The sequence below is a fragment of the Nothobranchius furzeri genome, chromosome 9, assembly GCF_043380555.1.
Source record: "Nothobranchius furzeri strain GRZ-AD chromosome 9, NfurGRZ-RIMD1, whole genome shotgun sequence".
NCBI classification, from domain to species: Eukaryota; Metazoa; Chordata; class Actinopteri; order Cyprinodontiformes; family Nothobranchiidae; genus Nothobranchius; species Nothobranchius furzeri.
The window spans coordinates 9,416,226-9,488,314 of NC_091749.1; the positions used below are offsets into that span (position 1 = coordinate 9,416,226).

The following is a 72,089-nucleotide window of genomic DNA, read 5'->3' on the forward strand; positions in this document are numbered from 1 at the left end:
GTGGCTCGAAGAAGGAGAGCAGAATTCGGCCTACTTTTTCCGACTTGAAAAACATCAGTCCAACACCAACTCTGTCCTACAACTGAACATTAATGGAACAATTTCAAATGATAAGGATGCAATAGCAAAATATTGTTCAAATTTTTATTGCAAACTTTATTCCTCTAGTTATTGCCCTCAAGCTACTCTTACTTTTTTAAATTCCATCGGTATTACTACTCAGCTGAGTAAGGAGGAAAGTCAGTTTTGTGACAGATCAATTTCTTTGATGGAGGTTGCAGAGGCTATAAAACATCTAAAGGTGAACAAATCACCGGGAACTGATGGTCTTACTGCAGAGTTTTACAAACAGTTCTCTGACAGTTTAACCCCGTTTCTTTTAGGAGTCTTTAAGGAAAGCATGGACAGAGGTGCACTCCCTCCCACTTTGTCAAAGATTGATCACGCTTATTCCCAAACCGAGGAAGGATCCTTTGTTCTTAGACAACTGGCGACCAATCTCTTTACTAAATAACGATTATAAGATACTAGCACAAGTTCTGGCTAATAGAGTAAAGCCTGTGTTAAATAAAGTTATCGACGAGAGTAAGTCTGGATTCATGCAGAATCGTCATATCTCCAACAACATAAGGTTAATTTTAGACATTATAGATTACCCAGAACTTGTACAGGATGATAGTCTTATTCTTTTTTTAGAGTTTTACAAGGCGTTCGATTCCTTAGAGCACGAGTTTATTTTTACTGCCCTGAGCAAATTTGGGTTTGGCCAATCCTTCTGTAATGCTGTTCGTACACTGTATTCTAATAGTAACAGCTCCATAAAGCTTCCCACCGGTACTTCCCCAAGATTCTCTCTAAAGCGTGGAGTGAGGCAGGGCTGCCCCCTCTCTGTGTATTTATTCCTTCTTTCTGTGCAACTCCTTAATTCACACATTAAACTCAGTTCTTTAAAAGGTCTGATCATAGCTAATAAAGAAATACTAATAAGTCAGTTAGCAGATGATACAGCTCTCTTTCCAAGAGATGTCTCGCAAGTTTCAGTGGTCATCGACATTATACAGTCATTCTCTAAAGCCTCCGGACTTTCACTCAACTTACATAAATGTGAACTGCTACCAGTCAAAAATTGTTCTGCAACTTCAATCCATGGAATACCTGTAAAAAACTCTGTAAGATTCCTTGGAATTCAAATAATAAAAAATGAGCAATCCAGATGCTCCAAGAACTTTACTCCTATTATAGACAAAACCTAAAAAATCTTTAACTGTTGGCTTCAACGGGACCTATCGTTAAAAGGAAGGGTTCTGCTTTCAAAAGCTGAGGGTATCTCCCGTCTAACCTATGCTGCACAGTCACTACACGTTGACAATACAACTTGTAAATTAATCAACAAATTGTTATACAATTTCTTATGAAAAAATAAAACCCACTACTTACGTAAATCAGTAGCTTTAAATCCATATGATAAAGGAGGTTTTAACTTTATTGATTTCGGTGCTCTTAACAACACCTTTAAAATAAACTGGATTTAAAAGTATTTAAAAAATCCCACTTCTCTCTGGAATTTTATCTCACATCATATATTTTCTAATTTAGGTGGCCTTAACTTCCTACTGCTCTGCAATTACAGTATTCCCAAAATACCACTAAAACTTTCTCACTTCCATCAACAAATTCTTTTGGCATGGGCACTGATTTACAAACACAACTTCTCCCCGCAAAACTGTTTTATTTGGAATAACTGCAATATTATTTATAAAAATAAAACTATTTTTTTAAATATCTGGTTTAATAATGGAATCATCTTGGTTGGCCAGTTATTTGATGAAAAGGGGCTTTTATACAATTACTCTGAATTCCTTAGGAAATACAATAAACCAATAACGTCTAGAGAATTCTCAATAGTGTTTGATGCCATCCCATCTGGTCTGTCCATGTTGTTCAGATGCTCACACAGCGCTCCACCATCAGTCAGTCGCCCGGATGTGTTACATTCTTCTCTTGGCAATGTTTGTTTTTCCTCGCATAAGTCGGTGAATAACAAAATAAGAACTCTCTTTCAGGATACAATGATTTCTGTTCCATCAACCATATCTTATTGGGCTAATTTTGTAACAGATATTGAATGGAAAAAAGTTTGGACCTTACCACAAAAATTTCTTTTAACGAACAAAGTTAAAGAGTTTACATTTAAATTCATTCACAAGTTTTACCCTACCAAACAATATTTGTAAAAAAATTATAGCTGATATAAATGTAAATTGTACCTTTTGTCAAGAGCAACCTGAAACAGCTTCTCATTTGTTCTGGTCATGTAAATTTACAAGTAAATTCTGGAAGGACTTCCACAAGTTTATTAATGACTCTGTTCTCCCTAACTTTCAACTATACTACAAAGATGTTATTTTTGGTCTTCATAATTTTAATAAGAAAGACAATGATGCTTTCTTCTTCGTAAATAGGTTTTTATTTTTGGCTATATTTCACATACACAAAAGCAAAGTCCTTGGCAGAAAACCTGAACTTCTTGTATTAAAAATGGAACTTGAACAATATATAAGGACGATCTCCTCATCAAAAAACACCAAGGCTCTTAAGTCTGTTAATATAAAAGTCTAAAAGTAATAAAGTCTGAAACTATTTCAAAGTTTGTGGACTGTATGTCTGTAAGGTTAGAGACCTTTAACCCTGATCCATCTAACACTGAACACTATTCACAACACTTTGATGTGCTTTGTAATCAGGTCCTGGATGTGGTTGTCCCTCTCAAACTTTGCAAGTCTCAGCCGAGAAGGGAGCCTTGGCTCTCTGATGTCACACGGGCTTGAAGGCCGGCGTGTAGATCCTCTGAGAGAAAGTGGAAAAAGGATGGCCTACAGGTCTTGCGTGAGTTGTTCAGAGCATCTCTGGTTGCTTATCAGGATGCTGTGAGGGCTGCCAGAACGGCCTATTTTGCAGACATCATTGAAACAAACTCCAATAATCCCAAGATCCTCTACAAAACACTAAACTGTTCTGGTGTATCAGGAGCCTAGCTCAATGTCTGCTACAGCTGCTGGAAACTCTGAAGCTTTTCACAGGTTCTTTGTTGATAAAGTGTCAGGCATTAGAGCAGCCATTTCTGGTAACTCTGTTGACCCTGCTCCAGTTCCTCCATCACCACCCACCCTGAGCTCCCTCAATACTGTTTCATATTCTGAGCTGAATAAGCTTGTTGCGAGGCAGAAGCCATCTGGCTCTCCACTTGATGTTCTGCCGTCTCGTCTCTGGAAGGCTGCCTTTCCGTGCCTTGACCCTTCACTTGGTCAGATTATCAATGGGAGCCTCAGCACAGGTGTGCTGAGGCTCAGCACAGGTGTGCTAACCCTAACCCCAAGGTGCTGTTTAACACCATCAGCAGCATAGTCTCTCCTGCCTCTCCTACAGCCTCCATCCACTCTGTTACAGACTGTGAGAACTTTCTGTCTTTCTTTGTGGACAAAGTCAATAAGGTTAGATCTAGCATCTCTCCTTCAGCCTTATCGCTGCCTCTCCCAACTCCAACCAGGCCCATCATCCTAGATAGCTTTGCTCCTGTTTCTTTGCCCGAGTTAACCAAACTAGTTAACTCTATGAAGACCTCTGCATTCCCCCTCGACATCTTACCCTCATCTTTGTTTAAAAATGCTTTTCAGTCCATTGGTCCCAGCGTGCTCTCCATTATTAATGCTTCTCTGGTTTCTGGTCAGGTCCCTGCTTACTTTAAGAACGCTGTAATCCACCCGCTTCTTAAAAAAACGAGTCTTGACCCCTCTCTCCATAGCAGCTTCAGACCCATCTCTAAACTTCCGTTCATCTCCAAGATCTTGGAAAAGGTTGTGGCTAAACAACTCACAGCTGCTCTTGATGAACACACAACATCTATGATAGCTTCCAGTCAGGTTTTCGTAGAGCTCATTCTACTGAAACAGCTCTTCTTAGGGTCTCTAATGACCTTCTGACTCAGTGATGCAGGGGACTGTTCTGTTCTGGTCCTGCTGGACCTGACTGCAGCTTTTGACACTGTTGACCATCACCTGCTACTGGAGAGGCTGAGAGACTAGGCAGTTCTATCAGGAACTGCTCTGGAGTGGTTCTCCTCCTATCTTTCTGAGCGTTCCTTTTCTATGGCCGTCTCCAAGTTTAGGTCCTCCACCACCTCTCTTACCTTCTTGGAAAATTAACGGGTTCTTAACATCTAACCGGAAGCCCGTTAAACATCAAGACCTCTTCATGGCTTGTGATAACCCTAGCGACATCACATGACATGCAGATCTATTGGCGTGAAGTCAAAGGTATTTCTCGTGCACCCGGAACTGATAAGGATCTGATTGCAGACTCTCTTGCCAAACAAGGTGCAGCTGTTGGTCCTTTAACCCCTTGTGGCTCCCTGACAGTGTGTCTTCTCGGTCAAACCCACCCCGTGTGTGTGTCGTGACTTGAGCTCAGGCCGCTAACGCGTCCACCTCTCGACCATCCGATGGTTTTGAGTCTGTTCATCCTGTCTTTTCTGAAAACAACCTTGTCAGTCTTCAGTCCCAGGACTCTGATACCAGCAGGATGATCCTGTACCTTTCTGATCCGACAGCTCATCTGCCTTTTCCTGTCAAGCTTGACTCCGTACCTGAGCTATGGGCTCTCTTTCGTGTTCGTGTCATTCCCTCTCTAGGTGTTGTTAACTACAACGGCGCTGTCAGAGTGACCAGTCGATCCACTGCCTCCAAGGTCAGTGACACCCACAGAGTCTGTGTCGTCTCTGCAGCAAGATTGCTTCACTCGGGGGTGGGAAAACCACCTAAAGCTTGGTTTATGCTTGACGTATTCACTTTCCGCTTGGTGATGCGGCTCGCGGATGGAACGCGCTTCAAACTTGCAGCGTTTATAGGTTCATGCGGCTTGTCTCTGCGGTGAGCCAATATTCTCCCAAACTGTAGGGGGCAGCATGGAGCTCTACGGCATGAATCCAACACTACACCATAGTAGAAGTAAAAATTACTTTTGTTTACAACATGGCATTCCAGCATTTTTTAACAGCGTCCTCATCTTTTCCGACAGTGCGAGCTATTTCTCTCCAAGAATTATTAACAACATGTTGATCACGGTTATCTTTGAGAGCTGAATCATACAAATGTCTGTATTTACGAACCTCTGCCATACTAGTTCTTGCCAGTCTGCCATGTTTTTCCGCGTCCGACCGTCCGCGTGGTTAGAAAATTTCCTAGGTGCGCGGTGCGGAAATTTTGGGCCGTGCAGAGGCGCGGTGGAGGGGCGTGGTTGTTAAAATGACGCAACCTCGCGGACGCGTCAAGCATAAACCGACCTTAACCTAGGGGAGGTTGCAGTGGCACTGCACATGAGACTCCGCACCCTGGAGTGGGAACACCACCTGCCAAAGGGGGAGTTGATGGTGGCGCTGAGCCTCCAGCTGAAGCCCATTACCTTGCAGTGGGGACGCCACCTGCCGAAGGGGGGGGCTGACAACATCACTGACCCTACTCCTACAGCTGGTGCTAGTGACCTCTAGACCTGAGGTTGGTGACTCGCCTACCACAGGGGGAAGGTTGAATGTCGCCCTGTACCACTACTGGTTGACCCTGATCTCTCTGACTGCACCTGCGCGTCGACCGAGGGCCCTCCAGAGCGCACACCTGCACCAGACACGTTCTGAGACATTGCATTCACCTGCAAACAAACACTTCATATTAGATTCATCCAAACACAGGGTTGCTTTTTTAATACCAAAGTCTTTTATAAATTGTGATGTTTTATAATTGTTTAGTAATAAATTTCTTAACCTTCTTAAACTTGACTCTTTCTTGAAATAAACACAGAGTGGGTGTACATTGATCACTGAAGAGGCAAAGATCTTTAGATCTTCTGAATTAACAAATAATCTTTGCTATTAAATTAAATCTTTAAAAATAAATATTATAATCTGTAAAGGTGAATGTAAAGGTGAACTATTTCTTTATGTTTAACAACGGCAAAGGTATACAGGCTTTTATTTTGACAGCATCATGGCAACCATAGCCAAGTAGGGAGGCGCAATGGGCGCAACACAGAAGAAGCAAACGTAAATCTATTAGAAGTAAAGACGGAGCAAAGGATAGGCTATTAACGGTTCACGGAGAAGAAGACAAAGAAAGTTTGAAGAATACTTCTGTCTAGCTTCAGTTGATAAGGGGAACAAGGTTTGTAACTATAATTCATGATGTTGTTATGAAAAAGGAACGTGTATGGGTACCTATATGATTGTATTAGTTGTGAAAAAGGCTACCAATGTAATCAGTTATGCATTATGGTTTATTTTATGATTTATTTCTTTTTTGTTTATGCCTAGCTCTTACGTTGGTTGGTTGATGATACGGACGGCTCAATAAATCATCATTCACGATCAGATCCGGCCTTCTCAATATTGACTGAATGCTACATAATCTTTTGATTAAACATAGACCAAGCAAGTTGGTGTATGAATTTATATCTATTATATTCATATATCCATATATAATATCATTCGTCAATTCGTTTGATCTTCTTAGGAATTAAAATATAAGCTGATAGCAACAGCCTTTAATTCCTATGTTTAGGTCAGTAACCCTACAGTAACATTGAATCATCTCTGGTTTCAAAGGTAAGTTCAGGTGAGTACGAAGATGGAAAATCTTCATATGAGAAGTCAAGTGTGGATGAAGCTCATCCAAGCACGCCCTCTAGGGTCTCGTACGACCCACCCTTGCATCATCAGTGGAAAAATAAGGGATTAAAGATAAATTATCAGTGACTGCAGAAAATAATTCAGGAGTAAATAAAAGTGGAAGCTCGGTCACAGGAGCCAAAACTCGGAGTTCTCTGGTTTCTGGCAGAGATACAGAATCCTCACAAGCAACTAACTCTGAAGCGTCGTCAGTCAGATCTGGAAAATACCTGAAGGGAATGAACAAGAGGGGGGGGGGGGGGGGGGGTGTTTTAGAAGAAAATGAACTTTTTTTCACTTAGGAAGTAAAAACAATAAAATCTCTAGTAGAAAGTAGATGTACACATACTCTATATGTCTATAAGTTTAGGCCCACTTGGTGACTTAGAATCGAGAAGCTGCTTAGATTTCACAAGCAAGTAGAAAAAATAGAAGCAAGAACAACAACAACAAAATATTTTTGTAAAGTTTATGTTTTTCTATCAAATAAAATGAAATAGAATACAAATATATATATATATAATATACACACAAAAAATAAAATAAAATAAATAAATAAAATGGCACAAAAAAAGCCAAAAAAAACAAACAAAAACCCATCCCTCCCGCAGAATCGCCACCTTATCGTGGTGGGAGGGTTTGAGGACCTCCATCGTCCTGGAAGCTGTGTAGTCTGGTTCATTAGCCCCTGTTAGGGTCTCCATGGCAACATGGTCTCGGGTAGGCGGTCGGACTAAGCACGATTCAAACACCTGAAGATTAGACCTCCTCTATGTGGATGGTGAGATCGAGGTCTTCCATGTAGAGGAGGTGCTATCCATGGCCAGTCTTGTTGATTATCTGGTGGACGGGGATCTGACCTCTGCAGAACAGCAGTGGGGACAGGGCGTCTCCTTGGTATTAGCCAAGTCAGTTAGCCATTCAGAGTGAGTCCCATCCTTTAGCAGCTGCTTCATTTGTGCTGCCAGGCACTCATGGAGTGCAGTGAGCTTCTTAAGCCAGTAGGCGTGGATCATGTTAGGTCCTGGAGCTGTCCAGTTCTTCAGACCTGAGGCTCTTTGTTGGATGTCTGCCACAGTGATGGATACTGGGTTCTGCTCAGGGAGGTGGCTGTGGTCTTCTCTAGAGAGACTAGCCCCTTTGCATCACTGTTCAGTCTCCAGACTTAGTGAACACAAACGGTCAGAACACACACACATGGTCAGAACACACACACACACACACACACACACACACACACACACGTATGGTCAGAACACACACACACACACACACACACACACACACTGTAATCTTTCCAGTTCCTATTTTAAAGCGGGTTAAATCTTTCTTCAGAGGCCAACAACAAAAATAAAAAACAGTAATTCTCTTAAATGAAAATATAAAATCTCACCTATTAACTTTCATGCTTTGGAGCAGAAAAAGTGCATAAAACCCAGAATATTTCAAGCTCAGTTTGCTCCACTCTGATTTACTGTGATGCTCACCTGTTCAAACCAGACACCTGCATCTCTGGGGTTGGGAGGAGGGTCCTTCAAGACTGTTGGAAACCCATTTCAGGTGACTGCCTCTAGAAACTCATCAAGAGAATGCCAAGAGCGTGCAAAGCAGTAATCAGAGCAAAGGGTGACTTTTCTGAAGAAAATGGAAAATAAAACACATTTTCAGTTATTTCACCTTTAAACTCCACATCATAGGTTTGATGCCTTCAGTGAGAATCTCCCAATGTAAACGGTCAAGATAATAAAGACAGCACATTGAATAAGAAGGCATGTCCAAACCTTTGGCTTGTACTGAATAAAACAAAGTTTACAAAATAAATATTTGTATTTTTCATTTAACAGATAAAAGAGAAGCAGCAATTCCAGCCAATCTGACATTAATCAGATGTATTTGTTAAATAAGCAGCAATAACATATAATTTTTTCTTATTCTGTCAGTATAATAATGACAGTAACAGATGTTTTGAGAGACAGTTCGACTTGTTTTTGTTGGCATCGAGCCGCTCTGAACATAAACCAGCCACCAGTATGGTACCGTTTCCTCGTGTAAAACTGGGTTTCTCATCTTGGGTTCTGAGGTTCTGATCGGAATCTTTGATCCAGTTGACTTCCTGATCACCGGTTCCTCTGTGTTTCTGGTCCTGTTTTAACATCAGGTCGTGTCCTCTGCAGGAGCAGCAGGGGGCTGTGTCCATTTCTGACGTTTAACTACGTAGAACCCAATCAGAACCACAGAAACCACCAAAGTCACAGCGACCACGACCCAGATTCAGAGCAAAACGCCCTCCGGCACCGTGGAGACATTCAGTGTTCCGTTCTTAGAAACCTGTTCGGCTACTGGAGTCATGCTGGAGTCGTGTTTGAGGTCAGGGCTGGAGTGGGACTTATTTTCAGCTCTGGAGTTTCAGGGTTCAGACCGGTGTTCTCCGTCTGAGAGGAGGGCCAAGATGGCAGCGTGACGAGGCGGATTCTTACGAGCTCTCAACACTAGATGATAATAAGTCATATCTTCAGTGCCTTTTTGACGTTTATCCTGCTTCCAAGCTTCTTTGAAGATTAGTGTGGTTTGTGTTCAAGGCACTATAAGGAACAAGAACATGTCAAAATCTGTTCAGGAGAGGTTACGCACCTCGAGCTAACAACTAGTGGCTAGCGTGCTAGCTAGCAACCAAACTATCTGAAAACAAAAACGGACAAACAGCAGATGGCAGAGGACTTTCTTCCACTACCAATAACACCATCCAAACCTAGCCTACCCTAACCCTACCTACTACATCACTAAAGTCAGTCGATTGCAAGTTTTTAGGAACCATGACTTGATCTGGACTGGGGCAACCTACATAAACCCTAAATAAATGCATGAGAGGATTTCTGAAGAACGAAGCTCATTTTCCTCTGAACACAAGTTATGGAAGTGCTTGTCCATCGTTTGTGTTAGAGGCGCCGTTCCCTCTCGGCTGCCTGATTGCAGGGGCGGGCCCCTCCCAAGCCCTGGCCGGGGGCTCACTGCCCTGAAGCTCCACCCCTGACGTGAAGAAGGAAAGTCTGCCTACTTTGTTGACAGTCGAGATTTCGTGAACGGAGCCGAAATTCACATATAAACTTTAAATCACACCAAGAATCTCAAGTCTTCTCAAACCCCAGATGGTATTCTTTGTTTTCCTACAAGATTTACAGACAAAAAATAAAGAAGTAAAATATACGTATGCAAAAAAAGAGGGAATGGAGAAGGGGAAGAAAGGATGAAGGGTAGTAAAGAAAGGAAGAAAAAACAGAAAGATAGCTAAAGGTTCATTATTGTTGTTTTCTGATACACATTACTGCTAGCTTCACAAATTTATCTCTGTTGTTAACTAAATGTTTATTGTTAGATAGATAAAGATTTGTTTTGAAATACACTCTAGTCAAGGTCGTGGTTCAGTTTATGGTGGTTTGGCGCCATCATGTGGACAAATAATGACATTGCGGTTATTTTATAATTATTTGTTGCTTTATTTTGCAGTTTACTTGCAAAATCTAAACAATTAAGATGTAAGAAATTTTTTATTGACTGTTTACCTACTTTATAAGTCTTAATGCATGTTTTTTGTGTTTTTTGTTTAGAAACTAACCTTATATTTGACTCCTAAAACAAATTTATCCTTGCAAAAAAACCACAATTCCAGAAATCATCAACAGTAATAAAACAACCCAGTGTGATTTATCTGGAGAGTGTAGACGACCAAAATGAGACAATTCTGAAGAAATACAATCCATAAATTTGAGACAAAGGCCTCAAGAAAAAAAGAAGTCTGCATCCAAAGAGGTACAACAATTATTCATGATGAGACATAAAATAAATTAAAATGTCTGAAAATATAAGACAATTATGATGCATAGCCTAAATTAGCAAATGCTGCATGCAGAATCGTAGGGAAACAATAAATTGTGATTATCTTTTTTAAAACAGATGAAAAATGACAAAACAGACTAAATATGGGACACAGATGCACGCAGACATGCATAAATCAAAAAAGTTGTCACTAAATGAACCCAACTTAGTTCAAAATAAGCTGAAAAATGATCAAAATCACACAGAAACAATTGTTAAAGGACCAAAAACGAGCTCAAATTGTGGAGCAATTATGCCTAAAAGCCACACAATACCCAGCTGGAGGCTGAATGAAACTGTGGCCTTGAATCAGAGTCTTTTCAAAAATGTCAGAGGCCTTTCAAGGACTTCTCTGGTTCTCAAAGACGTCCCATGAATATAATCTATTATAAAACACACGATTCACTAATTATGTGTTTGCAAGGCTGAAACTCTGTGGATTAAAACTGAAGTTGAGGCATCATGTTTGCAGGTAATATCATTTTAATACATTAACCCTGAACTAAATCCAACATGTGGACTCGAGCTGACACGTCATTTTCAGCAGTAAGAGTCAGCTTTAAGATGATCTGAATCGTCTCTTAGCTATGGCTGCCAGGGGGAACTCACCTGAAACTCAAGCCTGTTCAGATCTTCTCTTTTTCATTGTTTAGCTTCATCTGTTAGCCAGTAAGTCATTTTCAAATGACATTAGAGCAAATGTGTTCAGTCAGAAGATCTGCAAATGTTATTTATGGAGGCCAGGTAAAAAAGATTATTTAGGATTTGATCATGGTTCAGTTGAAAGTGATTTAACACCATCCTGTGGACCTTAAACCCCATTGCATTAAATTTGATACTGGAAGCCATGTGGGGTAATCTTAAACCATAAGACCAGTTTTTACCTCTAAATGTTAATTTTTGAGAAATGAAATGAATATTTTACTCCAAAAATAAAGAAAATACTAATTTTAACAGAAGAATTGGGATTTGTTTATAAATAAAACAGAAAAGCTTTAGGTAAAAATGACTGACTGGTAACAGTCTGATTATTATATGACCACCTGTTGATGTTTATGTTTGTTTATGTTTATGTATTAAGCAGATGCTTTGGTCCAAAGCGACTTACAAGTGATAATCAGCATATTGTCCTTGAGGCTAACAACAACAATAACAACAACAACATTGACATCAGTCATGGAGAGGAGGGAACAAAGGAGTGGATGGTAGAGAGGGGGGACGGGTGCAGGCAAGGTGCTAGTTAGATACTCTCTGAAGAGCAGGTTCTTCAGGAGTTTCTTGAAAATTGAAAAGGAAGCCCCTGTTCTGGTAGAGCTTGGAAGGTCATTCCACATTTGTGGAACGATGGATGAGAAGAGTCTGGATTGTCCTGAGCGTGGTGTAGGCACTGTTAGCCGACGATCCTGTGATGACCGGAGCGGCCGGGCCAAGACGTAAGCCTTTGCAAGAGGATTCAGGTAGATGGGAGCCGTACCATCTCGGACTTTGTATGCTAGTGTTAGCAATTTGAATTTGATGCGTGCTGCTAGCGGCAGCCAGTGGAGCTTAATGAACAGAGGGGTGACGTGTGCTCTTTTTGGCTGATTGAAGACCAGACGCGCCGCTGCGTTCTGGACCATTTGAAGAGGTCTCACAGTACAGGCTGGAAGACCAGTTAGAAGGGCATTGCAGTAATCGAGGCGGGAGATGACAGTAGATTGCACCAGGAGCTGGGTGGCATGTTGTGTTAGGTATGGTCTGATCTTTCGTATGTTATAAAGCACAAAGCGGCATGAACGAGCAACAGAGGCAACATGATCTTTAAAGGCCAGGTGTTCATCAATCACAACACCCAGATTTCGAACTGCCTTTGAAGGAGCCAGAGATAGGAAGTAGAGCCCTGCACTGAAGCCCTAGGCCCTCGGGTCGGCTCGGCCCGACGGCCGGGCTTCGGGCCAACGACTGTGTGATTACCTCGGACACGGGCCGGGCCGGGTGCCTTTATTTTTAATCGAATTCATTAAAAAAATTGAAAAAAAAAATTGAAACACTTAAACCAGGGGTCGGCAACCTGTTCCTATCAAAGAGCCATTATTACCCATTTCCCACAGTAAAGAAAACACTGGGAGCCACAGCAGCCGCGGCGTTGTGGGCGGGGCCTACCCTCAGACAGCAGAGCGCTGCTCACAACAGGTGACAGCAGCCAGTACCGGTCGCTCGTGTTCGTCAAAGTTATCTTTCATAAGACGATAATAAAACGATTTATATAAAATGGATCCAGAAGCTGTAGCCCGTCTCTGCCGACAATATTTTGATATTTTTCACCCTGTTGGTGGTTTTACTGAGCAGGTGCCACGTTTGTCATACGTTTCTTTTTAAAACATGTTTAGACTGTTCAGAATACAAATCCAGGCTCTGTCACGTTTGATTGTTGTAATTAAACTTTGTAGGTGGGGAAGGTCAGAAAAGGATCCGATCATTTTGTTTTTCCCTCATTTAGACGGAGATAACGGCGCAGTGCGCCTGGCTCTGGTGTTAATCAAGTTTAATTTTATCTATTTTCACAAGAAAACAGAACAGGTAAAAGCAGGGCTTGTGTTGACCGGACAGTTCCCATATTTGACCGTTTATTTTGACGGAGAAAGAATAGAAAGAATTACCCCGACGCATGCAGATGAACTGACATTTTATTCTACGCACATCGCAGATGTAGCTAAATCGCTCAAGAAAAGATTCCCATCTGAACATCTGAGCTGGACACTGCTCAGCGCAGCTCACTGTCAGCGTGTACTACATAAGGTATACAGCGAGCTGAAGATGTGGAGAGGGGCTTGGAGCGCGTCGCAGAACCAGAGAGCATGCGGGAAGATTCCTCCGACTGAATTCAGTCGGAGGAATCTTCCCGCTGATCTGAATCTGATGCGGCTCTCTGTGCTTGTAAAATAATGAATGGATATTTAAATAAAATGCTTTATATTTTACTGAATTAATTTTATATCTGTATGTCAGTTCTATGTAAAGATTGTCTGCGTAAACCTGAACAGGCCCAACCCAGTCTTACTGTGAGACCGGGTTGATGGGTCACGCTTGTGCAAAATCAGAGGCGCTTCCTGAGCTGAAGAGGATGTGAGATTCTGGGATTCTCCTCAGACGGCTCCTGGATGCGTCACCATATCGGAGACAAGAACAAGCACTATTCAGCCAAAGTTTCATAATCAGGGAACATTTTCTAAGTGACAAGTCTCTCTGAGAGACAGGGTTTGGAAAATACTCGCTTCAGTGGGAGGAACCTTCCCGCATGCGCTCTGGTTCTGCAACGCGCTCCAAGCCAATCTCCACAACTTTAGCTCGCTGTGCACATATGCGCTGACAGCGAGCTGCGCTGAGCAGTGTGCAGCTCAGATGTTCAGATGGGAATCTTTTCTTGGGTGATTTAGCAACATCTGCGATGTGCGTGGAATGAAATGTCAGTTCGTCTGCATGCGTCGGGGTAATTCTTCCTATTCTTTCTCCGTCAAAATAAACGGTCAAATACGGGAACTATCTGGTCAACACAACACAAGCCCTGCTTTTAACTGTTTTGTTTTCTTGTGAAAATTGTTGGAAAGAGATAAAATTTAACTTGATTACCACCAGAGCCAGTGCGCCATCATCTCCGTGACGGTAAATGAGGGAAAAACAAATTGATCGGATCCTGCACGTCTTTTAACACATTGGTCAGGATTGACACACTTTGTTTTCATTTAGTTGGTTAAAAAAAAGTCGGGCTCGGGCTCGGGTCGGGCTAGAGAATCCTGAAAACCTTTTTGGGCCGGGTCGGGCTGGGGCTCCACCCCCTCGGGCCGGGCCGGACACGGGCTCAGATTTTAGGCCCGTGCAGGGCTCTAATAGGAAGTCATTTTGGTTGCGATATTATGCTGTATGGATGGTTTTGCTGGGATGACAAGTAGTTCAGTTTTAGAGAGGTTGAGTTGGAGATGGTGGGATTTCATCCATTTTGTTATGTCAGAGAGACGGTTTGACACTCATGCAGAGACAGTGTGGTCGTCCGGTGGAAATGACAGATAGACCAGGGTGTCGTCTGCATAGCAGTGGTAGGAGAAGCCATGTGATCGAATGATCTCACCCAGTGAGGTGGTGTATGTGGCAAAGAGAAGAGGTCCTAGTACAGAGCCCTGGGGGGCTCCTGTGGCAAGATGGTGCATGGTAGAGGATTGTCCAAGCCAAGATACACTGAATGATCGTCCTGTGAGGTACGATTCAAACCAGGCATGTGCTTACTCTGTGATGCCCATGCTAGAGAGTGTGGACAAAAGGAAGCCATGGTTGACAGTGTCAAATGCAGCCGATAAGTCGAGCAGGATAAACACTGAGGATTTGCCTGTCCCTCTAGCTTCTTTTAAGGATTCAGTCACTGCTAACAGAGCGGTTTCAGTGGAGTGGCCCTGTTTGAACCCAGACTGGTAAGGGTCAAGCAGACAGTTTTGTGAGAGGTATTCTGTGATCTGCTTGAAAGCCACCCTTTCAATGATTTTGGACAGAAAAGGGAGGAGAGAGATAGGTCGGTAGTTCTCCACGTGATTTGGAGGAAGAGATGTTTTTTTGGCAGCGGTTTAACCTGAGCATGCTTGAGAGAGGTGGGAAATGTACCGGATGTCAGTGAAGTGTTGATCACGTTTGACTGCTGCGGCTACTGTAGGAGCAATAGCTTGGAGCAGCTTAGTTGGAATGGGGTCAAGTGGGCATGTAGTAGGGCGGCTGCACGTGAGAAGCTTGGACACACAATTCTCAGTGAGAGGGGAAAAAGAGGAAAATGAAGCAGTAGGGCCTGAGATGGTTGGGCTAGAAGGAGTTTGTGGTTGCGAATGTTCAGGAGTGTCCAGTTGAGTAAACTGTTTGCTTATAGCTGCCACTTTGTCAGTGAAAAATGAGGCAAAGGTATCAGCTGATAGAATGTTGGTAGGAGGTGGAGATGGAGGGTTGAGCAGAGTTTTGAATGTTGAAAAAAGTTTCTGAGTCAATAGAGCTGAGAATTTTGTCAGTGTAGAAAGCTTTCTTTGCATCAGTGATGCTGGCAGAGAATGAGGACAGTAATTCCTGAAATTTCAATTGATGACCAGGATCTTTTGTTTTGCGCCATTTCCGTTCCGCAGCTCTAAGATTGGTGCGTAGAGACCGGAGGGTATCATTTAGCCAAGAGTGCGACTGAGAGGATCTAGCAGGTCTAGTGGCTAAAGGGCACAAGTTGTTAAGACAAGAGCAGAGTGTGGAGCAGAGTGACTAGGTGGCTTCATTCACTTCATAAGCAGAGAATGTGCTGGGAGATGGAAGAGTGGAGGCAACAAGAGAGGAGAAGTAGTTGGGTGCCAGATTGCGGAGGTTGCGGCGGAATGAGACCATTGGGGAGGAAGCAGTGGACCTCCCTTGTAGAGTCGTGCTGAAATGGATGAAGTAATGATCCGAAAGATGCAGCGGTGTGACAGAGATTGTGTCTATGGCATTGATGTGTCTGATTTAATAACTTATTAAAACTTTGCTTTAGAAAAATATTCATTATACAATTATAATTTAATTGAATAACTAGAAAATAATCTCAAATGTCTGGTAACCTGTTAGAGGTGCGCAGAAGAGCATCCAGCTGCAACACTGAGAAATAAAGTTAAAATAAAACCCTGACTTATTTTCAGATGGAAACACTATTTTATGAAAACACAACTTGTGATTGACCTCACTTGTAATTTCCCAAACACGAAAACTCATCAGTGAACATTTACTAAAGAAGTACATCCTCGTTTTCTCCTACACTTTCCATTTTCCTTCTCTACAGATTTTTTTCTTTCACATTTGTCCAGATGATTCCTCATGATCATTCATGTAAATGAAAATAAAGATAACTGTTGTCAGGTTGAATTGCACCGTGGATCTGGTGGGAGAGTCTGCCCCCCTGGCTTTACCGTGAGGTCCGGACCGAACCGGACAGAGCCAACATCTGGACCTCTTTAATAGAGCAGGTCTTTGTAATCCTTTCCATTATTCATTCTCATAATATTCCCTCAGTGAGTGAGTGATCCTACCTGCTGATGCTGCTGGGTCTTGCTGCTGACTCCGGAAATAGCACGTTTTAGTGAAAAATGCCCATTTTGCACATTTAGTGGCGTCTGTTTCTAGAGTTTTCCTCCTGAGTCCTGCTTCTCCCACCCAGAGTCACCTGAAGTGTTCCGTCTGGAAGCGCCTGCAGAAAAAAGGCAGAGGCGGCCCGGGGACAGCGCGGTCTGATCAAAGCCATGACTGAACCCTAACCCCAACAGAAAAAGAGAAGAAGACAAGAACTGACGAGTTATAAAAAATATGTTTTTGTTTTTGTACCTGACATGAGAGGCCCTTTCAGCAGGTAGGCAGTCTTAGGGATCAGCCCAGTGGCATGACGACTGAGCACCGGTCCAAAACAAACAAACAAACAAACACACAAACAAACAAAAACAACACCGCGCCTTGCGGTCCAGACCCCGATTAGCCACTCCGGGCCTATTTGAGGTTATCAGTAGTAAACTCTACAGTAAATAAATGTCTGACCAAGGGACTTGTTAACAAAATCAGAATAATTAAAATAACAATAACTGACATTTTCATACCTGCTTTGTCAGGCTTATGTTGAATAAACAAATGCACATTTTATTAGCCTAAACAACCCACTTTAATTTTTACACCCACTTTATGCTCACGAGGAAGTTATAAGATCTAATTAAAAAAGCAAAATTAATTTTGTTTATTCTAATAATCTACAAGGTAATAATGCTCTATAGTAACGTGTACATGGAACCAGCAGTCATTCCATTGTTTAAGGTAAAAAAAAATCCATGAAACAATCTGAGATTACCACGTGATTCCTTAAGGTTTGTAAAGGAATTGGAGTCACCTGTATGATCTCACAAATGCTGAAGACCCACGTGATGCTGCCTGATTAGCTTAGTGGCTGTGTCTCAATTCAGGGTCTGCATCCTACGTCGGCCGGATTCGTCGGCCGGTTACGTCACAGCGCCGCGACTAGGCCTGTCCCAATTCGAAGACTCCTTCAAATGCGGTCGACGAATGCGGCCTTCTTTTCGCCTGAATGAAGGATGGGTCCGGTGTATCCTTCAACAGGTAGCATTTCCCAAGATGCCTTGCGGGCCGGCCAGCAGAAAAACTTAAAAACAATGGCGGACAGTGAAGCGGGAGCTGTCGGAGAGGATTGCGCATATAAATGTCAGTATAAACTTGAAAACTGTTAGGTTAATGACTTTTTGTGATACATGAACGTTATTTTAGTTAGAAATGTTACAGTAAAAGTGCTTGTATTGCGGTCTCGGCTCGTATGTTCGGCCGCGCTCGGTGTCGTATTTCTCCCGCTACGTTTTCCCCCTGATTTTAATAGAAGTTTGTATTTTAGGAACAAAAGAGAAAACCAGGGAATTTATTAAGCTTAGGGCGGAGATGGACCACATGATCACCGGAGCAAAGTATTCGGCGGCTGTGGCATGGAGGTACAATAACATCTCATATTTTAAAAACTCGTTTGAGTTTATTTTTTCTGCGAAAACATGAAAGGAATAACCCGTTGTCCTCTTTTCTCTTCCTGTTTCTTTTCTTACATGTTTGTTAAGACTATTCTGGAGAAAATGGGCATCCAGGGGAAGGTGCCAGCGATGACCAGCTTCTGGATCTGATCAGGGAGAACATGAGGCTGCAGAGGGAGGCAGAGGGCCCAGGAGAGAAGGAATAACTTTGACAGCTTTTTACTTTGCTAGAAAAAAATGGTTAATAAAGATTAAACATGTACATATAAAAGAAATATCTAAATAAAATCAGTTCTGCATTAAACTCTTGAATTTTATTTTTGTTTACAAATGAGAATTGTTCAATATTACAGGGTATCCGCTGGGTCTTAAAGTCTTAAAAGGTGATAAATGGGTTTTGGTCAAATTAAGACCCTTAGAAAGTATTAAAAACTATTATCACATCTTTGCTCAGGCTCAGCTTGTCTAAAGTATTTTCTCTGAATTAGTTCTCCAACAGTCAAGGAAATGATTAACCCCTAGAGACCCACGGTTGTAACATTACAACATCAGATTTAAGTCTACAAGAATAAACCTTCCCCATTTTTTCTTTTTAAAACTACATTTACATTGCTAATAGGTCCTATTGTTCAGTTCTGCAACACTATTGACTGTTAAAATGTGTAAATAGGCCCGTTTATCTGGCCTAGAACAACATGTGAAAGGTTAAATAAAGATTTTGCAGTTGTTTTCTAAATTTGGGTCTCTGGGGGTTAAAAAGCTAAATAAAACGTCAAGCTCCATCGTTTAAAGTTCCTTCTCCCTTCTGCCCAGCGGTTCCACGGTTGCTAGGCGACGGAACGTTCGCGGAGGGAGTTCATGAAGGCTAGGCCTGTCCAAATTCACAGCCGTTAACATCCGGTCTACCCGGCCGACGGAGGACGCAGCCCACGTCGGCCGAGTGGGCTGCGTCCTTCGAAGGATGCAGACCCTGAATTGAGAGCCCCCACAATGCCGCTCTAAAAATGGTCCCATCCCGGAAGTAAGAAAAATTGCAGTTCCACCCTCATCCGCTGGGGGCTGGTGCCAGAAGCGAGCAAATCCTCTTTGACTCCCATGTTAAAAATGCCGATTTCACAGCAGAAATAAACATGTTTACAGCCTGGTGCCAAAACATGTTTTTTGTCTAAATTATCTAGTTTATACTCATGACAACTCTGAGGGGGGTGAATTTTTTTCTCACTCTTCTGTATTGAAAGCCTAAAATTCTGTATAATTAATGAGCATCCGACACACGTGACCGCCGCCTCAGACCCACGTGACCACAGAGCTAGCGCCGTGGAAAGGCCTCAGTACAGCCTCGGCCCCTCCTGGAAGCTGTTTCGGGATTTTGAGTCTCTGTGCTTGTGAATTCTGTTTTGGATATTATTGGTGCAATTGTTGGACAAAATGACTTGCTGTGGTATTAATTGCACTAATAGAGCGTCCAAGGAGTCTCCACTTCATTTTTTTCGGTAAGTTAAAATCTATATTCGTATTTTATGTCACTGCCACCTTTAAACTAGCTGAGTTTACCGAAGTAGCTAGCTAACTATCAGTTTAACATGTAGCATGTACTGTTTAACCATGAAATTTAAATGTAAAATACGGTAAAATAATTAATAGGGCATATTTAGATGGGTAATATGGTAAAAGATCAAAATGGGGTGAAATATGACGGAGCGCAAAGAGGGAGACTTCTGTGTCCATTCTTCCACCCGGTAATCCCCAGCGGTCAGGCCAGGCAGCCTGACCTGTGCGGCGGCTAGTTTCTGCGCGGGCTGACCGCTCTTGGAGCTCTCAGAGACAGATCTGACCGGAGAAATACTGCAGCTCGGTGAGAAGTCTATAGGGCATACAGCGTTTCCCTTAAATCCCACCGCCACGCCGACAAGATCCCAAGTTTCTTTGTTTTTGTTTGCGCTGTTTACCGAAGAAGCAGCGGGAACTAATATGTTGTCGCTTGTGATCACAGCCGGCGGGTAGCAAGTATGTACAGTCTATGATTTTACCGCTCCCTCCTGCAGTCTTCCCCTATTAAAATTTAAAATGTGTAACTTCATGTATTGGGATGAATGACTGATATTCATGTTAAACTCAAACGTTAGGTATTTAGGGGGAAAAAACAAAATAATAAACATTATACAGATGTCAAATAAATCAAACTGTAAAAATGCTGGGTTATTTTGCTAACCCAACTGCTGGGTTAAGGCTGATTTTTAAGCAGTTGGGTCAATTTAATACAACATTGGGTCAAACATTTTGACCCAGCATGTTGGGTTAAAAGGGGCGGTAAAAAGAAAGATCCTCCCCCTCATCTGTGCCAGCTTCACCATTTTAAAGTGGAGGATGACAAGGACTTGCCTCATTTCCATGGACCTTCACACCAGCAATGTTTAAAAATAAGGTAAGATGTTGATGATGGAGTTTGAAAATGTGTTCTGGTAAAGCAGTTGAAGGCAGGTAATGCAGTAAACAAAGAGATTTTAAGCCTACAAGAGATTTTCAACCGAATATAGCTTCGAGTAGCTAGCTAGCTATAGCTTCCTAGCATCAATCTACTTCATTAGATATAATGGAACAGAAAATCTGTGACACAACTATCTGCTCCAGACAGTGTTTTACCATTTGTCCACCCTCCCTTTGTTTGTTAGACATGATGAGGCTCAGGAAGTTAGGCTTACTATGCATAGCATCCCCACTAGCAGCAGGGGCTCTTTATGCTGCGGTCTGTGCAATACCTCCCGCTACTTGTGTAGCTCAGCACTACTTCTTTGGTAGTACCAATTCTACTGTACATTTCTGTGGGGAAATGAGACAGGAGACCAATAGGCATAGTGCTACAGGAGAATAATAGCTTATCTAAGTGGTTGCGCGCAGCTTTCCCGCTACTGTAACTGTTGCCGGGCAGATTACGTTCACAGGTTCATATGCATGTTACATAACGGCACGCGCGCCAACTCCACAACCCCTGTCCCTGGGGTGGGGAGCAAACAAATGGCGGCGCAACGCGCAAACTGCTACTGCTTTCAGTTGACAACAGCTCGCGCTACATAGCGGTGAAATAAAATATAATCAGTGTCAGTCAGAGTCGTGTGCAGCAGCGCACAAATAAACGGGCGGACATTAACGTGAAAGTTAATAGGTTCCAGCTGATGAAGCACGCCAAAGGTAAACTGCTTGATAATCCATCCGAATCATGGGAGCCAGAGTTTCATGATAATGCCCGGTTTATTTCACTCAAGGTATGTTAAAGCTTGAATATATGTAGATGTGTACCAAAACAAAGTTGGATGTTAATTTATAACTGTAGATATTCCCACAAAACTGTCAGGAAGTTCTGAGGATTGTCATCCAATCCTCAGAATCCTTGAGATAATGTGTTAGCTTTTGAAACGATCTGGACGCGCTCTATTTTTGATAATCTGCCCAAAGATGATCTATGCTACTCCCTACTTGCATACGTTTTATTTTGTTAGCGTTTAACAGTAGCAGCATGGCCGTGAACAGCGCGGAAGATTTCCTCTCCAGTGTTGTGGGCAATATTACCAGATGAAAACAATTACTTTCAGCAAGTGTTTGGGACATTATAAAATAATAAGCTTGTAGGACACAACAGATTGAAACAGGGAACGGACAGGTGAGCTCACTGGCTACTGATTTAGCAGCATCTTACCAAACAGATGACGTTAAATGCACAGTTCAAGTGTTAATTGTTGATAAATACTGCTTCTGCTTTGTTGTATAATCCTTTGTAAACTTCAATTGTTAATTAACTGCAAGTAATATTGGTGATTAACTGTTAAAAAAATACAGCAACCAAATGTGATTTCTGTTTTTTCTAAAAGATGGATGAATTTGTGAAGGACAAACTTCTGGAATGGAACCTCTCTGAATACATCCCTGCTTTTGAAGGTATGATAAAGTAAATGTATTTCTGTAATTAAAGTAAAAAACTGTAACTACCAGTACTCATATTTACATCTGTGTAAAGCTGGGCGATATAAGATTTTTCATATCACGATACATCTTTTTCCTTTCTGTCAATGTCGATATATATATATATATATATATATATATATATATATATATATATATATATGTGTATATATATATATATATATATATATATATATATATATATATATATATATATATATATATATATATATATATATATATATATATATATATATATATATATATTACAATATATATTTTTGGTGTACAGCGCCTTATTTGGTTGTAATGCCATGTTGAATGCGCTTTATAAATAAAATTGGATTGGATTAGATTGGAATATAAGTCAAAAAACTCTGTGTAAAATTTAAATGGGCTGTTACTTAAAAGTTAAATGTGAAATCATCAGAAGCTGCTTTTATATTTAAATATTAGTTTCCTGTCAAAGGTTCAACATGACAGTCGTACTGAGAGAACATAACATCTGTTTCAGGTGACTAAAATAATAAAGGTTCATAATATTATAAACTAAAGTCAGGACTAAAGCTTTCAAGTTTCAAAAGAGAACAAAAAATGACCTAACTGCTTGGTCAATTCCACTTAGAAACAAAATATTGACTAAAAATAAATCTCAGGATACAATAAGTTTTACAGGAGAATAAATTGTCGAACGTTTTGTCAATATCAAATGAATAAGCTAAAAACTAAAAGCAAATTCTCCCAATCTGTCCTGGTATAGTTTATTTTAATAGTGTAATTCAGTTGGCTATGAAAAAAAAGATGGACAAACTATATTGCGAGTCTCATTTTACTACTGAGAAAAAGTTACATTGCGGTACATATGGTTACTGTTTTATTGCCCAGGCCTACATCTGTGTGTGGCTTGTTGTTTTATTGATCAGTGATCCAAATTTCCTTCTTTTTTTCAGCTGAAAAGATTGACAAAGACAGCCTTTTCCTCTTGGATGCGAACAGCTTGACGACTTTGATACCTCTCCTGGGTCCACGCCTGAAAATTCAGAATAATTTAAAAAGATTACTTGAGGTATGACCAGTGTCAGAGGTCAAAACAGAATGGGGTACGTGTGCTTTAAATGTCATAGGTCTTTAGGTCATAACATAAGAGCTTTTTTTAACCATCTCAGAGTGGTGCATTATATACTTTCTACTTCAACTTATTTCCAGTGTGCTCAAGTTGGGTGCCATCGCACTTTTGATCAAATAAGATCATTCAGACGACACATAATTGGGCATGCTATTGAGTTTGACATTGAAACAGAAGAAAGTAGCACAGGTGAACTTCCTGACAGTTCAGTAGATCCTCATTTAAGTGTGCTAAATGAGGTGGAATGCTGTGAGACTACAGCAGAACATTGGGATGAGCTAGAGGAAGACAACATAAAGGACAGAGTTGCACTCTTCTTAGCTAGGTTAAAGGCAACATCCTCTCAGACATTCAGTGGGATTAGAGATGTAGTTGAAAACACATCAGGTCTTATCAGAGATGTAGTTGGTTGCTTAAAGAGAAAAACACTCTCTTTTTTAAGAGAGATCGGTCACTCTGAGACTCCACAAGCAGAGGACCTCATGGAGCAGTTCACCAAAGCAGCTGAACCATTTCAAGGATTTGAATCAGAGTACAAGCAAATGAAATATTTTACTCAGTCTGGGTTCTTCATACAGCCAGAGGCAGTACCACTCCCTGGCTTTTCCTTTACACAAGAAATTGATCGAGAGTCAGGAAATGTGAAACAAGTTGCAGTTCGGGACACTTTCCAGTATGTTCCCTTGAAACCCATGTTGAAGCTTGTTCTGGAAAGTCCAGGAACAATAGATAAGATCTTTGAATGGCAAAATCTTGAAAATGCTGCCTTAGAGGATTTCAGAGATGGCACAATATTTGAAACTAATCCACTTTTCTCTAAAGATTTCTCTATTCCATTGGTTCTTTACAGTGATGAGTGTGAGATGGTGAATCCACTTGGCGCAAAAACATCAGTCCACAAACTTGGTTTTATCTATTTCACAATGAAATGCTTGCCACAGGAATACATGTCTAGTTTAAAGTCTCACTTCTTGTTGGCAGTGTACAAAGCTGATGATGTAAAAACATATGGAATGAACACAATTTTAGAGCCAATTGTGAATGACATTAAAGACATGGAACTGAATGGCTTTCATGTTGAAACCACACGTTTTTCAGGCATTGTTAAGGCTGGAGTGGCACAGGTCTGTGGTTATAACCTTGGACTTAATGGAATACTTGGTTACACAGAAAGCTTTGCAGGCAATAGCGTGTGTCGGTGGTGTCGAGTTCACAAGGAAGTGTTGAGGGTACAGACAGTTGAAGCTCCTTCATCAATACGTGACAAGGTTAACTACCACTCAGACTTGCTTCTACACAAACCAGCTGAAACTGGCATCAAGAGAGAGTGCTCTCTTAACAAGTTGCAGTTCTACCATGTGACTGACAATGTTGCTCCTGATGTCATGCATGATATCCTCGAAGGGATTGGTGGTTATGAAATTAAGCTTGTGCTCAATGCATTGATTGAACAAAAAATTGTCACTCTTGATCAGCTGAACTACAGGTTGACAAGCTTTGACTATGGATTTTGTGATGTCCACAACAAGCCATCAACCATCAAACCTCAGGACTTGAAAAATCCTGATACTGGACTTAGGCAATCTGCTTCACAAACATGGTGTCTGCTAAGACTGCTTCCCCTCATGATAGGGGATTTGATTCCAGAGGACAACAAATATTGGGAGTTGCTTCTTTTATTGTTGAGCTGCATGGAGTTTATTTTTTCTCCTTCATTAACAGAAGGAGCAGTAGTCTTTTTGGGGCACATCATTGAGAAGCACCATTGTCTTTGTTTAGAGCTCTTCCCAGACAGACATCTAAAACCCAAACACCACTTCATGCTTCACTATCCCAGAGCCATACGGAAACTTGGGCCTGTTGTTCACTTCTGGTCAATGCGCTTTGAGGCAAAACATGGGTTTTTCAAAAGAGTGAGTCATGTTACCTGCAACTTTCGAAATATCTGTAAAACCCAAGCCTACAGACATCAAATAATGATGTGTTACACTCTCCTGTCAGGCCAGATGTTTTGCCATGAGTTTGAAGTTGGGCCAGGATATACCAAACTCCTTGGTACAATAGAGGATTTTGAGAAGGTCAAATCTGGGTTTGAAGGAGTTGCTGTTATTACAGACGTTTATCTGCCTTCTTGGATTAAGTACAAGGGCACTAGCTACAGGACAGGAATGACATTATTTATGTCTCATACAGATGACTGCGAGCCTCAGTTTGGAACTATTCAGAGCATTGTGGTACTTCGTTCGAATACTAAGCTCATTTTAAAAAAGTGGGAAACAATCGGCTTTGAAAGGCATTTTTTTTTGCCTTCAATGTTTCCCCTACCTCAGCGATTGAAGCAGTGGACATTGATTCCATTGCTGACTATCACCCTCTCCATGCTGTGAAATCCTACAAGGAGAATTGCAGTGACTTCTACATTTCACTGAGGTACAGGCTATTTTAAACCCAAAGGGTTTTAAGTACTGTCTTGAGCTTTGACCTGGTACTACCTCATTTTTGTGACAAATAAATGTAAATACATTCAAATCATTAAAATATTTGATTAAAATCAATATAACTGTGGAGCTGCATATCAGCTTTATCATCATCACTTTTGTAAGTATATACCTGAGTGTTTTTGACAAATATACCATAATTGTTTTTATGATTTGAACCATGTAACTAAAACTACAATCAGAATTATAGATGCTTTATCAATTTTTTTGTAGTTATGTAGGGTCTTCCCCTGCTTTTTTTTAACCAGGATTCAAGCCCTAAACAAACGGAGTCTGTTTGTGCACCAGCTGACAAATTGCAGCACGTGGCTCCTGTCCAGGGTGGAACATCATTTGTAAGTCTTACTATCCATGCAGAAGTAATAATGGATTCTTATCATTCCCTCCAGAAAATCCCTCTAACCTTTCCCAGTGATGTATTGAAGGTTTAGGTTTCTTTGCAGATTTAATTAGACCCTTTTTCTCTGTTCACATATTATTAGAATATCCGTGAGTAGGGCTGCAACAACGAATCGATAAATTCGATGAAAATCGATTACTAAAAGCGTTGGCAACGAATTGCGTCATCGATTCGTTGTGTCGCACAACTCTTCCAAAAGCGCCCCCCCCCCCCTTCCCGCCCGCCGTTGCGCGCACACCAGAGCAAGTCAGATCAGCGCGAGCGAGGGAGAGCCGCAGATCAGCGCGAGGGAGAGCCGCAGATCAGCGCGAGGGAGAGCCGGCAGACTTGCTGCTGCGAACCGGTTCCGCATTGTTGCGCTGCGATCCAGGCAGCTGCTTCCAGCGCATGGTCCATTCTCAAAGTGGCGCAACCAAAAAACTATAATTAGCACACGATCGTTCATGTCTGCACATGTTCTCTATTTTCTGTCTTATTTGTGCCTGAAGCGCGCTACTGCGGAGCTCATCACCTGTGCTGCGGTGATTTCACCTCACGCAGCATCAAAAACGCGCTCTGCGCTTTGCGGTTAGGAGATCTTTGATCTGCTCAAAAGTAACTGATGAGGTGAAAAAGTAAGAATCCAGGCAGCAGATTTTCTGGAGAGTTTAGAGGAGATGCAGGAAGATGAGAGACAGACAGGACAGGAAAATATAGTTGAATAAAAACAAGAAAACAAAACAAAGTGTTGAAAAGTAAAATGTAGGTAGATTTATCTCCATTACACGTTTTTACCAGTAAAAACAATAAGTTATACACATGTCATATTTATACATCTGATACAATTCAGATCACCTTCAACACTGTCACACACCCAGGGCCGTTTCAAGACATTTTGGGGGCCAAGGCAAAATGACCCCCCCCCCCCCCCCCCCATAGCTGGGCTCCCCAGAAGCCTCTGTGTAATTCATGCCCTCTCCAGGAGTATTAGTTATACAGTGTTTATAAAAGCTCCTCAGACATTACTGACATGTTCTAATATTATCAGATGAAAAACTAAATTATCAGACATGCTGTCTCATCTGCTGCTTTTCTAAACTTGCTAAAAGTAGCTAAACCATTTGAAAGCCACTATTTGTGGATTCTCTGAAAGTTTCCATGGAGTGTGGGACAACTTATTTTTTCATTGATCCTATCGTCTAATCTCCCAGCTGAAACAAGCATCCTTAATAATCTGTGCACAGGAAGCGTACCGATGCTGTAGTAAAACAAAAGGTATAATAATTTATTATTAATAAAACCTTGTTGCAGCACTAAAGCATAAAAATGAGATTTTGCATTAAATATGCAAAATATTTACATATGAATTGTTTTAGAGCCCTTTTATTGGCAGAATCTGATATTAATTTAGTTCTTACAAAAAATGGGTCCCAACATGGATTGTGTGGCGTTGCCATAGTGTGATGTCATAGGCACAGATCCCCTGTCCTCTTGTTTGGAAATGGAAATATGATCACCCTATATTAAACAAACTGTCCACCCGGGCTTTTGCGCTGCACAGAGACGCTTCGCTGCCTATGACTCTGAACGTCAGTTGAGAGTCAGTCTCATGCAGACTGACCAATGAAGAGAGGGCCTCAAGTTAAGACCCTCTCCTCATTGGTCAGTCCACACGAGGTGGGTCAAAGGTTACTCTGGGCGGGTTACGTGTTGTCAGGTATTCAAGTATCGAGTATATTTACTGCATATTACAGTAAAATATTCTGTATGTGACCATATTATGGTGATCCTCGGGTCGTGATGATGGAGCCCTTGAATATTGTTGCCCAGGGTACAACAAAGTCTTAATCTGGCCCTGGTTCCGCCGTCACATTCCCGCAGAAACTGGTTGATCACACCGGGGCCAGACTACTATTATGTGGTTTTACAACCACAATGTCCTCGGAAGCAAAAACGCTTTTAAAAGGGAGGGAGGAGTCCTAACTGTTGCTGCAGGCGTGTTGTGTGAGAGTGCAGTTATATACTGGTTAATATATTTTTGGGTTCAGTTGCTTTCATGTGGCCTAATGTGAGTCTATTTGGGATCATTGGAATGATCAGCAGCATTTCTTGATGTGACTTTATGGCAGTTACCCAGGGCATCATCACAAGGAGGATGGCATTAATTTACTTTTGTTTTATTTGGTATTTTTCAGTCATTTTTGGAAATAGTGATCAATTATGAATAATTCACAGCCAATGTTTAATTACATTTAAAATAAATGTCAACAGATGAGATCAAACAAAACAGATGAGAATTGCCCTTAAGCTGTTTAACTTGGACCAAGCATTTTAGGTCACAGATAGATGTAGCTTAGGGTCTCTGTCTATACACCTTATAAGACAATTTAGGTGATGACATGTTGTTTTTCTGCTATTGAACTGTTTTCTAATAATGTTGTGTTAAATAAAGTGAAGGAAGGAGAGAAATAACGTTTCCCTAGCAGTTTTTAAAAATTTCCCCATGTAATCCGATTAATCGATTAATCGTGTCGAGACCCCATCCGATTAATCGATTATCCAAATAATCGTTTGTTGCAGCCCTATCCGTGAGATACTCAACAAAACACCTGATGGAAGAGCAATAGTTCACAGCCTTGAAGAAAGCCATCACATTTCTATAAGTGAGAGAAGATCCATGGTCAGGATACTTGTGTCCCACCTGATTGAGTGCTTTGGAGAGAAGTGAGCATCTTTTCAAACTTATAATAGACTTCTCTTTTTTATGTTATTTAAAGTTGGTGAACAAATGTAGATTTTTAAACCATGGCCATCTCTTCCAAAGGATTTGGAGTGTTGAATCACAAATTATGGTTTTCAAAATATGATTGAAAACAATAAAAAAGCTGTTTCATAATAAGTGTACAAAAGTATCTTTTGTTTTGGGTGTATAATAAAGTAACATGTCAATTTTCTTTTGAAGTCCACCCTCGGAATCAAAGGCATTGCTGGCATCATCAGTAGTGGAGCAGTTTCCATGTCTAAAGGACAGTCTTGGCACAGGCTATGTAAGTAACGTTTCATATGACATTATTATGTTATCAAAAATAAAGGACATTTAAAACTCTCATAAAAGTCAGCAAACTGTCCTACCATCATCTATATTAATATCTATTAGGGCTGCACAATATATCGAAAAATTATCGTCATCGCGATAACAGGACGTGTGATAGGCCCATCGCAAAACACGGCAAAAACAGCGATAAATGTTTGGTTCAAACATTTCCATCCGTGTCATACATCAGCTTTTTGTAAACCAGCTCTGTTTTTTACGCAGAAGTATTATTTGACCAATCAAATGTAGTCCTTCTGATATGCGACCAATCAGATGGGTCCGTTCACGTAATACGCCCGCCCCCTACATAGACTCTTTTGGAAAGCAACAGCTGAACATAGTTTGCAGCGCCGTTCCCTTGTTCGTCATTCTGGCTCAGAGCACCGAACACACTTTGTGCTGAGGTTTCTGGAATCAGCGCTGCTTTCAAACGTGAACGTGAGTCCGCTCGGTGTCGTAATCATTTTTACCGGGCTGACTCCGACACGTGCCGGTGAACCAACCCACCTTCATGTCGCTAGTGTTCCACCGGGTGGTGGCTCCGGTTAGCTTCCAGCTAAAAGGCTACAGCACTCTCCTCCCAGTCCCACCCTGCTAAAGAGGGCCTGGAAAAGTTCCCCCACACATCAAAGTGATTTTTCATTTATGAGCTTTTATAACCTTGTTAATCAGGATAGTTGATTTGCTGCTGCACATAAACTGTCAGTCAGAAGCTCTGCTAGCCAGTTATCTTAGAGGAGCTAGTTCAATTAGTTAGCTTGTTATCAGAATCATAGTTGCAGTTTCATCATCTGAGCTGCTTTTTAAGATCTAGGTAAACTTGTTCAATTTGGGGTTAAAAACAAACGTTTTCACATATTTTCCATGTAGTTTTTTTGCCAGTTCCTCTTCTGAAAGGTAGACGATTGTTTTTCTCTTTCCCTCAGAAAATCTTAATATTCTCCTAGTTTGGCCCAGCACAGTTCACTTTCCAATTACAGCAACATCCTTGTATCTTAACCACATAAGTGGAGAAAATGTTCAGTAGCAATGAGAGAATTTGCTGTTGCATTTAAGTGATGTTAACTATTATTTAACATTTAAAGTATTTATTCTAAAAACCCTGGTAAGGGATGTTTTTCTGTATTTGGAGAATCAGAAAAAGTTTTATGGTGGAGGTGATGTTTTAAAGTCACTGAGAAACTGCATGCATGCAGTTTGTTGTTTTGCTACTAATACAGTAGCAGGTGCAGCTGCATGTTTTTGCTATAAAAATGTTATGTTGTAATGGAATTCATGCATTAGTTTTTGTTTGCTTTGAACCCAGAGAAGACGTCACACGCCAGACGACATCAACACTGCATATTTTAGTATTTGTTCATTTATCGTGAGTAATATCAATATCGCAATATTAAGCACTGTTATAGAATATCGCAGGTCTTCAAAAGCAGCTTGAATTGCCTTATCACTGAAAGTGTGCTTTACAGACGAATTTGACTTGCCTATCACTGTGTGACCAACATATAATTAAAACACAAACCTCAGAGTGGATACTCCCAATAAATAAATTGTAAATTTCAAGTGAATCCACTACCTCATTCAAAGGCTTGTGCTGGTTTTCTTATTTTCTAATTTGCTATTTTTGTATTCTTTCCTGTTGTGTATGTGTTTTTGTTTTTACTTTAGGATGCGTGGTTCACCCCAGGAAGGAAACATAGACCTGCAACAGGATTCCTAGAGGAATGTCTCCGCAATGTGCGAAAGAGGTCACGCTGCGACACCCAGAATAAGTCAACACCTCAAGCGCCACAAAAATGCCAGATTGTTTTGCCTGGTAAAGCCAACTTGCCTTAATCTTATAGCGCTTTTACACTGGCGTCGGCTCCGCATGATACGGCCCCGCTCAGAGCGTTCACACTCTTTTTCTCGAGTAGAGCTGCGCGGAACGGACACCATTTTCGGACCGAGGAAACCTTGGTTCCACTCTGGCCAACACGCCCACCTATGAACTGATAAGCCCTGCATAGTGATGTCACTCTCGCTCTTTCTAACTGATTTAAACACATTGCAGCTGGAAACTGTAACCGGCGCTCACCCGATGTGCTGTCTGCCTTCTCCCAGCTCTGCTGAGCGGCTTCCAGTGATTCTCTACCAGAACGACGTCTCCTCACATGTCAAACAAGGAGATTTTTTCTTTAAAAAGAGCCAGTCCACGCACAACGTACAAATAAATTGCGACCTCCTCTGCGTTGTTTCCTTCCGAGATATCCCCCGCTCTCCCCAATGCTGCTCCTGCCTTTGTTTACCTGCATTCTTTCCCGCCACCTGCTGGCTCCGCTCATGGCCCAATTCCTCACCGGCAACATGTGAACACAACCCGGCTGGAGTGGAGCGGGACAAGCTGGCCCAAGTGTAAAAGCGCCATTACAGTCTACTTAATGGTTGCACTCTTTCTCTAGGGCATTTGCTGAAATGAAACAATTCTGACATATTTTTAAATTGTAAAGGTCATGATCAGTCATCACTATTCAGAATGTTTTTTTCTTTTTTAATCTACAACAGAACCTACTGTATCTCCAGAGCGAGCCATCCAGATGACAGAATGGCTGAAAAACAATATCTGGCCACCATCACAAGTTTCCCAGTATATGCTGGAGACCGCTATCCAACGAGCCCAGTGGATTAGAAGCAATGGGACAATGTCAATCAGAGAAATAATGGCCGAGTTTCCACGTTTGGTTGACACTCCAGGCATGGTGAGCTTTCTTATACAGTAAATTTCACAAATCAGTTTTTGTGTTTAACAATATGTCTCTTACCCCCCCCCCCCATTGTAAGATTTCTCAGGACTTCTCTGTGCTACACCCAGACTCCTCAGAGAAATTAACTGCAAGGTGGAGCCACGTGTTCTCCCGAAAGATCATCCGCATGGCCAGAAAAGAAGACGCAGCTAACCGTCTCATCGACATAGATTCGCTTCCAGCAGGTATTTGCATTTCACAATCATTGTCAACTTTATTTAATTTTTATTTTGAGTCAAGAGTTTACTATAACATTTTTGGCTAGGCTGATATGGGACAGAACACACTAGTGCATTTTTTTAATTCAGCCATTTGCACCAGTAGCATGCATTGCGGTGCAGCCCATTATCTCAAGCAACTCAAAGTGGATCGCTGATACGAGCCTTTTACTGTGAAGTGGCTTCTGTCTGACCATGCTACCATCCAGGCCTGATTGGTGGATTGCCAAGATCATTGTCCTTCTGGACGGTTATACAGTGTGCATTTTAGGACATCCTCGGGTCTCAAGAATACATGTGTAAGACCTCAGAAAGAACACCTCAGATGTCAGACATTAGATAAAAAGACATTTCTCAAGAACACACTTTTTATTCTTCTTACTAAACCGCCTCAGACAGAACAGACTCGTTAAAATAGCTTCAGGTGTTCACATAAACCCCACTGAACAAATAAAACAAGACATATCTGTTAGAACAAGGTCAACTGTTTCCAGTACCAATATAAAGTAGCTCAGCAGCTAAATAATAATTATACAAGCCACACTTTGTCCTCAATTTAAAAGCCTTTACACGCCTTATAATGGGCTACATCTTGAAGATGGGATAGAAATATAAAAGAAATTGTAAGGTTAGCCATAGCCAGCCAGCTTTTCTCCAGAAAGTAGCAGCACACAACTTGAAAATCCAGGTGCTGAAGCTCTGATGGTGCATTCCAGTTACCTCATAATTCTGAGTGACTGAAAGTAGATGAGGTCATGGACTATAGGTTTGCTGTTCTAGTTGCATCAGCTTAAGCTGGCAGCAGTCAGCTCTCTCTATGTAGCCCCGCCACCTGTCGAGTCTCCATATTTCGATCTGGAATCTCCGCCGCAGGCTGCATTAGAAAGCCTAGGAAGGAGGGTGGGCCATCTGCTGGAATACTTTGAGCTGATTGGAGGAAGCACCAGCAAGTGTCCGAACACTGGCTACCATGGTTTGTCTTTAGCCAATCACAGCTAAGTCTCTAGTTTTTCTAAAACAGATATTCAATATAGCGCCGTATTGGAGCTATAAATGAGACTACCTAGGCCTACCTTTTGCTGGAGGTTATATCCATTCTGAAACCAGTAACTGCTCTGACATCCACCGGCACTGCCATGTTTGTCGGCATGCCCAAACAGCTGCTCATGCGCCTGCCAAAAAGCACAATGCTGACACACGATTAGTCCGTTTACCATTGAGCTGATGCTGAACCGTCAGGATTGGAGGAGGCCAAGATGGATTCTCACGAGTTTGGAAAACTCCAAATCTTGCGAGAAAACATCTTGCAGGGCAAGGTTAGCATCAACTCAGACAAAAATGGAAAGTCCTTAAAAAGCAGTGTGTATTGCTTCTCTTTCAGATCAATCAACTTGTCATTTACGGTAAAAAAAACAACTATGAAACAATCTTTGAAAAATTAGCTTAAATAAAGGCTCTATAAGTACAATGAGACATTTAAATTTTTTATTTTGATCTCATTGTCAATACGTAGCCTATTAGGTGTGCAGGCATTAGAGGACAGTAAATGCGCTGTATACAATTTCTTACAAATTTTTATTATCTGCTGGAGCTTTGGAGATGAGCTGAATATATGGTAAACATCTTGTGTTGCCAATGGGAGTACTTCACCTTGTTTTAACAAACATATCACTTGTTGTATTCAGTAGGTTTTATGGTAACATCTGAGGCAGTTTTTTCTGTCTGACTTGATGTGGGCGATATAAGATTTTCACCCATCCATTTTTCTGTTTTTGAATAGTTCCAACTTTGTTTTTGAAAGATATCAGCCAGTGTGTTCTGACCTCAAAATCATTGCAGTTCATATTTTATGGTTGTCATTTTCTAAGTTTGGTAACCTTGAGAAATGTGAAACATTTCCATTTTACAGACAAACAGGAAGATGCCGCTTTGTTGTTGCTCCCACTGATTCTCCCTACTGCACCATACAAAGTTGGAAGGAGACTCCTCCGACCCAGCAGCGTGGTTCGCAAGGCCTTCATTGACATCCAGCCAGTAAGTTCTATTAATTTTGACATTAGGTATTATTTTCTAGGGATGCACCAACATGAAAATTCTTGGCTGAAGCCAAAAACCTAAAATGAGAAAACCAAGGCTGAAAACTGCAGCACTGAAAGAAAAATGGTCAATTAGCATGTCAATAAGCTAAAAGTCAACCATAGCATTTATGGCTACAATGTATTCCAACTTCACTATAATCAAGGCATTGCAATAAAACAAAACTATGAAATATTTATTTAGCACTGACATAACAGTGGAAATTTTTAATTGAAATTTTAAATTTTTCACTTGCTTCCATTTATGTGCACATTAAATTATAATAAATTCAAAATTGGTAAAATGAATAAATGAAAGATTTACAGACTTAAAACTGAATGCCAGGAGAAAGACTGTAAATTTAATGAGGGATACGTAACACTGACATCTTGTGGTCAAATCGGAGTGCTGCAGAAAAATTCCCTCCCTGGTTCCTCGTTCGGACTAGAATCATAACAAGACGAGTCAGACACAGTAGTTGATATTGTTAGTAGATAAATACATTTCACTCCAATAGCATCTGTGGTAATTGAAAAAAGCAACTTGAGATATTTTTAGAGTTGACTCTTTCTAATTTACTGTTAGCATTGTTAGCTCTCGTTCGTGCAGGGGGAGCGCCGTTCTGTGCGAGGCAGGACGCAGCGCCATACGCACTCTGGTAACAGGTGTGTTTATAATTAATTCCTGTAGCCTGTTACTCTGGTCCATGTGTGGTGGCACGGTTTGAATCTCTGTTCAGGCTGGTTTGGTTCAGTATTAATTAAAATGGCAGTGCGATTTCTGATCTACAGGGACTATAAACGCTGAACATCATTTATGCTGCTGCGTCCCATCATGGTACAGCTGGAAAAATCCATTCTATTGCAGTAGAGGGAAAATCTCTATTGTGGATTAAGTTTATATCGCCCATTCCTACTCTAAACCATGCCACACATGGAGCAGAGTTACAGGCTACATGAATTCATTACACTTATGTGAGAGCGCATGGCTCTGCATCTTGTCTGGCACAGAGCGCCACTCCACCTGCACCTGACGCCAAACGCTCGCTGGGTTGTCAGCCAAAGTTTGGAAGTCAGGAAACATGTCTCCAATTGAAGTGGTCAGAATTAAATAAATGTCTTTGAATGATGGTTTTCTGATTTATTTTGCGGAAATCCCAAGTTGCTCTGGCCTGTCAGCTGTTCTGTGTGCAGCACAGGAGCTGCTGACCTCTCCCTGTCTTTCTCTGAGCAGTCAGCTCCCAGTTTGCGAGCTAGACATTAATGCAGCTTTTGTGTTTAGTGAGCAATGGACCATTGAGGACTCAATTGTATGCATTGCTGCAGTGCAAAATATAACATTTGTTTAAACTATTTTAAACTTTGTGTTTCATTAACATAGCTCACTCATTTAAAATAGTCATCTTTATATTACTGGTATGTGAATTTTTGTATTCCAGTTTTTTGGAGTGTTTACATGCATTTTGTGTTTTGCATTTTGTTTGTTTACATTTTACATATCTTTTTAGATTTTGTATTTGATACAAGTAATAATTGAAATAATGCAAATGTTTTTGCTCACAAAAAAATTTAATACACTTTTTGGGATAACAAACAGCAGCCTTTCTGCACAAAACGTATGCCAAAACCATACTGAGACCGTGGTCTAAAAACCGTACTACAGACCGTACTGTGGGCTATCTGTACAGTTGCACCACTATTATTGACAGCCAATTCCAAATATGCTTCCAAAACTTGTATGAAACCATTTCTTTTTCATGCCTTAATTTTTTTCCCTTTCTTTCTCTTTTTTTTTCTTCAATTCCCCTTACTTTTAGACTGGAACCAACATGGTGGAGTACCTGACCGGGGCCACAACAGACGACCCACATGTTCTTATGCTTGGTGAAGACCATCGATGTTCCCAAGCATTCGTTATCCTCAATGGGACTGCCATGGAATATCCATCACTTTTGGGTGCAGTTGATGGCTGTTTTAAAACATTTTTTGTGTTAGATGTGAATTACCCAAAACCATGTGCCCAAATTTGGGAGTTCATTCAAACGGTCATCTTTGAAATGCCTGGGCATGAATCAAATGCTGTAAAGCTAATGAGGGCTCAGTTGGCTATGATTTAAAGTTGATGTTTTGCTAGCATGGAGATGAGTTACATGTTTTTGGACATTTACGTAAGTACAGTTCTTCCATTAGCATTGGGTTGAAAATGTTCATGATCTTCAGGTGTCTAATATTTTAATATTTGTCATTAAAACACATTTACACAAATGCAATAAGCAGAGTTTTACAAAAAAAATGAGCGGGACTATAAATGTTTTTAAATACTCTCTAGTTGTATTAGTATTGTTATGCATTTTAAAAATGAAAAAAAAAAAAAACTTATTTGGTCAATAAAGAATTGACTGAGACATGTTCATTTTGTGTAGTAAGTTATTCATTAAGCATTTTATTTATTTTTTTCCTATAACCCTATATTATAGAATTGGGTCATTTTAACCCAATCTTTAGTTATTAAATAACCCAGAAGTTGGGTTTTCTTTTTAACCCAGTTTTGGGTTACCCTAATTATACAGTTGGGTCATTTTAACCCATTAGTTGGGTAGAAAACATAACCCAATATGCTGGGTCAAACACATAACCCAACCCTGCTTGGTTAATACAACCCAGCGTTGGGTCGGTCCCTTTTTGACCCAGCGCCTGGGTTACAAAATAACCCAAGTTGGGTTATTTTTAACCCAGCAGTTTTAAGTGTGTATATATTTTCAAATTCTCGATTCTGGATAAAATCCAACAACATATGCTTTATAAATAAACACTACACATGGCTTTTACACACACACACACACATACACACATACACACACACACACACACACACACACACACACACACACGTTACATTGTGATTTCTTAGTAAATATTCTATTTGGTGAGAGATAAACTTTATTGTATTTATCCTAGTGAATCTATAATTAAACGGGTAAACTAGCAGTAGTACATCCAACATCAAAGAAAGTAAAATGTTATTATCAGGAGAGGGAGAATGATTAAGTGGTTAGCAGCAGTGTGCTAGATGATGGCCCCCTCCATGAGGCCACCACAGCTCAGCAGAACATCGTTGTAGCTTCTTCTGGGGAGAAAAACACTTAGAGAAAAAATGAAGTTAACAGCTGAAATAGCAGGAAATAATACAGTTAAAGAGCAGATTGTAGAAGAAAGAAACCCCTGGGTTAAACTGGTCTGTCTACTGCATAATGCTGAACTCTAACATGTGTCCTCAGGGAAGGACCTGATTGGTGTCCAGAACCTGCTGAAGAAGCACGAGGCTCTGCAGGCTGAGATCACAGGTCATGAACCTCGCATCAAGGCTGTCACCCAGAAAGGAGAGACCATAATGGAGGAAGGTAGAGCAGGTCTGGTCCTGACATGTTTCTGAGGTGTCTGCAGGTTCTGGCTCACTTTGTTTGGGTCCAGGTCACTTTGCTGGTTCAGAACCCTCGGCCCGTCAGAACATTCTTATCCACCACGTTCTAACACCAGACCTGTTAACCCGACAGCAACAAGTGGCTCCAACTGACGATGAGACCGGGAAGGAGCTGGTTCTGGCTCTGTACGACTACCAGGAGAAGAGTCCTGGAGAGGTCACCATGAAGAAGGGCGACATCCTCACGCTGCTCAACAGCACCAACAAGGTTCGTGTGCCCTTCACAGCCGAGGAACGACCTCCAGCTCAGAGCGAACATCTCCACACCTGCTTTGTGTTTGTGAGACTTTAGGTTGTTTTACTTGAACTCGCGTCTTTAGCTGAATGAGGATGGAGAGACGGGTCGGACCTGGAGCAGGTCGAGGTCTTGCAGAAGAAGTTTGACGACTTCCAGAAGGTCGGACTTTTCCTCCTCTCCGTCTTCCAGCAGCAGCTGTCAGATCAGCTCAGGTGATAATCAGCAGGTGCTTTTGTCCTGCAGGACCTGAAGGCCAACGAGTCCCGCCTGAGGGAAATCAACAAGGTGGCATCTGAACTGGAGTCAGAAGGTCTGATGGCTGAGGAGGCTCCTATGGTTCAGGCTCAGGTGAGCGTCACCTGTCTGCAGCAGCTGGTCCCTCTCACTTCCTGGTTTGTTAACTCTGCTCGTCTCTGTTTGTAGCAACAAGAACATCTGGGTTCTGCTCCTGGAAAGGTGCGTGTTGTCCTCCGCCTCCACCAGAACCAGACGTGGTGTTTTTGTTACCACTCATTTGTTTGTTTACAGGATGAAGCCGACTCTAACCCCGGCTTTCCACAGGAGTTGTCAGCAGCACGTTACTGCAGCAGCACGTCATAGCTGCTGATAGGAACCGCTGTGGTCAACAGAACCTTTTCCACTGGAGCCGTCGGCAGCGAGAGTCGGCCGCGTCTCAGGAGCAGCAAGTTGCGGCCCTTACGCGCCGGTTCTATTTTCTACGCGCGACGCCTCTGAAACGGGTCAAGTTCAACATTTTTGGGGAAGGAAAGACAGGAAATCGGACGCGGAAATTGAGAGAAGCTACCGAGATTTTCAGAATAAAGAACGTACTGCCTTCCGGTTGCTTTACTTTTAAAAACAGTTACTAACTGCGGCCCCGTGAGAAGTTATCACCTAGCTAGCGGTCTCCTTTGTTTTTCAGGTCCGTATTGGCGATTATAAAATGGACAGAACATAAAACACAAACCATGTTGTAGTTTTCTCCTGCTTGTTGTTGTGTTTACTGACGAAGTCACTCGTGTGACTTCGTGCTCGGTCGGTGACAGCTGCTCCCCTGCTGCTTCGCGTCTCGTGGGAAGGGCCAAGCAGCAGCTTACGCGAGCAAGACGTGCTGCTGCAGTAACGTGCTGCTGACGGCTCCCGTGGAAACCCGGGGTAACACGGCGTCACCCTAGAAGGTGAGTTCATTCAGCTGATCAGAGGTCACCTCTGATGGCCGCAGTCACGGCCGACCGTGCTGACATCACACAGGAATTCAGGTGACCCGGCAGGCACCAGGTGCTGGTGAAAGTGGGGACATGTCAGCTGGTTGCCATGGCTACAGTTATCTTTATGCATCTGTATGACTGCTGACTGGTGTGTGTTTCCTGTGACCTTTGACCTCAGACCGTACGGTTGGGCGTTCAGACGACGGCTAACTTTAATTCCATCAAGGTAAGAGGAAGCTCTTCCCTTCCTGTCTGAGCGATCCGTCTCCAGGTTTCCTTGTCCGGCGTCCAGCCCGCTGGCGTCCACCTTCATCTCACTGGGTTTGGTTTCTCTCCAGGAGCTGAACAACAGCTGGCGCTCGCTGCAACAGCTGGCTGAAGACCGGAGCAACATGCTGGGCAGCGCCCATGAGGTGCAGCGCTTCCACAGGTACCCCGCACACTTATGCGCCGCTTACGGGTCAGTAGAGTTTGGACCCACACTCAGATGGAGTTCTGATGTCTTCTCAGAGACGCTGATGAGACCAAAGAGTGGATCGAGGAGAAGAACCAGGCCCTGAACACAGACAACTACGGCCACCACCTGGCCAGCGTTCAGGCTCTGCAGTGTGAACAGGAAGGCTTTGAGCGTGACCTGGCAGCTCTGGGTGATAAGGTCCACTTCCTGATTGGTACCAGGACCCGGGTTGTCTCTGGAGACACGTTCTTCATGGTTCTGGTGACTCCACCCCAGCCGTTCCTGATCAGCAATCAGCGGGGTGCTTTCCTATTTAAGGTGGATGGAGGACACAATTTGACGCCAGAAGATTGCCTCAGTTTTGGTAGTAACCAGCCACTCGTGTTACCTCTAGTGTTCCTAGGATTAATGTTATTTCGTAGTGTTTTTGCTCTTATATTGGATTTACCATTCTTCAGGATTCCTGTCGACCTCATTGGATACTGAACTCTACTCCAGGATTTGGATATTCAACACACGGACCTTATCACCAGCCTCCATAACCCACCTCTCATCTCACCCAGTGCCCCATCCACCAGGACGCCCCGCTTCTCTCCACCTCTGCTCCCTCTCCTGCGCTTCCTCTCTACCTCTCTCTCCTCCAGCCAACACATACACCCACCACAGTAAGTCTGCTGAACACCTCTGCCTGCCTACAATGGATTTTGAAACCAGAACCTATGCTCACCTGTGTTCTCCCTCCTCCAGACGCTGAGCTGTTGTTGCAGTTCCAACCACAGACTTATCTGTGCACCTTAAGTTCCTCCTTATAAATAAATCATTTTTTCCATCAGTTTTTGGTCAGTGTTGTATTCTGCATGTCTTGGGTTAAGTACCTTCCTCCAAACATGACACTCTTCTTCAAAGAGCAAATCTGTTCAGCACATTCTGACAGACAGACCACCATTCTTCTGTCATGATGCTGTACAGGACATTTTTAAGAGTTTTTCTTTTTAAAGATAAATAGGATTACATTTAAATAGCAATACTTTCACATTATCATTTTCCCACACTTCTGTATAACTGTATTTTGTTGTTTTTCAATAAAGAATGACAAATTATTTAAGTTTGGATTTGTTGCACACATATATCTGTAAAAAATATCTACAAAGCTAATGTTTACATAACAAGTATGATTGGGTTTTGCAATACGGCACTATTTTAGTAAGATTTTTAAACCAAGTAAAGTTAGTAAAGAACACATTTCTATTGTCTGCTAAGAAACTGTTGGGATTTAAAATGGGCCTGTTGTACAAATAACTTGTAAATGATTATTCCTCACTTTTGTCTTAACCAAAGAAATTCCAGTAATTGAGCAAAAACATTTATTTTTAACACTAAATTTTATAAAACAGGGCGCAAAGTGTCGGCACATGTATGTATGTCGATGGTCCGCCCCAACCGAACCAGGAGACACAGACGTCAGGGAGGCCAAGGTTGTCTCTGCAGCTCTCTGGGCACCACGCCTCACATAGCTGTCTCCAATGATCCAAATGGCTATGGAGAAAAAATAACAGGTTTGTCATAATTGTTCAAAGTACAAAACCATACATGAAGTGGTGAGACAGGTATGTGGAACTTAACTAGCTGCTTTGTGTAGCTGATGTTGGAGACACACAGGCTGCCATGGTGACATTTAAACAGATCTAAGAAAAAAATGAAAATTAAAAACTCCAAGACCTCATGTCATATTTACTAATCAGCTATGGCTGATTTATTGTTTGGATCACAGTGAGTTACACTAATTCTAATATATTTTTATTTCTATTATACATACATACTTTTTAACTGTTATTTTCACATGACTGTTATCAGGCTCTCTTGTTCTGGTTCTCATGATAATCCCGTGTCTTCCAGTAAGTTATCTTGTGCTTACTTCATCTGTAGAATGTCTCTTTACTTTTGGTAAATTGTACTGAGTCCAGAATAAAGACTAGTTGGCTGTACAAGATACAAACAAGTATTACATTTTGGAAATATATGAAATGTATTTACGCTGCTAATTTAGCTCGAATACTAATAACTGCCATATTTTCCGGACTATAACTCGCACTTTTTTACATATTCTGGCTGGTCCTGCTACTTATACTCCAGAGCGACTTATATAACAAAATATGTAGGCTACACCGCGCTGCTGCGGGCCGACTCCGACCCACACAAGAATGAGTTCCCCTGTCCCGCTGGGAGGGTTTCAAACACCGCCAGCATCTGTTAGAGCCTGTGGCGGGGTGCTGAGGGCCGGCTCCAGCCCAGGAATGAGCTCTCCTCGCCGGCCGGGAGGGTTTGAAACACCGCCATCCTCTCCTCTGCTGGCTGTTGTTCATTCTGTTATGGTTACCGGTGCTTGTGTTGCAATGTGAAACGCTTGGTCTCAGATTTTGTAAGAAAGATAATAAAATGTCCCCCAAAATACGACTTAAATATATTTTCTCTTCTTCATGATACATTTAATGGCTGGTGCGACTCAGGAGTGATAGCGCCGAAAAAAACTGTACTGAAAACTTGCTCAAAGCAAAATGTATTCATTACGGAAATAAATTATAAACTTACCGATTTAAATCTTTTTTAATACAGGTACTTCTCACGAACAGGCGCAGAAAACCTCCACCTAAACTCCGTGTGAGGTTCAGGTCGATGGGTGTTCCAGTTAGCTCCGGTTGGGTTGAAGCTAGGTGGCTACATCCGTTAGCTCGGCTCCCACCTCCGCTTTAGCTTTGGGTTAGCCAGGGTTAGCTTCAGGTTTTTTTTATTTTTTTATTATTATTGTTTTTTTTGGGTTAGCTTCAGGTTAGCTCGTAGCTAGTTCGCCTGGGTGTCGTCACTCGAGCCCAGCCTTACAGCCACACCCTCAGCACCTCCTCTCTTCCCTTTTATGGGATTGTCTGGGCTGGACGGAACCTGTGACACGGTCAAAATGGCGGTGGTGGCCACCTGCCATTATAGACAACAAACGTGTTATTGAAGCCAATGGAATCCGTTTGTCCAGCCGTTGTCTGCGTTTGCGTCCTCCTCTCACTCTACGTTTCGACGTTATTACGTCGCTTTGTGACGTCATACTGCCAGCCTATAAATAGGGCTCTAGAACCCGCTTAGTCAGTCAGTCGAGCTAAGGTTAGCTGGAAGGGTGAGTGCATTCGGGTATCTCTTATCAACACTCAGAAATTTCTGTAAATTTACGGCAGAATTCCAACAGTAACATACCGATTTTCCAAATTATGGTGGGATAATGTTAAATCCGATGTTTTTTTTTGTTGAATTATGACAGCCGGAAAATTACGGCCAAAAAACTGTCTAATACATTATTTCTTTTGAAGCACATTTTTGAAGTTCAGTTCTTGAACAGTCAGCTACGTTGAAGAAGAAGAAAAAGAAGACAATCACTGTTCATCCTCCAACTTGAAAGCTTCTAAAAGGTAAGTTTATCACTCTTAAGAATGTAAATTGTGGTTTTGGTTAGTGTTAAGTCAATCTATAGATCACCAGAAACCCACTTGTCAAAGTTTAGCTTACAAAACATGACACGAAATGAAACATCACTTGCACCATAGTAATTTTGGGAGTTTTATGGTGGAAAGTTAAATATTTATTTTTAATGACTGGAATTATAGATTTGTCATGTAGGACCACGTTTTTGTTTTTCAACTTTGTACATTCTTGCTAGCGTTAGCATCTGAACTGGAGGCTCTTTATTGCGATTTTTCATTAATAACTATTAATGTGCATCCGTGCCACCGCTGGGCTCTCTATCAGGCGTACAGTGGTTGGTGGACATTCTTTTTGGGCCAACAGTACCGACGCTTTTTATGCCGACTTGGGACTGGTCCATAATAGCAGTAAGCTATTAGTGGCCCTATTAACATTTGGACTGTCTCATTTTTCTAACCAAACCGTATTCACTCTGGTCCTGCATTTTGCAAAAATAATAAAAAGCAGAGGTGGAAAGTAACGAATTAGCAGGGGGGGTACACTTTAGATAATGAGGACAAACAGCCATTTTACCGCAGTTTTGCTCAAACATCAGTTCAGTCCCTGTAATCCACTCGCTTTTTACCTACTCTCTCCCTCCTCCTGTGGCTTGGATCCCGCACCTTCGCGCATCGGTGTGACGTCATCAGAATTCTGCTCGGTTCGGTAACCAGACTCGGTTCCGTGTTTGAGATGTGTTTCCCTACCATTCCGCACGGCATCGGCAAAATAACGTTTAGCGCTCATAACAAGCGGATTCTCAGTACTTTGCTAATTAAACAGAAGACCTGCAGGCCTCTGTGAGTTAAAACATCCTGATACTTTTTCAGGTGTAAACATTGTGCTCCATCCCTGTGTTTGAACTCAAGATGCTCCTTGATGCCACAGATATGTGATGATTTAGCTTGTTTTACTCCAGAATAAGAGATTACATTATTACAAAAGCAGTTCAATGTAGTTAAATTAGTCATTCAGATGATTCTAACATGCTGCTGCTGCTGCTGGTGTGTGTGTGTGTGTGTGTGTGTGTGTGTGTGTGTGTGTGTGTGTGTGTGTGTGTGTGTGTGTGTGTGTGTGTGTGTGTGTGTGTGTGTGTGTGTGTGTGTGTGTGTGTGTGTGTGTGTGTGTGTGTGTGTGTGTGTGTTAGTTAGTTACACATATAGGACTGCATGAGACAGCATGGTTTCATCAAATCCATGCATCTTATTTCTTGGCTGAAGTAATGGCTCAGGAAAATAACTTATATTTCATGAATAATGACGTCTCTGCAGTGTTTATGATAATGTTTTATCTTATATTGGACCTATCTTTGGTCTGAGAGGTTTCGACGTTATTACGTCGCTTTGTGACGTCATCTTGCCAGCCTATAAATAGGGCTCTAGAACCCGCTTCGTCAGTCAGTCGAGCTAAGGTTAGCTGGAAGGGTGAGTGCATTCGGGTATCTCTTATCAACACTCAGAAATTTCTGTAAATTTACGGCAGAATTCCAACAGTAACATACAGTTTTTCCAAATTACGGTGGGATAATGTTAAATCTGATGTTTTTTTGTTGAATTATGACAGCCGGAAAATTACGGCCAAAAAACTGTCTAATACAGTATTTCTTTTGAAGCACATTTTTGAAGTTCTGTTCTTGAACAGTCAGCAGTCAGCTACGTTGAAGAAGAAAAAGAAGACAATCACTGTTCATCCTCCAACTTGAAAGCTTCTAAAAGGTAAGTTTATCACTCTTAAGAATGCAAATTGTGGTTTTGGTTAGTGTTAAGTCAATCTATAGATCACCAGAAACCCACTTGTCAAAGTTTAGCTTACAAAACATGACACGAAATGAAACATCACTTGTACCATAGTAATTTTGGGAGTTTTATGGTGGAAAGTTAAATATTTATTTTTAATGACTGGAATTATAGATTTGTCATGTAGGACCACGTTTTTGTTTTTCATCTTTGTACATTCATGCTAGCGTTAGCATCTGAACTGGAGGCTCTTTATTGCGATATTTCATTAATAACTATTAATGTGCATCCGTGCCACCGCTGGGCTCTCTATCAGGCGTACAGTGGTTGGTGGACATTCTTTTTGGGCCAACAGTACCGACGCTTTTTATGCCGACTTCGGACTGGTCCATAATAGCAGTAAGCTATTAGTGGCCCTATTAACATTTGGACTGTCTCATTTTTCTAACCAAACCGTATTCGCTCTGGTCCTGCATTTTGCAAAAATAATAAAAAGCAGAGGTGGAAAGTAACGAATTAGCAGGGGGGGTACACTTTAGATAATGAGGACAAACAGCCATTTTACCGCAGTTTTGCTCAAACATCAGTTCAGTCCCTGTGATCCACTCGCTCTTTACCTCCTCTCTCCCTCCTCTCCTGTGGGTTGGATCCCGCACCTTCGCGCATCGGTGTGACGTCATCAGAATTCTGCTCGGTTCGGTAACCAGACTCGGTTCCGTGTTTGAGATGTGTTTCCCTACCGTTCCGCACGGCAGCGGCAAAATAACGTTTAGCGCTCATAACAAGCGGATTCTCAGTACTTTGCTAATTAAACAGAAGACCTGCAGGCCTCTGTGAGTTAAAACATCCTGATGCTGTTTCAGGTGTAAACATTGTGCTCCATCCCTGTGTTTGAACTCAAGATGCCCCTTGATGCCACAGATATGTGATGATTTAGCTTGTTTTACTCCAGAATAAGAGATTAAATAATTACAAAAGCAGTTCAATGTAGTTAAATTAGTCATTCAGATGATTCTAGTGAGTGAGTGAGTGTGTGTGTGTGTGTGTGTGTGTGTGTGTGTGTGTGTGTGTGTGTGTGTGTGTGTGTGTGTTAGTTACACATATAGGACTGCATGAGACAACATGGTTTCATCAAATCCATGCATCTTATTTCTTGGCTGAAGTAATGGCTCAGGAAAATAACTCATATTTCATAAATAATGATGTCTCTGCAGTGTTTATGATAATGTTTTATCTTATATTGGACCTATCTTTGGTCTGGGAGGTGTAACATATCATGATGCAAGCCTTTTAAAAAATGTTAAAGTGTTACAAGAGGAGATAAATGCATGAATTTAAAGTTCATGTTTGGAGACCAACCTTCACAGTTTGGAGGCTCACGCTGGTGTGGAGACACCATTAGTTCTAGTAACACCTGGGCTCCCAAGGCCTATTCTGACAGGATGGACGTTACGGGACCCTTAAGGATTCCAGTTGGATGATTGGAGGATTATTTAGGAGGATTGGAAGGAGCAAAGTGATTTCAGTGGTGAAGGGTTAAAGGTATTGGCTTGGCATTAAAATTGTAGATATGCAAAATAACTACACTTTACCATCTATATAAACATGTACTGGGTTCAGTTTTTTATTTTGTTAATGACTTTTGTCATAAATCATGACAGAAAATCCAAATCCTCTCCTCCAGACATTGAAGAACTGTGTTTCGCATACGTCATTCCAGCACGTAAAACAAGGTAGCTGCTGATGCTAGTATTGTGAATCACCGTTATTTGTTTACTTTCATGCTCCTAATTATTACGTAAAATTGCGTTTACAGCTGCAGCAAAAGGTCTGAGCCATGTGTCTGTGTCCTACATGCATTTTAAATAACAGGTCTGATCTAAAATAATAAACTACATCTATAAATCCATCTAGAACCGCACCGCTACTTCTGGACTCCAGACGAGTCCCGTTAGCATGACTGCAGCAAAACTGCTAACCGTGTTAGCTCTGGTAAGGAAAGAACAAGTTCTTTGGGAAAGCTACGACACACACACACACACACACACACACACACACACACACACACACACACACACACACACACACACACACACACACACACACACACACACACACACACACACACACACACACACACACACACACACACACACACACACACACACACACACAGATATAATCTAAAAGATGATCTCTATATTTCAACATTAGAACCTCCGTGACATCCTGGATTAGTGCAAACAACGAATTGAGCTAAGGAGTTACTCCAGCATCAGGAAGATTTATTCTGGTAAATTGTTGGTTAAATATTTTCCAGAGTTATATCAATAAATACACACAGCAGTAAAACTGTAGATTACTGAAATATATTGGGACACGTGATGGAACTAAGACCAGCTGAGAACTTGTCAGCTTAGAGCTCCCAGTGGAGCACAGAAATGACATATTAAAGAAAAGTAAACAAACTGTACCAATTTTGGTTCTGAAGATGAACAGAATCCTCCTATGTCCAAATCGGGTCGCAGGTCTTCTGAGTCAAACGGTCTAAAACATGTCTGCACCTCTGGTAGTGATATCCAGCCGGCGGGGTCTGAGTTCGGTTGAACTCCGGTAATCCAATATTCGTCCTTGTCACCGTATCCCAGAGAAAAAACATATCTGACCGACTAGTAGAGGCTTCAGAAGCTACATCTGATTGATGACACATTGTTCTCTGCTATAATGCTAACGCAGAAACAGCGGAGTCAGGCATTTACTACAGCGGTTTCAGCAGAGCTCCTTGTGAAACGTCACCAGCTGCCCAAGGCTTAGACTGGAAGTTAGTTTGTTTTTCCCGCGCCGGTCACAAACATCAGATTTTCTTACAATTCCAGCCGTCAAAATCCAAAAATCTTTTTCATCTGAGATTTTAATACCCATTTGCACATGCTGTTCAAACGAAATTTGCCTCTGGCTGATATCTTTAAATGAGTGAGTGAACCCACTACCAAGGATGAACTCTGCTAACTTCAAAAATCAGCTGCTCTAAATAAGCATGAAGGTCAGAGGGGAGCTCTAGGATGGACATGGATAAAGGAACTGTAATGTAGAGGTAAAGTAGGGCAGGGCCAATGTTAACAGCTGTCATACAGTCCATTTGAAATGTTTGACTTTCATTTAGCTTGTTATGTGACAGGTTAGAGCACAGTCTCATGTTAGAGTTTTGTCATGAGAACATTGAGATACCTCACATACTGATGGCATCTAAAAATTAACATTTTTATTTTCAAAATAAAGAATAATTTTAATCACAATTGAAACGTACAATCCTAGAAAAACCTCGTCCAATCAATGTGCACGTCCTGTTCTCACTGATTGGATAGAAATCCTTCCATCAAACTGTTTGTGTGTGTCAGTGTGTGTGCGTGCACACACGAGCGTGTTGTGAACTGGTGTTGTGGTTTTGCACTGATGTAACCGTTTTTACGCTGACAAAAATGTAACTAAGTAACTTTTGCTTTGAGTACATTTTATTTACGATAATTTTTACTTTTACTTGAGTAAAAATTTAGGCAAGTACTTTTACATGTATTTGAGTAAAAAACTATCAAAGTACTGGTACTCGTACTTAAGTAGGAAATTTTAGTAATCTTTCCACCTCTGATAAAAAGATGGCACCGTGATTGTGTCCGAATCACTTGCAAACGGGGACCAACTGATATGTATGGATGTACAAGATTCCAGCCAGAACTTCCTCCAGAGGAAACTGATGACACAGTGGAAGAGAAACGTCAAAGATTACAGAGCACTTACAGCAACCATGGCATTAACGGAGAGGATAGGCCCGAAGCGGCTGCTTTGATGAACACCACATTTAGCCTTCAGCGCAAACATATAAACAGGATCCCTGCTCCCTCCTTAACTGATTTGCAAACCAGCTGGCCTTACCTGTTTACACAACGTGGAATTTTTTCTCACTTTGAGTTGCTGACTGATGTTGCCGTCCTCCATGCCTTGGAACTGTCAATTGAGGAGTTTGGTAATGCCATTGTGGAGTACTTCCGCACTAAAGTCAAGACTGCTAATGTCCAGACAATCCTGGCACAAGAAGAAACTGATGATCTAACATTCCTTGTTGTCCAGCTTTTGATGGCTCACTTCACTTTTTTTTGTATATTATTTTTTTTTTCTCCTGGCACTCACAGAGCATAGTCGCTTCTGCTTTGCTCCCTTATCTTTTTTTCCCTAGGCTCTTTTTGTCCTTGTCAGTGCTTATAAGTTTGAGGTGTTTTTTTCTGCACATTACAGCTACACCCTGTCGGGAGTAACTCTGGTATGCTTTTTTTCCCCTCCACCAACCTATCCTCATGTAATTCCTTTTCATCTATTAAGGTAGCGCGACTCATGTTGCGAATGACCGCAGACACCAATTCTTGTCATGTGTCTTGCTCATGTATGTCTGATCTCTGAATTTCGTTTCTCTGTATGTCTTGCACATGTGGTAGAAATGACAATAAATTACTTCAAGGAGTCCCCTGATGGGCTGATTCTGACTACTGATGTAGGCTTATTGCACATAAATATTATGAGCTTCGTCCATTTTTGTATGTATATGCATACTGTCTTGTTAATGTACACTTGTCCATGTTTTACAGGAGTTTGCAACGGCAGCGGACGTCGAAACCAGCCTAAGTTTGCCAGCCCTCGTCTGATTTTGAGTGAGTTCAGAACTGATTAGCACTATTCACATGCCAAACAACCAAACAACCAACCAGCTCTATACACGTAAAACTAACCAGCTCTATACACGTAAAACTAACCAGCTCTATACACGTAAAACTAACCAACCAACCAACAAAACAACCAACCAGCTCTATACACGTACAACTAACCAGCTCTATACACGTAAAACTAACCAACCAATCAACTAACCAGCTCTATACACATAAAACTAACCAACCAACCAACCAGCTCTATACACGTCCAACCAACCAACCCACCCTATACACGTAAAACTAACCAACCAACCAGCTCTATACATGTAAAACTAACCAGCTCTATACACGCAAAACTAACCAGCTCTATACACGTAAAACTAACCAGCTCTATACACGTCAAACTAACCAACCAACCAACCAACCAACCAGCTCTATACACGTAAAACCAACCAACCAACCAGCTCTATACACGTAAAACCAACCAACCAGCTCTATACACGTAAAACCAACCAACCAACCAACCCACCCTATACACTAAAACTAACCAGCCCTATACACGTAAAACTAACCAGCTCTATACACGTAAAACTAACCAACCAACCAACCAGCTCTATACACGTAAAACTCACCAGCCCTATACACGTAAAACTCACCAGCCCTATACACGTAAAACTGACCAGCCCTATACACGTAAAACTGACCAGCCCTATACACGTAAAACTCACCAGCCCTATACACGTAAAACTAACCAGCCCCATACACGTAAAACTAACCAGCCCCATACACGTAAAACTAACCAGCCCCATACACGTAAAACTAACCAGCCCCATACAGGTAAAACTAACCAGCCCCATACACGTAAAACTAACCAGCCCCATTCACGTAAAAGTAACCAGCCCCATACACGTTAAAGTAACCAGCCCTATACACATAAAACTAACCAACCAACCAACCAGCTCTATACACGTAAAACTAACCAGCTCCATACACATAAAACCAGCCAACAAACCCACCCTATACCCGTAAAACTAACCAGCCCTATACACGCAAAACTAACGAGCCCTATACACGTAAAACTAACCAACCAACCAACCAGCTCTATACATGTACAACTAACCAACCAACCAACCAGCTCTATACATGTACAACTAACCAGCTCTATACACGTAAAACCAACCAACCAACCAAGCAACCAACCAGCTCTATACACATAAAACCAACCAACCAACAAACCCACCCTATACACGTAAACTTAACCAGCCCTATACACGCAAACTTAACCAGCCCTATACACGCAAACTTAACCAGCCCTATACACGCAAACTTAACCAGCCCTATACACGCAAACTTAACCAGCCCTATACATGTAAAAGTAACCAGCCCTATACACGTAAAACTAACCAACCAACGAACCAGTTCCATACACGTAAAACTAACCAGCTCTATACACGTAAAACTAACCAGCTCTATACACGTAAAACTAACCAACCAACCAAGCAGCCCTATACACGTAAAACTAACCAGCTCTATACGCTGAAAACTAACCAGCTCTATAGATGTAAAACTAACCAACCAACCAGCTCTATACACGTTAAACTAACCAGCTCAATACACGTAAAACTAACCGACAACCAAGCAACAAACCAGCTCTATACACATAAAACCAACCAACCAACAAACCCACCCTATACATGTAAAACTAACCAGGCCTATACACGTAAAACTAACCAGCCCTATACACGTAAAAGTAACCAGCCCTATACACGTAAAACTGACATGCCCTATACACGTAAAACTGACCAGCCCTATACACGTAAAACTGACCAGCCCTATACACGTAAAACTGACCAGCCCTATACACGTAAAACTGACCAGCCCTATACACGTAAAACTGACCAGCCCTATACACGTAAAACTAACCAGCCCTATACACGTAAACTAACTAGCCCTATACATGTAAACCTACAAGCCCTATACACGTAAACTAACTAGCCCTATACACGTAAACTAACTAGCCCTATACACGTAAAAGTAAACAGCCCTATACACGTAAAAGTGACCAGCCCTATACACGTAAAAGTGACCAGCCCTATACACGTAAAAGTGACCAGCCCTATACACGTAAAAGTGACCAGCCCTATACACGTAAAAGTGACCAGCCCTATACACGTAAAACCAACCAACCAACCAACAAACCCACCCTATACCCGTAAAACTAACCAGCCCTATACACGCAAAACTAACCAGCCCTATACACGCAAAACTAACCAGCCCTATACACGTAAAACTCACAAGCCCTATACACGTAAAACTCACAAGCCCTATACACGTAAAACTAACCAGCCCTATACACGTAAAACTAACCAGCCCTATACACGTAAACTAACTAGCCCTATACACGTAAACTAACCAGCCCTATACACGTAAACTAACTAGCCCTATACACGTAAAAGTAAACAGCCCTATACACGTAAAAGTGACCAGCCCTATACACGTAAAAGTGACCAGCCCTATACACGTAAAAGTGACCAGCCCTATACACGTAAAAGTGACCAGCCCTATACACGTAAAAGTGACCAGCCCTATACATGTAAAACCAACCAACCAACCAACAAACCCACCCTATACCCGTAAAACTAACCAGCCCTATACACGCAAAACTAACCAGCCCTATACACGCAAAACTAACCAGCCCTATACACGTAAAACTCACAAGCCCTATACACGTAAAACTCACAAGCCCTATACACGTAAAACTCACAAGCCCTATACACGTAAAACTCACAAGCCCTATACTCGTAAAACTCACAAGCCCTATACACGTAAAACTCACAAGCCCTATACACGAAAAAGTAACCTGCTCTATACACGTAAAAGTAACCAGCCCTATACACGTAAAACTAACCAGCTCTATACACATAAAACTAACCAACCAACCAGCTCTATATAAGTAAAACTAACCAGCTCCATACACATAAAACCAACCAACCAACCAACAAACCCACCCTATACCCGTAAAACTAACCAGCCCTATACACGCAAAACTAACCAGCCCTATACACGCAAAACTAAACAGCCCTATACACGTAAAACTGACCAGCCCTATACACGTAAAACTGACCAGCCCTATACACGTAAAACTAACGAGCCCTATACACGTAAAACTAACCAGCTCCATACACATAAAACCAACCAACCAACCAACAAACCCACCCTATAACCGTAAAACTAACCAGCCCTATACACGCAAAACTAACCAGCCCTATACACGCAAAACTAACCAGCCCTATACACGTAAAACTAACCAGCCCTATACACGTAAAACTAACCAGCCCTATACACGTAAAACTAACCAGCCCTATACACGTAAAACTAACCAGCCCTATACACGTAAAACTAACAAGCCCTATACACGTAAAAGTAACCAGCCCTATACACGTAAAACTGACCAGCCCTATACACGTAAAACTAACCAGCTCTATACACGTAAAACTAACCAACCAATCAACTAACCAGCTCTATACACATAAAACTAACCAACCAACCAACCAGCTCTATACACGTCCAACCAACCAACCCACCCTATACACGTAAAACTAACCAACCAACCAGCTCTATACACGTAAAACTAACCAGCTCTATACACGCAAAACTAACCAGCTCTATACACGTAAAACTAACCAGCTCTATACACGTCAAACTAACCAACCAACCAACCAACCAACCAGCTCTAATCACGTAAAACCAACCAACCAACCAGCTCTATACACGTAAAACCAACCAACCAGCTCTATACACGTAAAACCAACCAACCAACCAACCCACCCTATTCACTAAAACTAACCAGCCCTATACACGTAAAACTAACCAGCTCTATACACGTAAAACTAACCAACCAACCAACCAGCTCTATACACGTAAAACTCACCAGCCCTATACACGTAAAACTGACCAGCCCTATACACGTAAAACTGACCAGCCCTATACACGTAAAACTGACCAGCCCTATACACGTAAAACTAACCAGCCCCATACACGTAAAACTAACCAGCCCCATACACGTAAAACTAACCAGCCCCATACACGTAAAACTAACCAGCCCCATACACGTAAAACTAACCAGCCCCATACAGGTCAAACTAACCAGCCCCATACACGTAAAACTAACCAGCCCCATACACGTAAAAGTAACCAGCCCCATACACGTTAAAGTAACCAGCCCTATACACATAAAACTAACCAACCAACCAACCAGCTCTATACACGTAAAACTAACCAGCTCCATACACATAAAACCAGCCAACAAACCCACCCTATACCCGTAAAACTAACCAGCCCTATACACGCAAAACTAACGAGCCCTATACACGTAAAACTAACCAACCAACCAACCAGCTCTATACATGTACAACTAACCAACCAACCAACCAGCTCTATACATGTACAACTAACCAGCTCTATACACGTAAAACCAACCAACCAACCAAGCAACCAACCAGCTCTATACACATAAAACCAACCAACCAACAAACCCACCCTATACACGTAAACTTAACCAGCCCTATACACGCAAACTTAACCAGCCCTATACACGCAAACTTAACCAGCCCTATACACGCAAACTTAACCAGCCCTATACACGCAAACTTAACCAGCCCTATACATGTAAAAGTAACCAGCCCTATACACGTAAAACTAACCAACCAACGAACCAGTTCCATACACGTAAAACTAACCAGCTCTATACACGTAAAACTAACCAGCTCTATACACGTAAAACTAACCAACCAACCAAGCAGCTCTATACACGTAAAACTAACCAGCTCTATACGCTGAAAACTAACCAGCTCTATAGATGTAAAACTAACCAACCAACCAGCTCTATACACGTTAAACTAACCTGCTCTATACACGTAAAACTAACCGACAACCAAGCAACAAACCAGCTCTATACACATAAAACCAACCAACCAACAAACCCACCCTATACATGTAAAACTAACCAGGCCTATACACGTAAAACTAACCAGCCCTATACACGTAAAAGTAACCAGCCCTATACACGTAAAACTGACATGCCCTATACACGTAAAACTGACCAGCCCTATACACGTAAAACTGACCAGCCCTATACACGTAAAACTGACCAGCCCTATACACGTAAAACTGACCAGCCCTATACACGTAAAACTGACCAGCCCTATACACGTAAAACTAACCAGCCATATACACGTAAAACTAACCAGCCCTATACACGTAAACTAACTAGCCCTATACACGTAAACTAACTAGCCCTATACACGTAAACTAACTAGCCCTATACACGTAAACTAACTAGCCCTATACACGTAAAAGTAAACAGCCCTATACACGTAAAAGTGACCAGCCCTATACACGTAAAAGTGACCAGCCCTATACACGTAAAAGTGACCAGCCCTATACACGTAAAAGTGACCAGCCCTATACACGTAAAAGTGACCAGCCCTATACACGTAAAACCAACCAACCAACCAACAAACCCACCCTATACCCGTAAAACTAACCAGCCCTATACACGCAAAACTAACCAGCCCTATACACGCAAAACTAACCAGCCCTATACACGTAAAACTCACAAGCCCTATACACGTAAAACTCACAAGCCCTATACACGTAAAACTCACAAGCCCTATACACGTAAAACTCACAAGCCCTATACACGTAAAACTCACAAGCCCTATACTCTTAAAACTCACAAGCCCTATACTCTTAAAACTCACAAGCCCTATACACGTAAAACTCACAAGCCCTATACACGAAAAAGTAACCTGCTCTATACACGTAAAAGTAACCTGCTCTATACACGTAAAAGTAACCAGCCCTATACACGTAAAACTAACCAACCAACCAGCTCTATATAAGTAAAACTAACCAGCTCCATACACACAAAACCAACCAACCAACCAACAAACCCACCCTATACCCGTAAAACTAACCAGCCCTATACACGCAAAACTAACCAGCCCTATACACGCAAAACTAAACAGCCCTATACACGTAAAACTGACCAGCCCTATACACGTAAAACTGACCAGCCCTATACACGTAAAACTAACGAGCCCTATACACGTAAAACTAACCAGCTCCATACACATAAAACCAACCAACCAACCAACAAACCCACCCTATAACCGTAAAACTAACCAGCCCTATACACGCAAAACTAACCAGCCCTATACACGCAAAACTAACCAGCCCTATACACGTAAAACTAACCAGCCCTATACACGTAAAACTAACCAGCCCTATACACGTAAAACTAACCAGCCCTATACACGTAAAACTAACAAGCCCTATACACGTAAAAGTAACCAGCCCTATACACGTAAAAGTAACCAGCCCTATAAACGTAAAACTGACCAGCCCTATACACGTAAAACTGACCAGCCCTATACACGTAAAACTGACCAGCCCTATACACGTAAAACTGACCAGCCCTATACACGTAAAACTGACCAGCCCTATACACGTAAAACTAACCAGCTCTATACACGTAAAACTAACCAACCAACCAGCTCTATACACGTAAAACCAACCAACCAACCAACCAGCTCTATACACGTCCAACCAACCAACCCACCCACCCTATACACGTAAAACTAACCAGCTCTATACACGTAAAACTAACCAACCAACCAGCTCTATACACGTAAAACTAACCAGCTCCATACACATAAAACAAACCAACCAACCAACAAACCCACCCTATATCCGTAAAACTAACCAGCCCTATACACGTAAAACTGACCCGCCCTATACACGTAAAACTGACCCGCCGTATACACGTAAAACTAACGAGCCCTATACACGTCAAACTAACGAGCCCTATACACTTCAAACTAACGAGCCCTATACACGTCAAACTAACGAGCCCTATACACGTCAAACTAACGAGCCCTATACACGTCAAACTAATGATCCCTATACACGTCAAACTAACGAGCCCTATACACGTCAAACTAACGAGCCCTATACACGTCAAACTAACGAGCCCTATACACGTCAAACTAACGAGCCCTATACACGTCAAACTAACGAGCCCTATACACGTCAAACTAACGAGCCCTATACACGTCAAACTAATGAGCCCTATACACGTCAAACTAACGAGCCCTATACACGTCAAACTAACGAGCCCTATACACGTCAAACTAACGAGCCCTATACACGTCAAACTGACCAGCCCTATACACGTCAAACTGACCAGCCCTATACACGTAAAACTAACCAGCTCTATACATTTAAAACTAACCAACCAACCAGCTCTATACACGTAAAACCAACCAACCAACCAGCTCTATACACGTAAAACCAACCAACCAACCAGCTCTATACACGTAAAACCAACCAACCAACCAACCAGCTCTATACACGTCCAACCAACCAACCCACCCTATACACGTAAAACTAACCAGCTCTATACACGTAAAACTAACCAGCTCTATACACGTTAAACTAACCAACCAACCAGCTCTATACACGTAAAACTGACCAGCTCCATACACATAAAACCAACCAACCAACCAACAAACCCACCCTATATCCGTAAAACTAACCAGCCCTATACACGTAAAACTGACCCGCCCTATACACGTAAAACTGACCCGCCCTATACACGTAAAACTGACCAGCCCTATACACGTAAAACTGACCAGCCCTATACACGTAAAACTGACCAGCCCTATACACTTAAAACTGACCAGCCCTATACACGTAAAACTGACCAGCCCTATACACGTATAACTGACAAGCCCTATACACGTATAACTAACCAGCCCTATACACGTAAAACTAACCAGCCCTATACACGTAAAACTAACCAGCTCTATACACGTAAAACTAACCAAGCAACCAGCTCTATACACGTTAAACTAACCAGCTCCATACACATAAAACCAACCAACCAACCAACAAACCCACCCTATATCCGTAAAACTAACCAGCCCTATACACGTAAAACTAACAGCCCAATACACGTAAAACTAACCAGCCCAATACACGTAAAACTAACCAGCCCAATACACGTAAAACTAACCAGCCCAATACACGTAAAACTAACCAGCCCAATACACGTAAAACTAACCAGCCCAATACACGTAAAACTAACCAGCCCAATACACGTAAAACTAACCAGCCCAATACACGTAAAACTAACCAGCCCAATTAACGTAAAACTAACCAGCCCAATACACGTAAAACTAACCAGCCCTATACACGTAAAACTAACCAGCCCTATACACGTAAAACTAACCAGCCCTATACACGTAAAAGTAACCAGCCCTATACACGTAAAACTGACCAACCAACCAACCAGCTCTATACTTGTCAAACTAACGAGCCCTATACATGTCAAACTAACGAGCCCTATACATGTCAAACTAACGAGCCCTATACATGTCAAACTAACGAGCCCTATACATGTCAAACTAACGAGCCCTATACATGTCAAACTAACGAGCCCTATACATGTCAAACTAACGAGCTCTATACATGTCAAACTAACGAGCCCTATACATGTCAAACTAACGAGCCCTATACACGTCAAACTAACGAGCCCTATACACGTCAAACTAACGAGCCCTATACACGTCAAACTAACGAGCCCTATACACGTCAAACTAACGAGCCCTATACACGTCAAACTAACGAGCCCTATACACGTCAAACTAACGAGCCCTATACACGTCAAACTAACGAGCCCTATACACGTCAAACTAACGAGCCCTATACACGTCAAACTAACGAGCCCTATACACGTCAAACTAACGAGCCCTATACACGTCAAACTAACGAGCCCTATACACGTCATACTAACGAGCCCTATACACGTCAAACTAACGAGCCCTATACACGTCAAACTAACGAGCCCTATACACGTCAAACTAACGAGCCCTATACACGTCAAACTAACCAGCTCTATACACATAAAACTAACCAACCAACCAACCAGCTCTATACACGTAAAACTAACCAGCTCTATACACATAAAACTAACCAACCAACCAACCAGCTCTATACACGTAAAACTAACCAGCTCTATAGACGTAAAACTAACCAACCAACCAAGCAACCAACCAGCTCTATACACATAAAACCAACCAACCAACAAACCCACCCTATACACGTAAAACTAACCAGCCCTATACACGCAAACTTAACCTGCCCTATACACGTAAAAGTAACCAGCCCTATACACGTAAAAGTAACCAGCCCTATACACGTAAAAGTAACCAGCCCTATACACGTAAAAGTAACCAGCCCTATACACGTAAAAGTAACCAGCCCTATACACGTAAAAGTAACCAGCCCTATACACGTAAAAGTAACCAGCCCTATAAACGTAAAAGTAACCAGCCCTATACACTTAAAACTGACCAGCCCTATACACGTAAAACTGACCAGCCCTATACACGTAAAACTGACCAGCCCTATACACGTAAAACTGACCAGCCCTATACACGTAAAGCTGACCAGCCCTATACACGTAAAGCTGACCAGCCCTATACACGTAAAAGTAACCAGCCCTATACACGTAAAAGTAACCAGCCCTATACACGTAAAAGTAACCAGCCCTATACACGTAAAACTAACCAGCCCTATACACGCAAAACTAACCAGCCCTATACACGCAAAACTAACCAGCCCTATACACGTAAAACTAACCAGCCCTATACACGTAAAACTAACCAGCCCTATACACGTAAAACTAACAAGCCCTATACACGTAAAAGTAACCAGCCCTATACACGTAAAAGTAACCAGCCCTATAAACGTAAAACTGACCAGCCCTATACACGTAAAACTGACCAGCCCTATACACGTAAAACTGACCAGCCCTATACACGTAAAACTGACCAGCCCTATACACGTAAAACTGACCAGCCCTATACACGTAAAACTAACCAGCTCTATACACGTAAAACTAACCAACCAACCAGCTCTATACACGTAAAACCAACCAACCAACCAACCAGCTCTATACACGTCCAACCAACCAACCCACCCACCCTATACACGTAAAACTAACCAGCTCTATACACGTAAAACTAACCAACCAACCAGCTCTATACACGTAAAACTAACCAGCTCCATACACATAAAACCAACCAACCAACAAACCCACCCTATATCCGTAAAACTAACCAGCCCTATACACGTAAAACTGACCCGCCCTATACACGTAAAACTGACCCGCCGTATACACGTAAAACTAACGAGCCCTATACACGTCAAACTAACGAGCCCTATACACGTCAAACTAACGAGCCCTATACACTTCAAACTAACGAGCCCTATACACGTCAAACTAACGAGCCCTATACACGTCAAACTAACGAGCCCTATACACGTCAAACTAATGATCCCTATACACGTCAAACTAACGAGCCCTATACACGTCAAACTAACGAGCCCTATACACGTCAAACTAACGAGCCCTATACACGTCAAACTAACGAGCCCTATACACGTCAAACTAACGAGCCCTATACACGTCAAACTAACGAGCCCTATACACGTCAAACTAATGAGCCCTATACACGTCAAACTAACGAGCCCTATACACGTCAAACTAACGAGCCCTATACACGTCAAACTAACGAGCCCTATACACGTCAAACTGACCAGCCCTATACACGTATAACTGACCAGCCCTATACACGTAAAACTAACCAGCTCTATACATTTAAAACTAACCAACCAACCAGCTCTATACACGTAAAACCAACCAACCAACCAGCTCTATACACGTAAAACCAACCAACCAACCAGCTCTATACACGTAAAACCAACCAACCAACCAACCAGCTCTATACACGTCCAACCAACCAACCCACCCTATACACGTAAAACTAACCAGCTCTATACACGTTAAACTAACCAACCAACCAGCTCTATACACGTAAAACTGACCAGCTCCATACACATAAAACCAACCAACCAACCAACAAACCCACCCTATATCCGTAAAACTAACCAGCCCTATACACGTAAAACTGACCCGCCCTATACACGTAAAACTGACCCGCCCTATACACGTAAAACTGACCAGCCCTATACACGTAAAACTGACCAGCCCTATACACGTAAAACTGACCAGCCCTATACACTTAAAACTGACCAGCCCTATACACGTAAAACTGACCAGCCCTATACACGTATAACTGACAAGCCCTATACACGTATAACTAACCAGCCCTATACACGTAAAACTAACCAGCCCTATACACGTAAAACTAACCAGCTCTATACACGTAAAACTAACCAAGCAACCAGCTCTATACACGTTAAACTAACCAGCTCCATACACATAAAACCAACCAACCAACCAACAAACCCACCCTATATCCGTAAAACTAACCAGCCCTATACACGTAAAACTAACAGCCAAATACACGTAAAACTAACCAGCCCAATACACGTAAAACTAACCAGCCCAATACACGTAAAACTAACCAGCCCAATACACGTAAAACTAACCAGCCCAATACACGTAAAACTAACCAGCCCAATACACGTAAAACTAACCAGCCCAATACACGTAAAACTAACCAGCCCAATTCACGTAAAACTAACCAGCCCAATACACGTAAAACTAACCAGCCCTATACACGTAAAACTAACCAGCCCTATACACGTAAAACTAACCAGCCCTATACACGTAAAAGTAACCAGCCCTATACACGTAAAACTGACCAACCAACCAACCAGCTCTATACTTGTCAAACTAACGAGCCCTATACATGTCAAACTAACGAGCCCTATACATGTCAAACTAACGAGCCCTATACATGTCAAACTAACGAGCCCTATACATGTCAAACTAACGAGCCCTATACATGTCAAACTAACGAGCCCTATACATGTCAAACTAACGAGCTCTATACATGTCAAACTAACGAGCCCTATACATGTCAAACTAACGAGCCCTATACACGTCAAACTAACGAGCCCTATACACGTCAAACTAACGAGCCCTATACACGTCAAACTAACGAGCCCTATACACGTCAAACTAACGAGCCCTATACACGTCAAACTAACGAGCCCTATACACGTCAAACTAACGAGCCCTATACACGTCAAACTAACGAGCCCTATACACGTCAAACTAACGAGCCCTATACACGTCAAACTAACGAGCCCTATACACGTCATACTAACGAGCCCTATACACGTCATACTAACGAGCCCTATACACGTCAAACTAACGAGCCCTATACACGTCAAACTAACGAGCCCTATACACGTCAAACTAACGAGCCCTATACACGTCAAACTAACCAGCTCTATACACATAAAACTAACCAACCAACCAACCAGCTCTATACACGTAAAACAAACCAGCTCTATACACATAAAACTAACCAACCAACCAACCAGCTCTATACACGTAAAACTAACCAGCTCTATAGACGTAAAACTAACCAACCAACCAAGCAACCAACCAGCTCTATACACATAAAACCAACCAACCAACAAACCCACCCTATACACGTAAAACTAACCAGCCCTATACACGCAAACTTAACCTGCCCTATACACGTAAAAGTAACCAGCCCTATACACGTAAAAGTAACCAGCCCTATACACGTAAAAGTAACCAGCCCTATACACGTAAAAGTAACCAGCCCTATACACGTAAAAGTAACCAGCCCTATACACGTAAAAGTAACCAGCCCTATACACGTAAAAGTAACCAGCCCTATAAACGTAAAAGTAACCAGCCCTATACACTTAAAACTGACCAGCCCTATACACGTAAAACTGACCAGCCCTATACACGTAAAACTGACCAGCCCTATACACATAAAACTGACCAGCCCTATACACGTAAAGCTGACCAGCCCTATACACGTAAAGCTGACCAGCCCTATACACGTAAAAGTAACCAGCCCTATACACGTAAAAGTAACCAGCCCTATACACGTAAAAGTAACCAGCCCTATACACGTAAAAGTAACCAGCCCTATACACGTAAAAGTAACCAGCCCTATACACGTAAAAGTAACAAGCCCTATACACGTAAAGCTGACCAGCCCTATACACGTAAAACTGACCAGCCCTATACACGTAAAACTGACCAGCCCTATACACGTAAAGCTGACCAGCCCTATACACGTAAAGCTGACCAGCCCCATACACGTAAAACTAACCAGCTCCATACACGTAAAACTAACCAGCTCCATACACGTAAAACTAACCAGCTCCATACACATAAAACCAACCAACCAACCAACCAACAAACCCACCCTATAACCATAAAACTAACCAGCCCTATAACCATAAAACTAACCAGCCCTATAACCGCAAAACTAACCAGCCCTATACACGTAAAACTAACCAGCCCTATACACGTAAAACTAACCAGCCCTATACACTTAAAACTAACCAGCCCTATACACGTAAAAGTAACCAGCCCTATACACGTAAAAGTAACCAGCCCTATACACGTAAAAGTAACCAGCCCTATACACGTAAAAGTAACCAGCCCTATACACGTAAAAGTAACCAGCCCTATACACGTAAAACTGACCAGCCCTATACACGTAAAACTGACCAGCCCTATACACGTAAAACTGACCAGCCCTATACACGTAAAACTGACCAGCCCTATACACGTAAAACTGACCAGCCCTATACACGTAAAACTGACCAGCCCTATACACGTAAAACTGACCAGCCCTATACACGTAAAACTGACCAGCCATATACACGTAAAACTGACCAGCCCAATACACATAAAACTGACCAGCCCTATACACGTAAAACTGACCAGCCCATACACGTAAAACTGACCAGCCCATACACGTAAAACTAACCAGCTCTATACACGTAAAACTAACCAACAACCAAGAAACCAACCAGCTCTATACACATAAAACTAACCAACCAACAAACCCACCCTATACACGTAACACTAACCAGCCCTATACACGCAAACTAAACCAGCCCTATGCACGTAAAAGTAACCAGCCCTATACACGTAAAAGTAACCAGCCCTATACACGTAAAAGTAACCAGCCCTATACACGTAAAAGTAACCAGCCGTATACACGTAATAGTAACCAGCCCTATACACGTAAAAGTAACCAGCCCTATACACGTAAAAGTAACCAGCCCTATACACGTAAAACTGACCAGCCCTATACACGTAAAACTGACCAGCCCTATACACGTAAAACTGACCAGCCCTATACACGTAAAACTGACCAGCCCTATACACGTAAAACTGACCAGCCCTATACATGTAAAACTGACCAGCCCTATACACGTAAAACTGACCAGCCCTATACACATAAAACTGACCAGCCCTATACACGTAAACCTGACCAGACCTATACACGTTAAACTGACCAGCTCTATTCACGTAAAACTAACCAGCTCTATACACGTAAAACTTACCAACCAACCAACCAGCTCTATACACATAAAAGTAACCAGCTCCATACACATAAAACCAACCAACCAACCAACCAACAAACCCACCCTATACCCGTAAAACTAACCAGCCCTATACCCGTAAAACTAACCAGCCCTATACACGTAAAACTGACCAGCCCTATACACGTAAAACTGACCAGCCCTATACACGTAAAACTGACCAGCCCTATACACGTAAAACTGACCAGCCCTATACACGTAAAACTGACCAGCCCTATACACGTAAAACTGACCAGCCCTATACACGTAAAACTGACCAGCCCTATACACGTAAAACTAACCAGCCATATACACGTAAAACTAACCAGCCCTATACACGTAAAACTAACCAGCCCTATACACGTAAAAGTAACCAGCCCTATACACTTAAAACTAACCAACCAACCAACCAGCTCTATACACATAAAACTAACCAGCTCCATACACATAAAACCAACCAACCAACAAACCCACACCTATACCCGTAAAACTAACCAGCCCTATACACGTAAAACTGACCAGCCCTATACACGTAAAACTAACCAGCCCTATACACGTAAAACTAACCAGCTCTTTACTCATAAAACTACCCAACCAGCCAAGCAACCAACCACCTCTATACACATAAAACCAACCAACCAACAAACCCACCCTATACACGTAACACTAACCAGCCCTATACACGCAAACTTAACCAGCCCTATACACGTAAAAGTAACCAGCCCTATACACGTAAAACTGTCCAGCCCTATACACGTAAAACTAACCAGTTCTATACAGGTAAAACTAACCAGCCTTATACACGTAAAAGTAACCAGCCCTATACACGTAAAACTGACCATTCCTATACACGTAAAACTGACCAGCCCTATACACGTAAAACTGACCAGCCCTTTACACGTAAAACTGACCAGCCCTATACACGTAAAACTGACCAGCCCTATACACATAAAACTGACCAGCCCTATACACGTAAAACTGACCAGCCCTATACACGTAAAAGTAACCAGCTCTATACTCGTAAAACTAACCAACCAACAAACCAGCTCTATACACGTAAAACTAACCAACCAACAAACCAGCTCTATACACGTAAAACTAACCAGCTCCATACACATTAAACCAAGCAACCAACAAACCCACCCTATTCCCGTAACACTAACCAGCCCTATACACGCAAAACTAACAAGCCCTATACACGCAAAACTAACCAGCCCTATACACGCAAAACTAACCAGCCCTATACACGTAAAACTGACCATTCCTATACACGTAAAACTGACCAGCCCTATACATGTAAAACTGACCAACCCTATACACGTAAAACTGACCAGCCCTATACACGTAAAACTGACCAGCCCTATACACATAAAACTGACCAGCCCTATACACGTAAAACTAACCAGTTCTATACAGGTAAAACTAACCAGCCTTATACCCGTAAAAGTAACCAGCCCTATACACGTAAAACTGGCCATTCCTATACACGTAAAACTGACCAGCCCTATACACGTAAAACCTACGAGCCCTATACACGTAAAACTAACCAGCTCTATAAACATAAAACTAATCAACCAACCAACCAGCTCTATACACGTAAAACTAACCAGCTCTATACACGTAAATCCAACCAAACAACAAACCCACCCTATACATGAACACTAACCAGCCCTATACACGCAAACTTAACCAGCCCTATACACGTAAAAGTAACCAGGCCTACACACGTAAAACTGACCAGCCCTATACACGTAAAACTGACCAGCCCTATACACGTAAAACTGACCAGCCCTATACACGTAAAACTAACCAGCCCTATACACGTAAAACTAACCAGCCCTATACACGTAAAAGTAACCAGCCCTATACACGTAAAAGTAACCAGCCCTATACACGTAAAACTGACCAGCCCTATACACGTAAAACTGACCAGCCCTATACACGTAAAACTGACCAGCCCTATACACGTAAAACTGACCAGCCCTATACACGTAAAACTGACCAGCCCTATACACGTAAAACTGACCAGCCCTATACACGTAAAACTGACCAGCTCTATACACCAAAAAGTAACCAGCTCTATACTCGTAAAACTAACCAGCTCCATACACATAAAACCAACCAACCAACAAACCCACCCTATACCTGTAAAACTAACCAGCCCTATACACGTAAAACTAACCAGCCCTATACACGTAAAACTGACCAGCCCTATACACGTAAAACTTACCAGCTCTATACACGTAAACCTGACCAGCCCTATACACGTAAAACTGACCATCCCTATACACGTAAAACTGACCAGCCCTATACACGTAAAACTGACCAGCCCTATACACGTAAAACTGACCAGCTCTATACACGTAAAACTAACCAGCTCTATACACATAAAACTAACCAGCTCTATACACGTAAAACTAACCAGCTCTATACACGTAAAACTAACCAGCTCTATACACGTTAAACTAACCAGCTCAATACACGTAAAACTTACCAACCAACCAACCAGCTCCATACACATAAAACTAACCAACCAACAAACCCACCCTATACCCGTAAAACTAACCAGTCCTATACCCGTAAAACTAACCAGTTCTATACAGGTAAAACTAACCAGCCTTATACACGTAAAAGTAACCAGCCCTATACCTGTAAAACTCACCAGCCCTATACACGCAAAACTAACCAGCCCTATACACGTAAAACTGACCAGCCCTATACACGTAAAACTGACCAGCCCTGTACATGTAAAACTGACCAGCCCTGTACATGTAAAACTGACCAGCCCTGTACATGTAAAACTGACCAGCCCTGTACATGTAAAACTGACCAGCCCTATACACGTAACACTGACCAGCCCTATACACGTAAAACTGACCAGCCCTATACACGTAAAACTGACCAGCCCTATACACGTAAAACTGACCAGCCCTATACACGTAAAACTTATCAGCCCTATACACGTAAAACTGACAAGCCCTATACACGTGAAACTGACCAGCCCTATACACCTGAAAGTGACCAGCCCTATACACGTAAAAGTAACCAGCCCCATACACGTAAAACTAACCAGCTCTATACACGTAAAACTAACCAGCTCTATACACGTAAAACTAACCAGCTCTATACACGTAAAACTAACCAGCTCAATACACGTAAAACTTACCAACCAACCAACCAGCTCTATACACATAAAACTAACCAACCAACAAACCCACCCTATACCCGTAAAACTAACCAGCCCTATACCCGTAAAACTAACCAGTTCTATACAGGTAAAACTAACCAGCCTTATACACGTAAAAGTAACCAGCCCTATACCCGTAAAACTCACCAGCCCTATACACGCAAAACTAACCAGCCCTATACACGTAAAACTGACCAGCCCTATACACGTAAAACTGACCAGCCCTGTACATGTAAAACTGACCAGCCCTGTACATGTAAAACTGACCAGCCCTGTACATGTAAAACTGACCAGCCCTGTACATGTAAAACTGACCAGCCCTGTACATGTAAAACTGACCAGCCCTATACACGTAAAACTGACCAGCCCTATACACGTAAAACTGACCAGCCCTATACACGTAAAACTGACCAGCCCTATACACGTAAAACTGACCAGCCCTATACACGTAAAACTGACCAGCCCTATACACGTAAAACTAATCAGCCCTATACACGTAAAACTGACCAGCCCTATACACGTGAAACTGACCAGCCCTATACACCTGAAAGTGACCAGCCCTATACACGTAAAAGTTACCAGCCCTATACACTTAAAACTGACCAGCCCTATACACGGAAAACTAACGAGCCCTATACACGTAAAACTAACGAGCCCTATACACGTAAAACTAACCAGCTCTATACACATAAAACTAATCAACCAATCAACCAGCTCTATACACGTAAAACTAACCAGCTCTATACACGTAAAACCAACCAACCAACAAACCCACCCTATACACGTAACACTAACCAGCCCTATACACGCAAACTTAACCAGCCCTATACACGTAAAAGTAACCATCCCTACACACGTAAAACTGACCAGCCCTATACACGTAAAACTGACCAGCCCTATACACGTAAAACTGACCAGCCCTATACACGTAAAACTGACCAACCAACCAACCAGCTCTATACACATAAAAGTAACCAGCTCCATACACATAAAACCAACCAACCAACCAACAAACCCACCCTATACCCGTAAAACTAACCAGCCCTATACCCGTAAAACTCACCAGCCCTATACACGCAAAACTAACCAGCCCTATACACGTAAAACTGACCAGCCCTATACACGTAAAACTGACCAGCCCTGTACACGTAAAACTGACCAGCCCTATACACGTAAAACTGACCAGCCCTATACACGTAAAACTGACCAGCCCTATACACGTAAAACTGACCAGCCCTATACACGTAAAACTGACCAGCCCTATACACGTAAAACTGACCAGCCCTATACACGTAAAACTGACCAGCCCTATACAGGTAAACCTGACCAGCCCTATACACGTAAAACTGACCAGCCCTATACACGTAAACCTGACCAGCCCTATACACGTAAAACTGACCAGCCCTATACACGTAAAACTGACCAGCCCTATACACGTAAAACTGACCAGCCCTATACACGTAAAACTAACCAGCTCAATACACGTAAAATTAACCAGCTCTATACACGTAAAACTAACCAGCTCTATACATATAAAACTAACCAGCTCTATACACGTAAAACTTACCAACCAACCAACCAGCTCTATACACATAAAACTAACCAGCTCCATACACATAAAACCAACCAACCAACAAACCCACCCTATACCCGTAAAACTAACCAGCCCTATACCCGTAAAACTAACCAGCCCTATACACGCAAAACTAACCAGCCCTATACACGTAAAACTGACCAGCCCTATACACGTAAAACTGACCAGCCCTATACACGTAAAACTGACCAGCCCTATACACGTAAAACTAACCAGCCCTATACACGTAAAACTGACCAGCCCTATACACGTAAAACTGACCAGCCCTATACATGTAAAACTGACCAGCCCTATACACGTTAAACTGACCAGCCCTATACACGTAAAACTGACCAGCCCTATACACGTAAAACTGACCAGCCCTATACACATAAAACTGACCAGCCCTATACACGTAAAACTGACCAGCCCTATACACGTAAAACTGACCAGCCCTATACACGTAAAACTGACCAGCTTTATACACGTAAAACTAACCAGCTCTATACACCTAAAACTAACCAGCTCTATACACGTAAAACTTACCAGCTCTATACACGTAAAACTTACCAACAAACCAACCAGCTCTATACACATAAAAGTAACCAGCTCCATACACATAAAACCAACCAACCAACCAACAAACCCACCCTATACCCGCCCTATACCCGTAAAACTCACCAGCCCTATACACGCAAAACTAACCAGCCCTATACCCGTAAAACTCACCAGCCCTATACACGCAAAACTAACCAGCCCTATACACGTGAAACTGACCAGCCCTATACACGTAAAACTGACCAGCCCTGTACATGTAAAACTGACCAGCCCTGTACATGTAAAACTGACCAGCCTTTTACATGTAAAACTGACCAGCCCTATACACGTAAAACTGACCAGCCCTGTACACGTAAAACTGACCAGCCCTATACACGTAAAACTGACCAGCCCTATACATGTAAAACTGACCAGCCCTATACACGTAAAACTGACCAGCCCTATACACGTAAAACTGACCAGCCCTATACACGTAAAACTGACCAGCCCTATACACGTAAAACTGACCAGCCCTATACAGGTAAACCTGACCAGCCCTATACACGTAAAACTGACCAGCCCTATACACGTAAAACTGACCAGCCCTATACACGTAAAACTGACCAGCCCTATACACGTAAAACTGACCAGCCCTATACACTTAAAACTGACCAGCCCTATACACGTAAAACTAATCAGCCCTATACACGTAAAACTGACCAGCCCTATACACGTGAAACTGACCAGCCCTATACACCTGAAAGTGACCAGCCCTATACACGTAAAAGTTACCAGCCCTATACACGTAAAACTGACCAGCCCTATACACGGAAAACTAACGAGCCCTATACACGTAAAACTAACGAGCCCTATACACGTAAAACTAACGAGCCCTATACACGTAAAACTAACCAGCTCTATACACATAAAACTAATCAACCAATCAACCAGCTCTATACACGTAAAACTAACCAGCTCTATACACGTAAAACCAACCAACCAACAAACCCACCCTATACACGTAACACTAACCAGCCCTATACACGCAAACTTAACCAGCCCTATACACGTAAAAGTAACCAGCCCTACACACGTAAAACTGACCAGCCCTATACACGTAAAACTGACCAGCCCTATACACGTAAAACTGACCAGCCCTATACACGTAAAACTGACCAACCAACCAACCAGCTCTATACACATAAAAGTAACCAGCTCCATACACATAAAACCAACCAACCAACCAACAAACCCACCCTATACCCGTAAAACTAACCAGCCCTATACCCGTAAAACTCACCAGCCCTATACACGCAAAACTAACCAGCCCTATACACGTAAAACTGACCAGCCCTATACACGTAAAACTGACCAGCCCTGTACACGTAAAACTGACCAGCCCTATACACGTAAAACTGACCAGCCCTATACACGTAAAACTGACCAGCCCTATACACGTAAAACTGACCAGCCCTATACACGTAAAACTAACCAGCCCTATACGCGTAAAACTGACCAGCCCTATACACGTAAAACTGACCAGCCCTATACAGGTAAACCTGACCAGCCCTATACACGTAAAACTGACCAGCCCTATACACGTAAAACTGACCAGCCCTATACACGTAAAACTGACCAGCCCTATACACGTAAAACTGACCAGCCCTATACACGTAAAACTGACCAGCCCTATTCACGTAAAACTAATCAGCCCTATACACGTAAAACTGACCAGCCCTATACACGTGAAACTGACCAGCCCTATACACCTGAAAGTGACCAGCCCTATACACGTAAAACTGACCAGCCCTATACACGTAAAACTGACCAGCCCTATACACGGAAAACTAACGAGCCCTATACACGTAAAACTAACGAGCCCTATACACGTAAAACTAACCAGCTCTATACACATAAAACTAATCAACCAATCAACCAGCTCTATACACGTAAAACTAACCAGCTCTATACACGTAAAACCAACCAACCAACAAACCCACCCTATACACGTAACACTAACCAGCCCTATACACGCAAACTTAACCAGCCCTATACACGTAAAAGTAACCAGCCCTACACACGTAAAACTGACCAGCCCTATACACGTAAAACTGACCAGCCCTATACACGTAAAACTGACCAGCCCTATACACGTAAAACTGACCAACCAACCAACCAGCTCTATACACATAAAAGTAACCAGCTCCATACACATAAAACCAACCAACCAACCAACAAACCCACCCTATACCCGTAAAACTAACCAGCCCTATACCCGTAAAACTCACCAGCCCTATACACGCAAAACTAACCAGCCCTATACACGTAAAACTGACCAGCCCTATACACGTAAAACTGACCAGCCCTGTACACGTAAAACTGACCAGCCCTATACACGTAAAACTGACCAGCCCTATACAGGTAAAACTGACCAGCCCTATACACGTAAAACTGACCAGCCCTATACACGTAAAACTAACCAGCCCTATACACGTAAAACTGACCAGCCCTATACACGTAAAACTGACCAGCCCTATACAGGTAAACCTGACCAGCCCTATACACGTAAAACTGACCAGCCCTATACACGTAAAACTGACCAGCCCTATACACGTAAAACTGACCAGCCCTATACACGTAAAACTAACCAGCTCAATACACGTAAAATTAACCAGCTCTATACACGTAAAACTAACCAGCTCTATACATATAAAACTAACCAGCTCTATACACGTAAAACTTACCAACCAACCAACCAGCT

General features: G+C 42.1%; 2 protein-coding genes and 2 long non-coding RNA genes across 13 annotated transcripts; 2 read left to right on the forward strand and 2 right to left on the reverse strand.

Annotated features, from left to right (window-relative positions):
• Positions 1-7,433: 7,433 nt before the first annotated feature.
• On the reverse strand, positions 7,434-17,429 carry LOC139071731 (uncharacterized). Its single transcript, XR_011521551.1, has 3 exons — positions 16,639-17,429; positions 8,200-8,347; positions 7,434-7,876 (listed from the first exon to the last, which is right to left on the reverse strand). It is a non-coding gene; the product is annotated as an uncharacterized lncRNA (long non-coding RNA).
• A 58-nt stretch (positions 17,430-17,487) lies between these two features.
• Positions 17,488-38,627, forward strand: LOC129163728 (uncharacterized). Of its 10 annotated transcripts, none has more exons than XM_070554664.1 (16): positions 17,488-17,809; positions 17,994-18,087; positions 18,208-19,613; positions 28,661-28,804; positions 29,043-29,127; positions 30,840-30,987; positions 31,716-31,909; positions 31,992-32,139; positions 34,082-34,206; positions 36,065-36,203; positions 37,526-37,648; positions 37,719-37,936; positions 38,021-38,125; positions 38,210-38,314; positions 38,390-38,422; positions 38,495-38,627. In XM_070554664.1, exons 3-13 carry the CDS (start codon positions 19,549-19,551, stop codon positions 38,054-38,056), a joined length of 1,425 nt encoding a protein of 474 aa, XP_070410765.1. In that variant the 5' UTR covers positions 17,488-17,809; positions 17,994-18,087; positions 18,208-19,548; the 3' UTR covers positions 38,057-38,125; positions 38,210-38,314; positions 38,390-38,422; positions 38,495-38,627. The 10 variants fall into 10 exon arrangements, with proteins under 10 accessions (XP_070410765.1, XP_070410763.1, XP_070410764.1 ...); XM_070554662.1 differs by having other exon boundaries at positions 38,049-38,125; XM_070554663.1 differs by having other exon boundaries at positions 32,001-32,139; positions 37,719-38,125.
• On the forward strand, positions 38,549-40,731 carry LOC129155116 (uncharacterized). The gene is made up of 5 exons (XM_054735302.2): positions 38,549-39,400; positions 39,513-39,604; positions 39,685-39,995; positions 40,090-40,296; positions 40,379-40,731. Exons 2-5 carry the CDS (start codon positions 39,567-39,569, stop codon positions 40,441-40,443), a joined length of 621 nt encoding a protein of 206 aa, XP_054591277.2. The 5' UTR covers positions 38,549-39,400; positions 39,513-39,566; the 3' UTR covers positions 40,444-40,731.
• A 250-nt stretch (positions 40,732-40,981) lies between these two features.
• LOC129155117 (uncharacterized) lies at positions 40,982-42,506 on the reverse strand. Its single transcript, XR_011521547.1, has 2 exons — positions 42,221-42,506; positions 40,982-41,316 (listed from the first exon to the last, which is right to left on the reverse strand). It is a non-coding gene; the product is annotated as an uncharacterized lncRNA (long non-coding RNA).
• Positions 42,507-72,089: the final 29,583 nt, after the last annotated feature.

Excerpts from the sequence above, each read along its gene's own strand:
- LOC129163728 (XM_070554659.1), top strand. The coding sequence starts at position 23,146 with ATGACCAGTGTCAGAGGTCAAAACAGAATGGGGTACGTGTGCTTTAAA.
- LOC129155116 (XM_054735302.2), top strand. The coding sequence starts at position 39,567 with ATGCTGGGCAGCGCCCATGAGGTGCAGCGCTTCCACAG. Across the intron at positions 39,605-39,684 it reads GAGGTGCAGCGCTTCCACAG|AGACGCTGATGAGACCAAAG; the intron begins GTACCCCGCACA and ends ATGTCTTCTCAG. Across the intron at positions 40,297-40,378 it reads CAACACATACACCCACCACA|ACGCTGAGCTGTTGTTGCAG; the intron begins GTAAGTCTGCTG and ends TCCCTCCTCCAG.